This window comes from Myotis lucifugus, unplaced genomic scaffold, assembly GCF_000147115.1.
Source record: "Myotis lucifugus unplaced genomic scaffold, Myoluc2.0 scaffold_51, whole genome shotgun sequence".
Taxonomy (NCBI): domain Eukaryota; kingdom Metazoa; phylum Chordata; class Mammalia; order Chiroptera; family Vespertilionidae; genus Myotis; species Myotis lucifugus.
This window is the reverse complement of record NW_005871099.1, coordinates 2,953,345-3,018,400: the sequence shown is the minus strand read 5'-3', so window position 1 is coordinate 3,018,400 and position 65,056 is coordinate 2,953,345. Positions and strand designations below refer to the sequence as shown.

Here is a 65,056-nt window from a genome sequence, read left to right as displayed (position 1 = left end):
GGGGGGGAGAAATTAAAAACACATGTAAATTATCTGCAACAACAACTGCTCTGGGGAATACAGCAGTATGTGGAGGACTGAGATCTGAGATTGTGGGAGAGAGAAGCAGTGTTTTCATTTCATCAGTGGAAAGGATAAGCCTCACTGACATGGTGGGATATGAAGAGTCTAGGACAGTGGTTCTCAACCTTCCTAATGCCCTGACCCTTTAATACAGTTCCTCATGTTGTGGTGACCCCCAACCATAACATTATTTTCGTTGCTACTTCATAACTGTAATTTGGCTACTGTTATGAAGTGAAATTTAAATATCTGATATGCAGGATGTATTTTCATTGTTACAATATGTAATTAGATATATTTTCTGATGGTCTTAGGTGACCCCTGTGAAACGGACGTTCGATAACCAAAGGGGTCGCGACCCACAGGTTGAGAACCGCTGGTCTAGAATCAGAGAGAAAAGCATTCCAGATAATGGAAATAATCCCTGCAGAGGCCCAGCGGAAGGTGCCTATGTGCTCAGGGAGCAGGAAGTGAACACATGTGGCTGGAATAGAGCCCAGTGGGAGGGAGAGGACAGAGAAGATGTGGGTTAAATTCCCTGCACCACCATTTCTCGACTTCCAAATATCTCAGTTACTTGGTGCTTTTTCTCTGGCCTATTTCCTTGCAAGAATTTTGGAAGAACAAAATAATGTAGGGAAGTGACATATAAACCCCCTTGTTATTGTTCTATACGTCAGGATATATTAACATACAGATAATAGGTAGGTGGGCAGAATATAGTGTTATAACTGAATTCCACCCCCCAACATACACACACATACCCTCACCCCCAAAATTTCAGATATTGACGCCCTATCCTCCAATGTGATAGCATTTGGAGATGAGGCCTTTGAGAAGCAATTATGTTTAGAAGGGTTCCTAAGGATGGAGCTGATGTGATGGCATTAGTGCTGTTAAAATAAGAGGACGAGACAAGGCTTTGCCCCTCTGCCACATGAGGACACCACAAGAAGGTGGCTGTCTGAAAGCCATAAGAAGGAGCATCACTGGGAAATGAATCTGCCTTCACCTTGGACTTCTCAGCCTCCAGAACGGTGAGAAATGAAAATCTGTTGGTGAAGTCCCCCAGTCTATGGTAAGTTCGTACAGCAGCCTGAGCGGACTAAAACAGGTGGGTAGGAAAGTAGACAGACAGGCAGATGGATAGATGATAAAGACCCAGAGACGAGGGGCGAGAGAGAGCATATACATGTGTAACACTTACGGTCCATGCATTTCTGAGGTAGCATTCTTTGCCTTCACTAGGCAATACAAATAGAAGGGAACATAAAGGTGTTTGCTTTTATGAAGTAAAACACATGGAAAAATATAACTGTGCCTAAAAATGCACAGCACTGAGTTCAGGGCAACATTTACATTAGCCTTGTACCAACAAAAACCCCATTATGAGAGGCTGTGGACTCCTCCAGGCACCCTGATGCTGATTCATTCTCTCTAAGTTGTTTATTACAGTTCCGGAGGAGGAAAGCTCCTGCTCCCTGGCTTCAGAGAACTGCCTGCCCTGTATAGGCATAGCCGCCTCTCAGAAGAAGGGTTGAAATCCACTTAGCTTCTAAGAGTCCCACACACGCTCTATGCCATGCCTGGCAATATTACCAGGGACATATTCTTAAATTCCATACTACTTTTAAAATTGATTTTTTTTAAAAAAGAGGAAGGGGGAGGGAGAGAGAGGGAAAGAGTAAGAGAGAGGAGAAAGAGAGAAACCTTGATTTGTTATGCCCACTTATTTATGCATTCATTGGTTGATTCTTGCATGTGTTCTGACTGAGGATCAAACCCACAACGTTGGTTTATCAGGATACCTCTCTATCCATATAAGCTACCCAGACAGACCCCAAAGGCGTACTTCTTGACTTTCCTTTTTACAAGGGCTTCAAGCTAAGAACATCATGATGCCAACTGAAATCAGGTTCAGCTCTCCGATGAGCCAGGTGGTTTTATACCCAGGAAAGCTCTGTGTCAGGGCATTGTGACTCCAGGCAGAACTCCTATGAGTGTGTGCTTTGTCAGATTTGGTAAGCAAGAAAATGTGGATTGTCAGTAAAACACAACAACATACCTGTTAGTACTATTATTAGAGAAACAAGGCGGGGTTTCAAGCTAAAAGATAATGATCCCTCATAAGGCAAATATTTATGAAATCATAAGAGATGTAAAAATGATTTTAATTTCATGTTGAATGCACTTACACAGTTGAAGCTGTTTCTAAATACAGTCTTTTAATTTTTACTAGAGGTCTGATGCATGAAAGTTGTGCAAGAGTACGCCTTCCTTCACCTGACTGCTGTCACTGGCTTCCCTCTGACACCTGGAACCCACGCTTCCCTCCAGCACCCGGCAGGCACCCGGGACTGAGCTTCCATCACAGCCCCACCTACATCAGGAAGGACATCCGGTCTAATTAGCATATTACGCTTTTATACAGGACTATAATGGCAACTCAAATAATACCAAATTCAATCCTTCTTATCCCAGTTCTTCTCCAGACACAGTTTGCTACTTCAGTGTTAGCCCCATAATCCTCAACATTATGCTGATCCTGCTGCATCATGATTGGAAACACAAACACGCAAGGGAACCTGGCACCCAGCAGCCCCAAGCCCCGCCATTGTGATGCTTGGGTTTCTGGGGGGATCAGAGACAGGAACCCAAGGGATTGGCAGCCAGCAGCCCCGGACGCAGCAGACCCAAGCCCTACCACCATGGCCCTGGGGCTGCTTGGGGGATCAGAGACACAAACCCGCAGGGGCCCTGATCCCAACAGCACCAAGCCCCGCCACCACAGTGTTGGGGGGCTGCTGGGGGCAGGATCAGAGACACAAACCTGCAGCGGGCTGGCACCCAGCAGCCCCAAGGCCCACCACCGTGGCGCTGAGGCTGCTGAGGGCAGGATCAGAGGCACGAGCCCTGCATAGGACGGGTGCTCCACTCTAGACTAAGTGCTTTCCCTCTGACCCCGCTCTCCCTGGGAGTTAGGCAGGGAGGGCACTTTCCTTGGGAACCCAGAAACCCGCCTCTTGGGTGACTGTGTATATTTTAGTATCTAGGTTCTAATTGAATAAATTGAATTTGTTTTGTCAATTCAGTTAACTATACCTAAACAATATATATCTTAATTCTTGAACTATAGTCAAAAGACATAAATATACTAACACTTTTTTACTGCTTATTCAAAAATTAATTATTAAATATCTCCTAAGTAATATTCACGATTATTTGTTTTGGTGAAAAATAGTATGGTTGGAGGACCTACAACCAAGATTACTCTACCCAGCAAAACTATTATTTATAATTAACAGTCAATAAAAAGCTAAAGGAGTTCATTACCACCAAACCAGCACTACATGGGAGGAGGGAGGACAGAGGAGGGAGAAGAGGAAGAAAATCCTATATAATAAAAGCCCAGTGACCAAAAGGCGGAACACCAGAATAACTGGTCAACCAGTTGCATGACACATACCGACCACCAGGGGCAGACACTCAATGCAGGAGCTGCCCCCTGGTGGTCAGTGTTCTTCCACAGTGGGAGCGCTGCTTGGCTGACTGAGATGATCAGTGCTCCCACCCTGCAGCATCCAGCCTCATCCAGCCTTAGTCCCCCAGTCCCTTCAGCCCTGCAGAGGAAGGCATTTGATGGCATTCGGACCTGCAGGGGAGGGCTGTTGAGGGTGATTGGGCCAGCAGGGAAGGGCAGTGTGGGACAATCATGCTGACGGGGGAGCAGTTAGGTGTCAATCAGGCTGGCAGGGGAGCGGTTAGGGAGCTATCAGGCTGGCAGGCAGAGTAGTTAGGGGCAATCAGGCAGGCTGGCAGGTAAGTGGTTAGGAGCCAGCAGTCCTGGATTGCGATAGGGATGTCCCAGATTGGATAGGGTGCAGGCTGGGCTGAGGGACAACCCCAACCTGTGCATGAATTTCATGCACTGGGCCTCTAGTATAAACAATAAAATGGGAATAAATACATATCTATCAATAATTGAATATAAAAATCAAATAAATGAAGAAGGAATATAATTAACACATAAACTGATGAATAAAAGAGAATGAGAGGCCTGGAATAGACTGATGAATCTCAGAGGGAAGGGGAGAGGAGGGTGGCAGGAAGAGATTAACCAAAGAGTTTATATGCATATATGCATTACCTATGGACACAGGCAGTAGAGTGGTGAAGGCCTGGAGTGGGGCAGGTACTGTGTGGAGGGAGGCATTGAGGGGAAACAGGGGGACTTCTGTCATACTCTTAACAATAAATGTTGATTAAAAAATAGTATGAAGTTTACCTCTAATGAATAATTACAAAATTTAATTTTAAGTGTAAACAATATCATGAAATGTCATTTCTTTTTATTAAAAGGGCTACTAGAATGGTACATCTGGAAAAATAATTATCACTATAAATGAATCAATCTAGTAATGGATATTTAATAAGATCTATAATATCAATTCATTAATATATGGATAGGCCTATATAATAGTCATATATATGAACATGACCTTATCTATTATATTAGTCAGCTTGACTGCCATAACAAAATATCGTAGGCTGGGTGGTTCAAAACCAAATTTATTTTTTCACAGTTCTGGAGACTGGGAAGTTTAAGATCAAGGTTTTAGTAGGGTTTGGCTCCTGGTGAGAGCTCTCTTCCTGACTTCCAAATAGCTTTGTCCTCACATGGCCTTTCGTTTTTGTTTTTTTTAAATATATTTTATTGATTTTTTACAGAGAGGAAGGGAGAGAAACAGAGAGCTAGAAACATCAACGAGAGAGAAAGATCGATCAGCTGCCTCCGCACATCTCCCACCGGGGATGTGCCCGCAACCAAGGTACATGCCCCTGACCAGAATCGAACCTGGGACCCTTCAGTCAGCAGGCCAATGCTCTATCCACTGAGCCAAACTGGCTTCGGCTCGCGTGGCCTTTCTTTTGACAGTTCACAGAATGTGTGAGCTCTCTGGTCTCTCTTTCTAGAACAGAGGTTCTCAACCTGTGGGTCGCGACCCCTTTGGGGGTTGAACGACCCTTTCACAGATGTCACCTAAGACCATCGGAAAACACATATATAATTACATACTGTTTTTGTGATTAGTCACTGTGCTTTAATTATGTTCAATTTGTAACAATGAAAATATATCCTGCATGTCAGATATTTACAATTCATAACAGTAGCAAAATTACAGTTATGAAGTAGCAACGAAAATAATTTTATGGTTGGGGGTCACCACAACATGAGGAACTGTTTTAAAGGGTCGTGGCATTAGGAAGGTTGAGAACCACTGTCCTAGAAGGACACTAATCCTATCAGATCAGGGCCCAAGCCTTGCAATCCTTTTCTTACTCTAAATATTTTCACATGGATGTTAGGGCTTCAACATATGAATTTTGGAGGTATGCTGCAAACATTCAGTCCAACATCTGAGTACACCTAAGCTACTGAATTAGTGAAGCCAATTATTCTACAAAAATAATTAGCAACTTAATTGAATATATTGACCAATATTTTATTTGGTTCAATACCAAATAGAAATATACTCTTCATTTTTTATGTTCAAAGTATGTAGAGTTGATTTTTAAATTTTCTGTATTCATCTTTGCAGTCAGTTGAGGTCTGAATGCTTTGGTGCTTTTTTTTTTAAGTCAAAAATTTTCCTTAGCAGATGTCCATGACAGATTGTGCAAAATGAGACCACTGATTGAGCACAGGACTGTGGCTCTTCCTAGAGAATATGCCAGACCAGAACAGTAGCTAAACAAGTCCATTATGAACAGTTTGGATGTCTACAGTGCTGAACAACAGTCTTGGAATTTATAGCTTATGGACTCACAAATATCTAAAGTTGAGTAAAATGCCAGAATAGTTTTCATCTTTGTCTTTGTACCAGAATCTTCACTTAACTCCAAATCAGAGATAGCATTATTATTCACATTAGCTCAGGAATGTAACTAAGGGAATGCTGTGTGCCATTCATCTTGTGTTTATTTTTCATTATAAATTCACAAAATTTACTTGAAATGAATGGAAAATTCTGCATTGTCTACTATAGTGTGATCATCCTGTCTTGTAAGCCAAGCACAGCATTTAATATCAAATGCAGAACTCTGACTGGAGTTCAGTGGAGCTTCACTGTCAAGTCTTTATCCAGGTAGATCTGGTTGTACCCAATGTGTCCTTTTTATATTAAATGAGCAATTTCACCATTAAGTGCCAAAGAAAAATGAATTTCTTTTTATTCCCTTGTGAATAAGCTCAGGATCTCTTTGAAGCATTAAAATATTTTTTTGGAGAAAAATGTTGGGTTTCAGGATCAAGATAACCATATTTGAGGAACATCTGTTCAAATGCATCATTGTGCTATGGTGTAATTTTTTGTAATTTTATTTACTTTCTTTTTTCCTATGTTGTCTATATAGTACATTAACTTCCCTGAAATTGTCCAACAATTTTTCCTTTAAGTCAAATTAGAATAGCTGGGGACAATTTCTCCTTCCTCTAGGACATAAATCTTGTGTGTTCACATATTCTCTCCCCTGGTGCTTCTTGGCAAAGGAAGGTGGGATCCTGGAGTTCAGATGTGTGGGTTGGTGATGAATGATCATATAGGAAGTACTTCTAATTGCTGCTAATGAGGCCTTCATGCCTCTTTCTGCACACCTTAATCACAGCTCCATTATTTAATCTTTACACTTGTCTCCACCATTACATAGAGCTCCTCAAGGCAGGAGTATGTCTTAAACAGGTTTACATTCCTAGGACCTTGGTTAGAACATAGTGAACAGGAAAAATGTTTAATCACAAGAGGTAGTATGTGGGAGCACTTCAGGGCACTGCCTTCCAGTGAAAACAGACCTCATTTGGAAGCGTGGCTTTTTACCGGAAACATGCGTAATCTTAGGCAAATGTTGTCTTCATTCCTGCCATTATTCCCTTCTTTCTAGTTGCTGAACCCTGAGGTTTTTTCCCCCTCCTTCTGAGGCAAGAGGGTGTGGGTTGATTGGTCTGACTCCACCTCAGCTGGAGAATGGTCATGTGATTCAGGCTAACTAAACTGGACTTGACTCAAAGACAAGTACATCATCCAAGTCGGGCTTTATCAGATAAGCCTGGGGTTATCAATCAGTAGAAGAAGAAAGTCTCTCCTCAAATGACAAAGCTAAACAATTTAGTAAGGAGTCTGACATGCTTTGTTTAAGGAAATCCATCCTGGATTGGTGGAGTACAGTGCATCACAAGTAGTGAAACATTCGGATTTGCAGCAAGAGGGAATTCTATAGAGGCACCTGGGAAACAAGGCATGATTGGTGGCTAGGACATTTCCTTTCAAGGCCTTATTTCTTAGGGAAAGCTGGCTAAACTGAGTTGGAGGACTGTGATTGGTTACGTCGATTCCCTAAACTTAGGTGACTTAGTTTTAGGTTTGTGATGTGGACCAGCCACTGGGGTGCCCTCCACTTTGTGGGTCCTGAAACAGGAATTAACGTTGTCACTCTCTTTTCAACTAGGACTTAGCAGAAGTTAGATAAAACCAGGGTATAGAGTTTTCCTCCCGGAATAAATGAGTTGGAAAGAGAGGTCCTGATAGAATCATCATTTGAACCCTATGAATGCAGACCTTGCATGAGTTCTACCTCTGGAATTTTTAGCTATGGAAATCAATAAATATGCCCCCCTACACATCCCTTTCTTTTAAATGATTCAGAGCATTTTGATTAGATCTGATACTTGTAATTTAAAGGACCTTAATTCATCAAATTATTGAAACACTAAGATGTTGTCGGTATGCATACAAAAAGGATAATACAGAACTTACAATTGGGTTAAGGGGTTTTAATAGTGCAATGTAAAATTATACATTATATATCGATAAATGTAAAAATAATAGCCAGTACTTTAATACCTCTGTTTCAGGCACTGTTCTAAATGCTTTATGCATATTAACTCATTAGTCCCGATAAAGACTCTCTGAGTTAGGAATTTTGCAGATAAAGAAATTTAAGCACAAAGAATTTAAAGAATTCTTTTTCAACCATAGAGCTCTTAAATTTTAAGGGTGAGGATTCAGCCTAAAGCCTGACTCCAGAGTCTATGCTCTTAATCATTGTGCCACACTGTCCCTCATCAATGTTTATAAAGCCATGCTTGTCACAAAGTGAGCGTTCGCCAAGCCTATTATCCTTGCTCCTATTATGTGCAGGTGTTCACTGAATACTCCGTTTCCACAGCCACAGTTGCACTTTCCCACAGCTGATGTTGTTTTAAACCAATGGTGCTCATATCGGAGCTTGCTTGCCAATCATCTGTAGGGAGTGTTTAAGCTTAGACTTCGAAACCCACTCCCAGAGCTTCTGATTCCCTGGGTTGGCCTGACAATGAGCATTTTCAACAAGATTCAGGCGAAACTGATGCATGTGACCCACCCAACACCACCACACACGGAGAACCACTGCTTTACGGTTAGTAGCCTTACAGACTCCTGTTTTGATTGCTTGTGCCAAGGGAAGAGAAATGGACTGAGGGAAATCATGTTCCATGTCATCACCCGGGGCGGGGAGGGGGGCACATCTTACTGTCTCTAGGGTGTGATGGCTTTAAGCAGGTTCACAAAGTCTCCTAAGTAACTGAATTACTAAAATTTCACACGGCACTGGATAAAGTATTTGTATATGAAATACTGAAAGTGAGATCAGGGTCCATGTGGGAAAAAATGGGTTCATTTTACTTTGTTCAATAATAGGAGGTCACGTCTTTTAAAAAATGCAACTTTATTTAAAAGCACATTTTTTTCTCCGTTAATGTGTTCCTCAGAAAATAGTATAACTCACCTGACTCCTATCATCTACATAAGACTGTCTTAAAATTCCATTCTATACCCTAAGAAGAAATTTGCATCTCAAATCTGTAAGTTTATGAGGGCTCACCTCTGTATTTTGTTTTGTTTTATTGCTTTCTGAAATCCTGAATTCACGTTATATCCTCCAGCTGCATTTTGGCCTTAACTCAAAAGTGGGACTCAGTCTGTTCTCCTGAGATTGGTCAAAAACAAACAGAAGCATTCAGGGGCCTGACTGGAGATTCAGGGAGGAGACGGAGGAAATTTTATAGTATTTCAGCCAGAGCACAGCTTGTTGACCAGTTTACCGTGGGATATCAGACCCTCTTCTCCGTGCTAACAATCACACTTCTTTGGCCACTCTCATTATTTAATCATTCTGTTTTCTTTTGTTCCCCTTTCAGAGTCTAGTGAGCTAATTAAGAGGCTTCCCCAGTAATCCCAGACATTAAAACTCCCTTAATGGGAACTTAGACTTTAATTTCCAAATTATTAGTATTACTAATGGCACATCAGCTTAAATTCACACAAAAATATAAATGACTAAATCTATACATCCAGAAATTACAGTGCTATTCCAAAATAAGTATCTAGTCACGTAAATAACCCCAAATTCCTGTTTCAGCTCCGGCCTGCATGCCAAGACCTCCCATTCTCCTGACAAAATTTTGCAGTGGTTTGCAGGACTTCCCCAAAGGGAAAGTATCACACCTGCCAGGAAAGGGCACCTTCTGAGAAATCTACATTTCCAACATAGCTTTTCCACGGATCTCCCAAAGATTCTAGTTCTCATCTTAGAATGTGGGGGCCATAAGGGGTCATGGAGAATAAGGAAGATTCACTTCCCATTAAACACAAGGCCAATATTTATCACCTGAGCACCAAAGTAACAATTTTTGTCTCAAAAAGCCTCTCCGGAAAATAACATCTTTATTTTCTGCCCGAACAGCTCTTTATCTTACACAGTGACTCTCAATGAGAAGCAAGAAGACAGCAGCTTCGCTAGGTAGTTTCTTTAAAGCTTCAAAAGCTGTGCCCAGCCCTCTCCTTTCCCACTACTAACTGAGAAGCTTCTTTGGGGAGTAGTATATCCCCGAGGAGTTCATGGGCGAAAAAAAAATGTGGAAACCCCTTCCCTGGCGCAGTACTTCACAAACCTGGTGGTAGAATAAATTCACCTGCAGCGCTCTTAGGATATAATACCCTGAGAACCAGACAAACTAGATAAGAATGCCTGGAAGTGGGATTGGGCTTGAGATTTTGTTATCCGGTTTTAAAATATATATTTTTTAGCTTCTGTGTAGGTCATATCAGGCTGCCATAACAAAATACCATGGACTAGGTGGTTTAAACAACAAAAAATTTCTTTCTTACCCTGCTGGAGGTTGGGAAGTCCAAGAGAAATGTGCCAGCCAGAGGTTTCATCCCGAGGCCTCTTCTCTCGGCTTGTAGACCGCCACCATCTTGCTTTGTGCGCTCCCCCCTAAGGACTGGGGAGGGCAGAAAAGAAGCGAGCTCTCAGGTGTCTCCCCTTATAAGGGCACCAATCCCATCCCTTAAGACAGCGGTTCTCAACCTTGGCTGCACATTAGAATCACCTGGGAATCTTTAAAATCCTGATTTCTGGGCCTCATCCTCTGGAAATTCTGTTTCTTTGTTACTAATGTTGTGGCCCCACCCCATAACAAAGAAACAGAATTTCCGGAGGATGAGGCCCAGAAATCAGGATTTTAAAAAGATTCCCAGGTGATTCTAATGTGCAGCCAAGGTTGAGAACCACTGCCTTAAGAGCTCTGCATCTAACCCTAATTACCTCCCCAGCTCCAATACCATCACATTGGGAGTAAAGCTTTAGCATTTGAATTCGGGAGGGGGGCGGAGGGGGGCGGAGGGCCGGGGAACACCACATTCAGGTCATCACAGCTTCCCAGGTGATTCCAATATGCTGTCAGACTAAAGTGAGTGCTAGGGACTGTAGACAAACTGTTGCATTGTTTTGTTGTTTCGTTTTTAACTCCTTTGGCCTCTCAATGTATGCAGTACAAAGATTTGTGCGATAAAGGTGCTTCATACATATTTGTTGAATAAGTGAGCTGTGCTGTAGTCGTCGGTTAGATAGACATGGCACAGTGGGAACAATAGGCCAGGTGCAGAGGGTCACCAGAGCAGAGAGGCTGGGTGCCTAGCAATGGGCAAAACTACAAGCCCTTGCACAACCACTGCCTCAAGCATTAACCCCTGGAGATGCCTGTAGGCCTCAGCTGTGGTTCAGCTCCTGGCTCAGGGAAGCAGCAAAATCAGACAGAGCAAAGCCATGGTTAACATCAAGACCAGCTTCAGTGAATAATGACCGCCCTGTCCTGGCACCGACCAATTGGTGGAGAGCACAGCCCTGAGGGGACACACCTGGAAAGCTGATGGATATTCTATTGAGAGCCTTCCCTGAGGCCTCCAGATAAAAGCGCCGAACACAATTCGGACCAGTAGTTACATGGCTAGCTTTACCCAGTGGCCAGATAAGTTTCTATTGAGACAAAAAACGCTTTACATAAATGTTAGAGGCACACTTTAAAATTGAATTCCCATTGCATTTTGAAGTTATTTATTACATGTTCTTACAACTAACATCTTTTTAAAGTATGATACTTTGTAAAACGCTATGTAATATGAAGAGAGAATTCTCATGATCCGTCCGCAATGTGACAGGAACCATGAATTCTCTCTCTCTCTCTTTCTCTCTCTCTCTCTCTCTCTCTCTCTCTCTCTCTCTCTTCAGAGCTCACCGGCATCTTTCCTCTCTCTTTCATCTCTCAAGTTTCATCTCTTAGTAACTTAGTTGCATCTCTTTCTCTCTTTCTCTTTCTCTACCCCTCCTCCCCCGCCCCCTTCCTAAGCTCCAAAGGCCCTTCTTTTACCTCTGTAACTTGGTTCCTGAGCCAGTATCTTGTACGGCTCATTTCTTCTACCTCTGTGACTTTTTAAATCAACTTTCTCTTATAGTTTGAGTATTGGCTCTGAATTCTTTCTTAGCCAGAACTCAAGTACTGAGGTTATAGAACCTCAGCCTAACATCGGGTGCCATTTTCACCGTCAATAGCACCAGACAAGCTGAGCCTTACCTGTCTCTCAATATCATATATTTAGTGATGCCATATTTTAAATCATGTTCACTCAGTAGGCATGGATTAGTGTATCTCTCAGCTTTATACAGAAGGCCCATATGATGCTTGTTACTCTTTCCTGACCCTAGTAACATTAGCATGAAGAAGAGACAGCAAGATTTAGGTACTTACTTCATGGACCCAGTACTTTGGTTCCTGGTTTCAAACACTTTTTGCTACAAACTATTAGTTTCCTCCAATTAAAAAAAAAAGTAAGTAGAAAGCTATTAAAAACTGAGATATCAACTTAAGTATTATTTTTAGCTTCCCGAAAATTAATATATTGTTTTAATAAACTCTTCCTACCACTGAATGTCACTATAAAGAATCATCAGCCAGTGTTCACATGTTCAAGAGAATGTATTAACATTTATTACCACAAATGTCCTCATCAATATTTTATAGAATGGTTGGCACAGAAAGTGGCATTAAATCTCTGAGAGGCTGCTGTCTTGTTTATTGTATGCATTTACTTGAATTTTGTAGTAGCAGTAAAGGATCAAAGTTTTAGGTTATTCCACTGAATTTTAGGCAAATCTAGAGTTATTATTATATTTTTTCATCCTCATTTTTATTGATTTTAGTGATTTTTGTTTTTATTGATTTTTGAGAGAAAGGAAGAGAGAGAGAGAGAGATCCATTCGTTGCCTCCTGTAAGTGCCCCAACTGGGAATCGAACCTGCAACTTAGGTATATGCCCTGACCAGGAACAGACCTGCAACCTTTGGGTGTACCGAATGACACTCCAACTAACTGAGCCACCAGGCCAGGGCTAGAGTCACTATTTTCAATTTATTCATTTTTATATTTCCCATTCTAAATATAAAATGTATCAATGAAGAGATAAAATATTTGGTTTACAACAAAAAGAGATAAGTAACTATTAATATTTTTAAAGAGCCCTAGAATGTGGGCCTTCCTTACATTAGAACTGCTAGGCATTATGAAGCTTGGCAGAACTTTATTATAGAGCAGCACTTTGCAACAGAATATTCTGTGATGAAGAAAATATTCTGTATCTCCTGCACAGTATAATATGGTAGCTACTTGGCATATGTAGTTTTGACCACTTTAAATGTGTCTACTGAGACTGAAGAACTAAATCTTAAATTTTATTAATTTTAACTTTAATTAATTTATATTTACATGTGGCTCATGGCTACAAAATTGGACAGAGTAGCTATACAGGTATGCCTTTGTAGTTGAGGCCATATGTCACAGTTATGATTGATGAGGCCATATGTCACAGTTATGATTGATGAGACTATCTCAGTATAGTTATGAGAGCAGAACCACTTGGTATGTAATAGTAATGATGACGATGATAATGATGATGATGATGATGATGATGATAATGGATTCATAACTGTTGGACAAGCTGAGTGTCCTAATTTATCAGTTAGGAATGTGTTCTACAGCAAGAAAGAGCTTCCCAAAATCCATAAAAGATAGCATCATAATCCATAAAAGATAGCATCATTATCAATAGAATAGATTTACCCTAACCCAGTTAAAAAAAAATAGGGAGATTTCAAATAATGAAGAAATGAGCCTACCATTTCCAGATTCCTTTTTTCTATCACTAGAATCTATATTTTAAAACAGTAACGGAAAGTTTTGCTGATCTTTTTATTCATACTATAATGTCTGGAATGTGATAAGTGATCAAGAAATATTTGGTAAGTTACTTATCAATTAGCTTAGGCCAAGTGAGACTGCAATTGAAAACAAAATAAAAAAAAACTTAGTACTCATTCATTCTGGACAACCAAACTTTATTTCTAGCTCAAGTTATACATCTATCACGGGTTGGTTATGGTTCTGCTCCATGTCTTTTTCATTCTGGGACCCAGGCTGCAGGAACAGCCCCTACCTGAAATATTGCTAATCTCAAGAGAGAACCAGAGGAAAGGTTGTAGAACCACACAATGGTTCTTAAAGCTACTTTTTAAAAGTGGCCACTTTCACTCACAATTTATTGGCCCCTGCAAGTCATATAGGAAACCCATGGGATGAAAATATAAAATCTTTCCAGAGGGAAGGAAAAATTATTTTAAATCACAATACAATTTAATATAATCATTCACAATAACCCAAAACTTAGTAATTATTACATAACCAGGATGGTGTTGAGTACCTTACATAAACTATTCCCATGACAAGAAACTTGAGCTCGTAGAGATCAAGTAATTTACCAAATCATAAGCAAACATTTGACTCTTGCTATTTCTTCCCCATAAAATATTAATAAATAAATATAATTCTAAAGAAAAAAAATACCAGAAGTGATATCAACAGGCTGCCTATTTAAATTATGATATTTGATTACTAACTAGAATAATAGATGATAAAGTATACAGGTTCTGTCTCAATCTTGGCGAGGGCAGTGGTTCTTAACCAGGGTGATTTTTCCCAGAAATAAGATGGAGACATGACAATGGCTGGAGACACGTTGGGTTGTCACGAATGGAAAGGGGGGCTTTGCTATTGCTATCCAGTGGGTAGAGGCTGGGTGGCTGGAAACATCCTGCAATATACAGGGCAGCCCCACAACCAAGAACTATCTAGGCCCAAATGTCAAGAGTGCCATGGTTGAGAAGCCTTGGTCTAGAGCAGTGATGGCGAACCTTTTGAGCTCGGCGTGTCAGCATTCTGAAAAACCCTAACTTAACTCTGGTGCCGTGTCACATACAGAAATTTTTTGATATTTGCAACCATAGTAAAACAAAGACTTATATTTTTGATATTTATTTTATATATTTAAATGCCATTTAACAAAGAAAAATCAACCAAAAAAATGAGTTCGCGTGTCACCTCTGACACGCGTGTCATAGGTTCGCCATCACTGGAGGGTGTGGGTAAAATATATAGATCACCTTCAAATATGAAAAACATTATTATAGTAAATCATTATAGGAAGTCATGTGTTTTACCTTGATTAAAGCATATCATTAATTTTTACTCCATATCAGTTTAAAACAACCCCTAAATTTTTGTGTTTATACTTTTCTAAAAAGGGTACTCAATTGATTTAGAAGCAACTCAAACTCAACACAAGTGTAGAAGGAAGATGTCATTAAACAGGAAGGGGACATTTGGAGGACATGCTTGAGCACCACGGGATGCAGTCCCCGCCAGAGCTGAAGAGGCGGACGCTGCTGGGAGCTCAGTTGACTCTTGGAACCAAATCACTTTTTGATGCATTCTAGCAACATTCTTTTCTCTCCCACAACTCACAAATGTACTTTGCATTAATTAGCTAATGGCTCAAGTGTTTTAATAATGAAAATTCAAGTAAATAAGCAGTGCCATTAATATCCATTCAAGCCTCCTCTTGCTGAAGAAGAATAATTTAATTTGCATAGTATAGGCAGTATGATTTCCTAATTATATTAGAATCTTTTTTTAAAATTCTTGCTATATCTTTTGGATAATTTCTAAAATGTTTTGTATTACTATAAAGATTAAAAGAGTGTTTTTCCAAGGTATTTTATGACATATCTAGGCCTTATAAACAACTTCAATACCAATGTATGTTTCAGTTTTTCTTTTCTTTACATCAAATGACTTAAGTGTCATCATATAACAACAAAATAATTAAGTACAAGTTTTAATATAAATGGGCCTCAAGGATTTTTAGATGGTAATATGAGTCAAAGAATCAAAAAATTAATGTTAAATCAAGAAATCCTTACCTGGTATTTTGTCTATATGAACAGAATTGATCTGATTATGCAAGCCAACTATACTAAAGCTTTGAGAAAATAAAGTACAAGGGTTGCCAAGCTTTTTCTATAAAGGACAGATTTTTAGGCTTTTCAGGCTGCATGCGGCTTCCCAACTCAGCCATTGTAGCACAAAACAGTCACCGACAATATATAAGCAAACGGGCGTGGCTATGTTCCCATAAAACTTATTCACAACAACAAAACATTTCGCTGATTGAAAGAGCTCTGTGGGAAACACTTTGTTGACCCTTGTCCTATTCAAATTAAAAGAGTAGTCACAATTGCATAGGAGCAAAATTTTTTCTCCTAATGAAACCATAAATATATCACAAACCCTCTAGCCAGGTAATCAAAACTTTCTACCATCTGACCCAAACTCCATTTTCAGTTTTTCCTTTCTCCAATGTTTCTTTATAATAAATGGTTCTTTGTTCTGTTTGAGAGTTATTAATTCCATGCCTATTGTCCCTACCTCCCTTATAATAGTTGGTGTTCTACCTCAAATTCCAGCTCACTGTGTGATGCTTAATGCTGGGAAAGGGCCCTGTCATTGTCTGTATTTGAGCTTGGCAAATAGTTTCCTGCATCTAACACAGGATGTCAAAACTGTATGGTTGTGAAAAAAACATAGTCTTTAGGATCAGACACACATAAGATTGAATTTCAGCGATGCCATTTATTAGTTACCTGACTTCACACCAGATGCTTAACCTCTTTAAAGTTTTTTTTTTCATCTGCAATACTGGATAATTATAGGAGCATTATGTTTAGGAATAAATTAAGCAATTCAATGAGATAGCTTATACAGAAAATGTCAGGTATTCCCCCACCAGTTATGTCTAGGGAGTCATAACTACAAAATTAATGGAAAATAAATAAATAAGGTGTTTCATGGCAACCAGTAAAACTTTTCTATTCTTATTGAAAATATTAAGGCCAGTATGATACAGAAAAAAAAATTGGGGCAATGGAACAACAACAACAAAAAAACCCCACACATTTGTTTTATATAGCCCTAAGCACTTAGTAGCATTAGATTGATGATTATTGTGATATATCAAATTTTTAATACAAAAAAAGTATTATTCAATAAATGATATAGAAACTACTGCTGATTGGAACAAACAACAACAAAAGATAAATTCTCAGTAGTTCAAAGTATTAAAACATAAAGAATGTGAGGCTATAAATAAAACTGAGGAAAGTGTGAGTGAATTTATTCACAATATTGGAATACAGAAAGGCTTTTTGAGTAGCCATTAATTTTTTTTGAGAGTACGTTTATTAAAGCTGGGGACAGTGAAACAAGGAAGGGCTCAGCTTAGGAGCAATAGGAGAGAGCTTGGGCAGGGCTGCTCTGGCTCACTGAGAAGTCAGAGGACAGGGGGCCTGGGATACAGGTTCAGGGACTGAGCCCAAGATGAGTTGCCACAGCCCATTACTACCCTGGTTGGAAGTCTCCTGGGGTCCCTTAGAGTTTAGAAGATGCAAGCCTGCGGGGGAATAAGAAGAGGAAGGTGTGCTCTTTGGAGGGAGAGCATGCAGAGTGGCATTAAAAGATTGACATGAGGTGATGTCAGAAAAATGGCGATGAGAGAGATACCCTTGGAATCTCTCCTTGAAATTTTAACTATTTGAACAGCTAGAACTCACCAAAGGGTTGCCTGCTCAATGCACAAACACATCTGAGAGATTCGCCCCCTTGAGGTTGCCTCTCTTTTGTATTTCTTAATTTTTTTAAAGTGTTCATTTATTCTCTGCTGCATTCTAGAGCTCACTTCTCAGTCACCTTCACTGGATTTTTCTATTACTACCTGCTCTAAAAACGAAGCCTCTGCCCTGGTCGGTGTGCTAAATGGTTAGAGAGTGAGCCCAGGAACCAGTGGGTCACAGGTTTGATTCCCAGTTGAGGGCATGTACCTGGTTGCAGATTCGATCCTGGGCCCAATAAATGGGAAAAAATAATATCCTCAGGTGAGAATTAACAACAAAAAAGGAAACGTAGCCCTTGCCAGAGCTCTCCTCTCCTCATTTCCTCTCTCTTTAGGCAAACTTAACTGAGTTTTCAACCTCTGCTGCCGCCCTTAACTTTACAATTTCCAAAACTATATCTTGAATTCAAATTGATCTCTATTCTGAGCTCATATATTCAGCTGCTTCCATGACATTCCTATTGAATACCTCACAGCCTATTCAAACGCCACACAACCACAACTGAACATTGCCTATCCTCACCTTCTTCAAAACTCAACATTCTAACTCCTAATTTGCTTCACATTGAACATCTTTTAAAATCGATGCGTCCCCCTCATGCTTTAACTGTCATTTCCAGGTGCATACCCAGTTCTGTCATGGTCACCAATACAGTACTATTTTATTTCTCTCCATCCTGGCTGTGTGGCATGGTGGTGGAGAGGGCTGGCCGCTGTGGGGCAGCATCCCAATCCAGCAGGTGAGGCAAGGGCTCCCTAAGCAGCCTGGCTTTGCGGTAGAGCTCTGGAATTATTTCTAAAAGCTCAAGTTAGAGCCCGAGTCTTCTGCTTTCCAAATTATCCTATTAGCCCATAGTAAATCTCTTGCTTCTTAATTTAGGTAGAACAGATTCTGTTCTCTGCAATTGGATCTTAACCAATACAAACTGCCAATGGGATTTTTCTGTAATAGCATTTGGTACTCTCCATCACATCTTCGTTGACATGTCCATTTCTTCTATTTGACTGTGGGCTACTTGAGGACCATATCCCTGTAATAGTGCAGACATAGTAGCTATTCAGTATTTATAAATTTAGTGAATTCGTAAATAATTGGTATATGCTATACAAAGATAACTTCATAGTAATTGTCCTGTCTGCTAGGAGCTACTGAATTAAATATTTCAATTCAGTATGCTAAAAGTATCTTTTTATAATAGAAATTATTTTTCAAGACTTAACATATTTCTCTAGTAGTTCTCCTTTTCAAATTTTCTTTGATCAAGAAAACTCCTTTTGTTGTTGTTCTAGAAGTTTTCATCCACAATTTTATTTTCTTTGTTGCACTTGAAAATAGAAATTGAAGCTATAAAATTATAGCCTTAAGATACATTGATGCTGTCAAACTGAAGGCCATGTAATTTATTCATGGCATTCCTTCGTGGCTCTTAGCATGTCAAGGATGACTAGTCACTTTCATTAAGCACTATGACCCGGGTATGAAAATCCAAAGATATTGCAGGGCTTGTCAAAACAGCTTATGGTAGCTCTCTTTCAGCATCCTCTGGTGCTATTTATTTTAAAGTGTAAGAAGCAGAAAACAAAGAGTGATTATGGAATAATGACATAATTATGGTTAATAATTATGAGTGATTAGTTACAAATTATATTTAGTGGTGCTTATATGAAATAAAGTCAGCTTGGAATGAGAGGTACAGAATTGAATGTCTGCACGAATGGGGCAGGTTATGTGACCATATGAATTGAGCTAGATTGAACGTAATGAGTAGGGAGGACTGAAGGACATAAGATCATATTAATGGTCTTAAGGGCTTATGACTGCACAAGAGGAGTGAATTGCTGCCTTGAAAAACAGGTGGTCCCACAGTGGGCAGATCTAATTTATAAAAGTGAAAACAGGAATCCAGAGTTTGTATGAATTCTCCTGAATTTTAAATGTTGACAAATATATCAAATTTAAATAAAAACTAAACTAAAACTATAGGAGTCAGTTTCATATCACTGGTTACTGGAAGCCAAGTCTAGGTAAGAATCTATTGCCCTGGCTGGCGTGGATCAGTTGGTTGAGCATCATCCCATGTACCAAAAGGTCACTGGGTCATTCCCAGTCAGGGCACATGCCCAGGTTGCAGGTTCAATCCCCAGTGTATGGGAATGCAGGAGGCAGCCAATTGATGTGTTTTTTTTTCTCTCTCTCTACCTCTCCCTACCTCTCTTTCTAACATCAACAAAAACATATTTAAAAAAAAATATGTCTAGGTGTTTCTATTAATACCCAAATACTACCTACCAGAAAAATGATGACCTAAAAAATCTCTCAAAGGCAGTATGAATGAGATTAGAAGCTAATTAATTTTGGATTGCATATTTTTCAAAACAATTTTATAAGTCCTCTGTGATTACTATCTATATTCCCTTAGAGGTCATTCTTGGCTTTTTTCTTGGATGAAAATTCTACTTTTTCTAAAACTAAAGTTGCAGAGTAAAACTGTAATATAAGACTTCATAAATATTCTACTCAGATTTCTCAAAAGATTTAGTTGAAATTTTACCTATGATGACAGATGGGATAAGAAAGACAGGGCAACATTCTTAACTCTGCCTATATTCTGGACAGACAGGATTTATGTTCTTGTTTCCTACAAAGAACAAAAAATGCCCAGGCTTCCCTCATTAATCTATTTATATTTGCTATGGAATGAATATCATAGTCAAATTCTGAGTGGACTAATTCAGGGTTTGAAAGAACCTTCTGTTTTAAAATGTAAAAAACATGGGATGATGGAAGAATAGTATCAGTGGTGTAATGGTAAATGTTTAAAAGTGAGCTCCCTGGAGAAAAACAGCATAACAAAATACCCAAACTCACCCGGCCGGTGTGGCTCCACAGCTGAACATTGACCCATGAACCAGGAGGTCATGGTTCCATTCCCAGTCAGGGCACATGCCCAGGTTGTGGGCTTGATCCCCAGTAGGGAGCGTGCAGGAGGCAGCCAATAAATGTTAATCATCCATATTTCTATCTCTCTATCCCTCTCCCTTCCTATCTCTAAAAATCAATAGAAGTGTATTAAAACAACAAAAACAATCCTGATTTGTGGCATTTGTTAATTTCCCTAGTGTAAGTACTTTCACCATTTCTAATTTCAAGTCACCAATGTGATGTCAACTGGTTTACAAATTCCTAACACTTCATTGCTAGTCTTTGCTATCCCCATTATAAGCTGGCTTCAGCACACTGGTAAATAGAACATGAGATTTAGTTTTAGCAATCTGTCTCAAGATCATTAATAACATGTTCAAAAGAAGAATTACAGTTCATCTTTTAAGTGAAAGTGGACAATGAACTTTAGCCCTCATTACACACACACACAAAAATGTTTCTGTATTATTGCTTTTATATAGAAGAAAACCATAAATCATCTTTAGAAAAATGACACAAAAGACCTCTTTCTCATATTGTGAATTGCTTTGGGTGTAATCCTCCTGTAAGTACCTACTTTCTTTGGACTCTACATTTAAAACAATAAATAATGGAAATTAAGGTCACTATAGTGGTATATAACAATTTCTTGAATTAACATTGTAATTATATATCAAGTAATCAGAATAATTCTTATTTATAGACAAGGCAAGGAGTAAAAGAACTAAAAGTTAGTGCATAGTACTAGTAAGTCTCCCCAAGTATATGCAATTGTAGGGAAGGAAGAAATTTTCCTCTAACGTTCTAGATTCATTTAGCTGTTCTAATAATTAAAGTGGCATGAGACAGATTAACAAGAGCAAGTAACAAATTTAATTTTATATATCTATATATATCTATATATATATACATATAGGCCCACATCCATGAGAGGTTCCAAGACAGAATGGTAAAATGGGATATATATGTCATCCTGAGCCAAGGCATGAGGTAAGGTTCCTTGGGACTTCACAGGGGAAGAGGGGAATTTGCAGAATAATAAGAGCAGCTGTTCAGTAGTTAGAAGTTTGTCCTGTCCTGTAGGTAGGTCATAAAACGTTATCTCTCATATTAATTGTTATTATGTGCAAGACCCCAATTTAGAGTCTCCTAGGTAGTTAAGGGAGGGGTAGAAGTTTCTCCTGAACCTACAGGGTCTTGATTGCATGTGCCTCATTATAATCCACATGCCAAAATAGCACATTATGGGAGGCCCTTTGCAATGAATGTAAAATTTACTATTCATAATACATTTTAATATTCTTATAAATCAAAATAAAAAACACATCCACTAGAGAAAAAAGTCCAACCACATAAACAGTAATTCTTCTGAGGTAAGCCTTATTATCATAATTTTATATATAAGTAAATTGAAGTATAGAAAGGCTAAGTAATCTGCCTAAAGTCACACAGCCAGCACTCAATTAGAAGTACATGCTTTTAACCATTAATGTCCATTTGATATACTGCCTGAACAATGTCCCTTTAATAGTTATAGCTTAAGAGTATTTTTGTATTGGTTGTCAATAGGAAAGGCTTGCTCAGGTTTCTTCAAGTAATATGGGAATATTAAAAAGCTAGAGGCTCCCACCACCACTGCTGTGCTTGCCAGTTGTGAGCCCGGCTTCTGGCTGAGTGGCACTCCCCCGGTGGGAGCACACTGACCACCAGGGTGCAGCTCCTGCGTTGAGCATCTGCCCCCTGGTGGTCAGTGTACATCATAATGAGCTGTCATTCCATAGTTTGGTCTATTTGCATATTAGCCTTTTATTATATAGGATAGTAATTTCCCTGGCTGGTGTGGCTCAGTTGGTTGGGAGTCATCACATGAACCAAAAGGTTGCAGGCTCAATCCCTGGTAGAGGGCATTCAGGTGGCAGCCGATTGATGTTCCCCTCTCACATCGGTGTTTCTCTTTCTCTTTCCCCTCTCCCTTCCTCTCTTGCTAAAAATCAATTAAAATTATTTTTTTTAAATAGGAATTGTACTTTGCAGTCTGATTGGGACCTATAAAAACCAGACATCCAACTTTCAGGAAAGAAACAAAGACTTGCTACAGCCATAGCCCACAGGATATTAGAACAACATTCTGAATCCAATGCAACTCTGGCTCTTGCATAATCTGGTTGCCTCCTCTCTAGCAAGAGTACGTTGATCTCTAGTACTGTGTTCTGGAATTAATTTGACTTCACTTTGTACTTTTTGTGTTCTTCTAAATTCCTTGTTCAAACTGTAGAGAAAGACTAACCCAGCCAGTAAGCATTGTCCCTGTGTAAGCAAAGTTTTGTGTCAAGGCATCTTCATAAAGGAGGCTGGATTATTAAGGAGAGGAAGTAGGAGAAATCAAGACTTCAAGCTTTGGCGACTAGATTGTCAGTACCATTCATCACAATAGAAAATACAGGAGAATTTGGGGATGATTCTATCAGTGTTGATTGACGTACGCTTTAGTAACCATGCAAAAGCTTAATTTATTTACTATGACCTTTTCTCCTCTCTTTCCTTTTGATTCAAACTGGCCTCAAACAGAACCCTGACTCACCTGCCTCTTTCTCCTTACAGGTTCACTCCCTCACTCATTCAGTTCTCAGGGCAATGAAGTTCTGATCGGCATCAAATAATCTTAGACACAAAGACCACAGAGACAGAATTCCAACCAAATTAGAGATAACACCTAGGCTTAACCTGTGCCTCAGCTCCAGGCCCAGAAAAGCAGGGAAACCAGAGAAAGTGACACATGCTATGGATGACATCAGGAAAGGATGCAATGATCAACCATCCCCATACCCTAGCATCGACTGATCAGTAGAGACCACAACCCTAACTCCCTTAGTTATCATAATTAATGATTTCCCCTTCTATAACCCATCCCCTGGAAGCCATCAGGGAGCCAGGGCTTTAAGCATTAGTTCACCTATGTCTCTGAACATGAGCCACTTCCCAAAATAAACACTTTCTTTCCCGCCAACTAATGTTCTGGTCTTATTGGGCTTTGATGTGCGAAGGCAAAGGAACCTCTGTAGTCCAGTAACAACTACAATGTACATAGGATGGGCTATTTATTAGCAAGAAAAATGTAGTGATCAATGGGTGAGGAGTAATCTATCAGTGTACTTATGGTTAAATTCAAGTGTCTCTTAGTCATGCAATCATTTAGTCTCACATCCCTTCTCTTATTTTATGTTTAAAGTTGTGTTTCAATTAAATATTTAAATTAAATCCCAGTGCATTTTGGATGTGAAGTTTTAATTAAAACTCAGTGCACTATGGTTTTCTCATGTAAATTTTTTGCTTGAGGGCTGCCTGGCAAATAAAGAAAGGATAAAGCATCAAATGTCTTTGAGGTAAACTCAGCAAAATCATAAATGCAGTTCCTCTGAGGACTGCTGTATTGAAAACCCCTTCAGAGATAGGGGGGGAAATGTTCCTGACTCCAATACTGCACATTCCCTAAACTATACACTTTTGAAGCAGTCATTACCATTTACCTCCTTAGTGTATAGTGTTTTATGGCCTCACTCTATGTGACAACATTGAACATTGTTAAAAAGGTAATTAGAATAAAAATGGAAAGTTCCCTATATCTTTTGAAATACATCAAATGCAATCTGTCCTTGAAACAAAAAAGGGCACAATAATAAAGTTAGCTTTCCTCCCTTCTAAAATACATAGGCAGAATGAGAAGTCTCCAGGTTGCTTTAAAAGACACAACTAATAACTCCAAAACAAAATGTTAACAAGGAAATTTCAGTGCTTTATAAGATCCTTTAGAAAGTGAAATCATGTTTTTAGGATCACAACAATATACTAGAAGGCGAAAGGAAAACAAAACAGACCTAAACATCTCTTTGAGGAGACCAGAGTCAAGTAGATAAAATGTATTTCCAAGACTGGTGAAAAATTAGGAAAAGAAAAATCTCCAATCTAAATAGAAGACATCTTATTGAACCCAAAATGTGAGGTGTTTCAGTCTGAGTTCGTTGTCTCACAAAACTGAAGAATGGGTCTCAGACAAAAATGGCAGCAGGCCAGCCCTGGGAAGGTGTAGCTGGGGTTCCAGGAGCAGCCCAGCTTCCAGAGCTTCCTTTCCATGTCACCATCGGGTATTAAAATCTATTCGTCCACAGTGGAGCTCCAATTGGCCTTAAGCCACGTGGGCGCAGGGCTGTGGTCCCCGACACAGGAAGGGCCCCTGGACCCCCAGGAACCCATTGTGCTCTGGGGAGAGAGAGGAGAGAGAGGGGAGAGGAAGCAAGCACTTTTTAATCTAGGGGCAGATACATGCCTTGCTCATTTTTTATTGGTCCTCTCAAAGAATTTTGCTTCAGCAACATCCTTGGGATTGGTTTATATGCTTCACTGCCTTGTGATTGGTTATTTGCAAGCTGCCTGTCTTAGCAACAGCCATACATTCTAAAGTTTGTCTCCTGTGTGCATCCTTCCTTCCTGCCCAGCTGGGTTTCCTGATTCTCTCCTCCCTGATCCTGCCCCTGTCTACCTTGCTTCCTTCTCCTCATTATCATGACACATTATACCAACATTATCAGATATAGTTTTAAAGTGTAGTTAATAGTAGAAAAATAGTTGCATTATAACTGCAAGTAAATAAAATTAAGCTACCCAACTCTATAGAGAATGGTTTAAAATCATGATAAGATCAAATGTTTAGTAGCAATGTTTCACTATATATTCTCCTCCACAATCATTAACTGGAAAACAAATAATAATAATACTAATAATAACATTTAAAATTATTTTTAAAATGAGTTCATTTTTTACATGGTTTCTTGTAAATTTCCCCATCAAGTAAACTAAATACTAACCAGCCTAAAAATTCCACAGGAATGCTGAGGATGGAATGCAAATTTAGGGGAAATGGTTATCTCTGTGAATCAGCTCAATATAAAGTGATCCCTCTGCTCCAGCCTAGGGAGATGGAGGTTTAATTAAAAAGATTACTCTTGTTTTGTTCTGGAGAAATGTGTTTTAGCTTTGGGTTTAGGAAGAGCTGAACTGGTGCATGTATTTTTGTTTATTATGCTTTCCTCTTGATTTCCACTGTGCTCTCACTATTGAAAATTCGTTTACAGTTAAATGGATACACCATTTATAAACAGCTTTTTATAAAATATATAAGAAATGTATTATAAAAATTTTAAAAATCTAATTTAAAATGCTAAAAATTCAATGGAAAAATTAAATATGTTTCTGACAAATCATTGGCCATCATAAGAAATAATCCTAAATCAGCTCAAATATTGACATGCTAGAGGTGGCTCATTAATTCATCAGGTACTTTGAGATTGAAAGCCATGATTTCCATTAGGAATGAATTTACATTCTGCTTCAGGGGAACAAGATGTCTTTCACTTCATCATTCAGTGTTAAATACTTAGTCACAATTTTAGCCTCAAGTCTCAGTCTATGGGGATTAGCAATCAGGCACCAGAAAGGAAAAGATTGACAATGCTAAATTGAAAGATTTGACAAAGTCCCGACTTAATAGACTTTTTTTTCTTACCAAATTTAAATTTGTAACCAGGATCATATATATTTATATAAAAACCACTTTGAATGTTAAAGGATAAAAAAGAAATGTAAGCTTTAATATACATATGAAAGGAACCCTTGAACACGCCTGCTCCATTCATGCTGCTGATAGAAATCTTGGTCTCCCTGAAGGAAATTTGCAAAGATCCTTACAAAAGGCTTCCTTTTATGAATCCAGATGGAGTTTAGTCATTTGGTTGATAATCAGAGGATACACCACCTGTTACCACTTCCTTGTTACTGCTGAACTCACTGTTTTCAGGCTGTGCCTTACAGACTTTCATGGGGACTTTGGTGCTCCAAGTATGGGCCAAAGCCTCAGTGGATAGAGCGTCAGCCTGTGGACTGAAGAGTCCCAGGTTTGATTCCAGTTGAGGGCACATGCCCAAGTTGCGGGCTCAATCCCCAGTAGGGGACGTGCAGGAGGCAGCCAATCAGTGATTCTCTCTCATCATTTATGTTTCTCTCTCTCCCTCTCTTTCCCTTCCTCTCTAGAGTCAATATATATATATAAAAGGATGGGTCAAGGACAAATAGAATGAGCATCACTTGGAAGCTTGTTAGAAATGCAAAATCTCAGGCCCTACTCAAGACCTTTTGGATAAGAATCTGCATTTGAGTAAGATCTCTAGGTGCTTCACGTGCACTATAAAATGAGAAGCACTGCTCTAAGCTTTTGAGGGTCTCACAGTTGGGGATCCCCACCTTCCTGATAGATACACTTTGTCCTCACAGGCTCTATCTCTTAAATCACAACTATGCTAAGTACCACCGCACTCCTCCACTAAAATTACTGAGTTTTAGGTTCCCTCCTGTGTTTCAAAGTTCTTCTAAATTATACTGAGTTAAATTTCTATTGGGGAATACCTTGGCAGGGGGAGAAAATACCCTGGGATTTTTGAACTCCTGAGTTACCATGAATTTTTCTCTCAAGTACAGACATATCTTAGACTTGGAATTATTTTACTGCTGGAACCCTCAGTTGGTTTACATGAGTTATGTGATTCCCATTTTGCTTATAACTGGGACCCTGGTTTATTGAGTGAGAATTTCCCTCTGGTTCTACCCACAAAAGGAGTGGTTACTTACATGATGAGTTTCTTAAAATCCTTTATTTTCTTAAAGGAGGTGGAGCTTTTTCCAGTTTCATCAAAATAAAGTGTAGAAAAGCCCCCTTGAATAAAGTAACCTGTTATTATAGGAACAAACTGAGTTATAATGACTTATTGCTAAAGGAAGAACATCATACTGACAGTCCAAAATGGCAGCTAATTATGGGGAACAATTTTTTTTTAATCTCTCATGCATTAAGCTCTGGAGTTGTTAGAGCAAGAAATCAAAAGAGGGTATGTCTTTGGATCGGTTGATTTCTTAAGAGGAGGATAGATGGAAGGGAGGTTAGCTTCTAAGTGAAGAAAAAATGCATGAGAATCATCAGACATTGTGGGGGTTGTAACACAAAAGTGATGATAATGGAATTCTGTTTCTCAGGATGATGGAGGAGAAAGGCAATTAAACTAAAATGTTATACTTTTCAAAATTTAAAATCTCTATTTTTGCAATTATTCACTATACTCCAACAAAACTTCAAATGCACAAGATAAAGTACCCAATGAAATGTCATCTTGTGCTCGCTTCAGCAGCACATATACTAAAACTGGAATGATACAGAGAAGATTAGCATGGCCCCTGCGCAAGGATGACATGCAAACGCGTGAAGCGTGCCATAAAAAGAAAAAAAGAAAAATGTCATCTTGCCCTCCACAGCTAAAAGTTATGTTAAATCGGTTCCATCCCAGACTAGTATTTGTGTAAACACCTTGTTTTATAAAATTAAACAGTTTCAGAAAATGAAGATAGTTACTAAATCCCTTCATTTATTGGATATGGGAACTGAGATGTAAAGTTTCCATTGACTCTTCAAAGTCATTTGTTCCTTCTTTCCTGTGTATGCTCTGACTGCTAGTTAGCACACAGATTGCCTGGCGAGGCCATGTTTTCCTGTATCAAAATTTAATGAGCGATATACATAAAAACTTACTTTATGAACCATAAGACACAGACTCTCCAAATTCCCATATATTTTTTTTGTCTCATAAATAATTAGATGAACTGCTTTCGCCCACTGGTGAATGGAAACAAAATAATCCTTAAACTTGAAGCTTCTCTCCTTCCAGGCACCTGAACTTTGACCCACCCTCAGCTAGTGCCAGCATTCAGCCTCTCTTGAGTGTACATTGACCTCGAGGTAAAACGTTCTTTGATCTACTATCCAATCAAGCTACCCTTTCGCCTTGCTTCTCTGCAGCCTGGTTTCTTCCTCGCTGTACAAGAAACACCCTCTGGCCTAACCCTTGAGAAGCTTGCAGATTCTTATGGTCAGAGCTCTTATTGCAATAGCCCCTCCACCTCCACCTCCTCACAATAATCCTTTCAAAAAGTCTCTTCCTCCTTAGTCCAGATTTGTTTTTGATTTGACAAGCAAGATAAGGGATTGAATGAAGGAAAAGCTGCTCCTGAAATCTGTCTGCAAACCTACAGAAGTCTTATTTGAAGGGGCACTTGCGCTGAGGAAGGGACTGAGCGCGGGGAGTAGCACTGGCAGAAGCCTGAGGAGTTTCTACGAGAGCTGCCATCAATGAAATATGCGTTACAGAGGGGAAGACTAACACGACACACAATAGAACTATAAGCAGTAATGGGTGATATTCAGTTATATGCATATTTAGAGCGGTTCAAACTTCCCTGTTGTCTTCCTGTAGCTTGTAAAATGACAAGTTTGGTGCTTGCCATTTTACACCAAGAGTAACACCTCAATAATTGAGGATCAGTTTCAGGGCTGAATGGAGTTTTTATTTCAGTGTTTTATTCACTATTGTATTTCCAGCACTTACATCACTGCAAGTCCATTTAGATATGTAATAAATATTTCTTGAGTTAAATTATTATACTGAGTGTAGTCACATTAAAATTCTCAAGGCCAAAGTAAGTTTTTAGAAGACCTTTCTTTACTTAAAAATGGAGTAAAGATGACAAGTATACTCCATATAATACTCCATATTATTATGTGAATCTATGTTATAGTATTCTCTCTGCATACTCTAACTTAATTTGTCTCTCATGGAAGCCTTGTTTTTCACTAAGTCCAGGACTATATAGACTTCTACACTTAAGTTTTGCCAAGTGGTTAGACTTGGAGGTTGAGTAATTGTAATAAAACTCTCATAGAGGGAGGGAGAGGGAGAGAGAGAGAGAGAGAGAGAGAGAGAAAGAGAGATAGAAAGAGAGAGAGATTAATGAGAGAGAGAAAGAGAGAGAGATCTACTGTTTACATTAGAAATATAACTGCTAAGAGGAGTATCATCATCTTTAAATGATAAATAAAGTTATTTTCACATTTACATTTATTTGGCGAATATATGATCCAAACTAGGGCTTTATTTTGATTTTTTGTAAGATATTTAAATTAATTTTAGAGAAAGGAAAGAAGGAAGGAGAGAGAGAGAGAGAGAGAGAGAGAGAGAGAGAGAAAGAGAGAGAGAAAGAGAGAAACATTGATGTAATAGCAAAATTCAATTGACTGCCTCCTGCACACACCCTACTGGGGATTGAGCCCACAGCTGGGAATCGAACCTGCAACACTTGGATGCACAGGACAATGTCCAACCAACCTAGCCGTACCAGGCAGGGCTATTTTGATATTTTAACAGATAATTGTATCCAACTAAGGTATCTTGACACATCATTTTCCTTAAAGGATTTGCCAACCACAGGTGATGGTAACGGAAAATGTATACTTTAGAACTACTCCCAGAATAGTCAGCAAGAATGCTGTATGTGTTTTCTTTTCATCCCCCTCCCCTTTTGGGGGTAGATGTCCATGCAGACCAAATCATTTGCCTCTTCTTCCAAATCCATATTTTCTTACAATCTCCAATTTTATTCTGTCAAGCAGTCAAGTAGATGGCAAGGAGCAGAAACTGGCCAGCTTGCCACACTTCCGTGTACTTGATTGGTAACGATAAGATAAGCCCAAATGCCTGCAGATTATTCCCACGGCCCAGCAGGCAGCATAACTTCATGTTCCCATTGGTTCCCTGTGCCCCACATCCAAAGGGGCAATGCGGGGGGCTAGGCTGATACTCCACAAATGGTACATCTGTGTCACAGATGAAAAAATGTGAGACTATGATTTTTATCTTTGTAGGACTTGCTGGCTGACCTTGCCTTCCTGCAGTCTAGAAAGAGACATTATCTGTAATACTGTAGAATGTCTCCAGGAGGGAGACTTTAGCTTTATTATCCTGAGATGTTAGCCAGTCTGGTTCCTGTTTTGAAGCAGTTTTGCAAACATTCTTGAACAAAACTGTAAATGCCATTTGCTCAGAATTGCTGCAGAAATACCAGAATTACCTCCTGACATATCTATGATGAAAATTCGAAAGAAAGTCTTAAAATTGTTCAGGGTAGAGTATATCAAATTACTTCAATTTAAAAACCTTTTGCATGTTTATTGCTTTTTAAAAAAATATTTTTTTATTGATTTCAGAGAGGAAGGGGGAGGGAGAGAGAGAGGAACATCAACAATTAAAGAGAATCATTGATTGGCTGTCTTCTGGACGCCGTCTCCTGTGAATTAAGCCCACAACCTAAGCATCTGCCCTTGACCAGAATTGATCCTGGGACCCTTCACTCCACAGGCTGATGCTCTATCCATTGAGCCAAACCGAGTAGGGCTGTCTATTGCTTTTTATAAATGATTTTCCTATCCCAAATAAAAACAACAAGCCTATATAGCATGTTACTGTACTTAATACTGTAGTCAATTCTAAAACAATGGTATTTGTGTATCTAAATATAGAAAAGGTAGAGTAAAAACACATAAACTAGTGACATAGTCATTCATATTGTCGAGTATTATGTAATTGCATGTTCTATACTTTTACACGATTGGCAGCATAGTCACATAAATAGATGTTTACACCAGTATCACCACAGTAATGTGTTGTGCTATGATGTTACAACAGCTACATCACTAGGCGGTAGGAATTTTTCAGTTCCATTATAATCTTAGGGGACCACTGTCATACATGCAGTCTGCCATTGACCAATGTTTCATTAACTGACCTATATATTCAGAACTTATATATTTAGAGAAAGGGATGTTCCTTTACATCTTATTTTGTCATAGACAAGCATGTCAATAAAATATTTTTGTGATTATGATGGGATGTGTATTTATCTTAAGAAATTCTAAATGATATCTGTCAAAAGTCATTTTTCTAAGATTCATGACAGTTTTCTTATCTCTCTCTCTCCATAATCAAAATAAGGGCATTATTTTAGCCAAATTTTTAGAATTTATCCTCTGAAAGAAAGAGTAAGTTTATGCAAGATTGTGTGATGTTCTCCCTTGTTCTATAAATGTACTTTTTTAAAAACTGTAATATAAGTATTATGATTTATAAAATGTTTTAAATATGGCATTATTCTGAACTGCTATGTTCCTTTTTCTAAAAATAACTCATATTTATTATATTTTCCTATTGAAATTTTAATATGTGTGTATTATAGTAATAAAACTGTTCACTAATTATGCAATGAGTTGTACTGTTATGTTAACTACTTACTTTATATTACAGTTATACATAATTTTGACATCCATAAAGATGATTAAATATTATAATAAATTTTAAGGCAGTTGTACCATTTTTAAGTTTTATTTCAGGTAACAGAATATTTTGTTCCAAGCATGTGGTAACCACAGTATTTGAATATATATGGAGTTCAAGCTGTCATGTTCCATTAAAAATGTCCTTGGACTAGAATTTAAAAACTGAAGTTTTCAATCCCAGTTCATTATTACATCAGAAGCCATATGAATTCAAGCAAGTTCTTCTCTTAAGCACAGTTTCTGTACCTGAAATATTCACTTCACTCAGTTAACACTTTCGGAGCACCGGCTATATTCTAAAAACTGTAGATGTAGGGTTAAAAGGCACAGTCTCTAAGAGATTAGTGATGTCAAAGTATAATTTTCAAAAAGTTAAATATATAACTTTCATATGAACATAAAGTGAACCCATGTCCAATATTTAATTCATTAATTAAAGATAGGACCTGCAAGATGGTTCAAGAAGAATTGGAAAAAAGAAATTATTTAGAGAGGCTGAAAGAATGAATGCTTGAATAAGATTACTAATTTAGATATGAAACTAATTAATGTTTTACAGGGCAATAAAACCACATTGCTAGAGGACAAGCATCATTTAAGGCTATCTTTACAGAGTTGTAAATTATCTAAACCAATCGCAAAATAGCAAATTAAGCAAAGGCAAAACTCCTAGGAGTCAGATAATTCCTGGGTGGGCCTGGCAATGCTCAGTAAAAACACTGAAAGAAAAAAAAGAGCAATCCCTTTAGTTTATTTATAAGTTTTGGATGCTTTTTGTTTGTTTGTTTTGTTTTGTTAATCCTCACCCGAGAATATATTTATTCCATTGATTTTTTAAAAAATATTTTATTGATTTTTTACAGAGAGGAAGGGAGAGGGATAGAGAGTTAGAAACATCGATGAGAGAGAAACATCGATCAGCTGCCTCCTGCACACTCCTTACTGGGGATGTGCCCGCAACCAAGGTATATGCCCTTGACCGGAATCAAACCTGGGACCCTTGAGTCCGCAGGCCGACGCTCTATCCACTGAGTCAAACCGGTTAGGGCTCCATTGATTTTTTTAGAGAGAGTAGAAGGGCCGATGCTCTAAGCGTACCAGCTGACACCTTGACTGCAGCCTTGTGAAAATTCAAGAGCAGAAAATCCAGCTTAGCTGTATGCAGAGTCCTGACCCACAAATGGTGTGGCAAATGCATGTTGTTTCAAGCTGCTAAGTTTGTAGTAATTTGTAATGCAGCAATAGATAGTTCATAGGCTAGTCTGTAGAATTATTTCCAATTCCTGACAACATTCAATGATAGCAAAGCTTCACTTCCTTCAAACTGTCCCAAAACCACCTAACAAAGGCCCAAAGTTTAATAATGCAATCCCAACACACTTCTACTGAGACACACCTACAGTTCTCCATGGTGTGCATTTTCCTTCTTGCAATCATTAACTCCGCCAAATCCCAACTCTGTTCAGCTGTTGTGTATTTGTGGTGGTCTTAGGCCTCTGGCCACTGACACTTGATCTTTGTCTTTCAACAGTGAACTAGTTATATTACTTACCTCCTGAAAGGTCATCAGGGACAGCTATTGATTAAGCAAAACAAAGTTTATTAGATTGACTGCAGATACTGGTTTATCAGAGTCTCAGTAGCGTCTTAAATTGCAGAATTTAAGGGAGACTATTTATAAGGTGTTAGGGCTTTGGCTAACTGGGTCTTGAAAGGTGGAGAACTGCTTGAAACTGGGCTGAGTTTATGGCATAATAATTTTGGTTAATAATTGGATAAAGACGAGAATCTTGAAATGAGCCTTGAGGGACAAATACTTTCATTTTGATAATTAAGCTATTTTAATTTGTTCAGTGTTATTTTCTATAAGAGCAAAATATTTGTTGGATGAAGTAGCTAATTTATTTTTTTTCTTGTCCTCGGTATTTAACACTGGGACATAAGAGTATGTTTTCTCTCCTACTCTTTAGCATGGGGCAGGGAATCACTTGGTGTCAATTTTTATATTATTGTATCACAGACTTGTTGCTATTTGTAGGTGAGGATCTGCTTAATAACACAGTTCAAATTTCACTTTCAATTCCATCTGCTCTGTTGCTAAGGAGGATTGGCTTAACTCTAGTTACCTCACATTTAATTTTCATTTACATCTCTTCCCAGCACCTTTTATTACCTACTAGAGGCCCGGTGCACGAATTCGTGGTCCAGTGGGGACCCTTGGCCTGGCCTGTGGGATCAGGCTGAAACCAGCTCTCCGACATCCCCTAAGGGGTCCCAGATTGCGAAAAGGTGCAGGCCAGCCCGAGGGACCCCACCGGTGCACAATCAGGGCCAGGAAAGGACATGGGAGGTTGGCCAGCCAAGGAGGGGCCATGGGAGCGCTCCAGAGCATGTTCGGCCCGTCTTGTTCAGTCTGATGGGCCGGACCCCAGCAGCAAGCTCACCTACCAGTCAGAGCATCTTCCCCCTGGTGGTCAGTGCATGTCACAGCAACTGGTTGACTGGCCAACTGTCTGCCCCCTGGTGGTCAGTGCACATCATAGTGAGCAGTTGAACGGCCTTAGCGTATCATTAGCATATTACTCTTTGATTGGTTGAACAGTTGACTGGACAACTGGACACTTAGCATATTTGGTTTTTATTATAGGATTTTCATTATAGGATCCTATAAAAATGTAGCAGGTAGAATACAAAGGAAAAGTTCTTAACCTGATCTCTTTTTGGTAAGATCTTAGACTCGGGCCCAAGTTATGAGTATATCTCTTCCTGTGCACAGCATGCATGTCCTGACCCTTTTGAGAAAATTATTAAAAATCCTTCCAGGGACTAAGAGTTTTACTGTTCAAAAACTTCCTGTCCTCTGTCCTATACTTACAATCAGTGATGTTTATACTTTAACTTTCCAATATTAACTTCCACCCCCCAGTCTTCGCTTCAGCGCCTGCACAGAGCCCTCTGGTGGAATGGGGCATGGCCCATGTGGTTGCCCTCTCTGGAGGAGAGGGGAGAGTGGCGAGTGGCGGGGGTGAAAGCACCTGCACACTGGGCAGTCTTTTCCCAAGTTCAAGTGTCCAGGGGATAGGACTACAGGTCTTTTCATTGCAAGAAAGATGAAAGAGTACTCAAATAAGTAAAATCCTATATAATAAAAGAGAAACATGTAAATTAATCATCACTCAGCCACTCCGCTACACCCACCAGCCAATCAGAGTGACTATGCAAATTAACCCAATAAATATGGTGGTTAATTTGCATACACAGGCATGGAGAGAAGACTGAAGATGGTGGCGGCCACAGAGCTGGAGCCAGCAGGAGGCTTAGGTTGCTCCCGGCGACGAAGGAAGCCAAGCTTCCCGCCAGCCTGGGACTCCGCTCAAGGAGTGGCTGGGGCCTGGGTCACTGGGGGCAACCCAGGCTTCCATTCTGCCCTGGGCTCCACTCAAGGAGCTGGAAAAAAAAAAGAGGGACTGGGAGCAGCCGGTGCGGAGAAGCCAAGCCTCGCTGCTGCAGCCAGACCAAAGGCCTGGGTCCCAGATGCCAGAGGAAAACCGGTGCCAGCAGCCAGGGGAAGGAAGGCCTATTGCGCAAATCTTCGTGCAACGGGCCACTAGTCAGAAATAAAAGAGGAGATATTACAACTGATACCACAGAAATACAAAAATCATAGGAGGCTACTATGAAAAATTATATGCCAACAAATTAGACAACCCAGAGAAGTGGGTAAATTACTAGAAACACACCTACCAAGAGGGGATGATGAGAAATAGAAAATCTAAACAGACTTATTACTAGTAAGGATATTCAATCAGTAATCAAAACCTCCCAACAAACAAAAAATTCTAGGACTGAATGTCTTCACTAATAAATTCTACCAAATATTTAAAGAATAATTAATACCAATCCTCAAATTCATTCAAAAAATAGAAGAGGAGAAAACACTTCAAACTCATACTATATCACTTTAGTATTTAGGCCAACATCAAGTGATACCAAAATCAGATAAGGACACTAAAAGAAAAGAAAATTACAATCAATATTCCTAATAAACATAGATGTAAAAATTCTCAATAAAATGTTAGCAAACAAAATTCAACAATACATTACAAATATCATAAACCATGATCAAGTAGGATTTTTTCCAGGGATGGAAGAATGGTTTAATATTCTTAAGTCAATCAATGTGATACACCACATTAGCAAAATGAGGGATAAAATCATATGATCATCTCAAGAGCTATAGGAAAGGCTTTAACAAAATTCAGCATTCATTCATGATAAAAACTCTCAAAAAGTGGGTATAAGGCAGGCATGGGGAACTTTCTACTGCCAAGGGCCATTTGGCTATCTATATCATCATTCAAGGGCCATACAAAATTATCAACTTAAACAATAGCCTGCTATATTTGGTCAAACATTTAATTAACTCAGCCCTAATGCCTTGGCAGGGCCAGGCCCTCAGACCGGATGTTCCCCATCCCTGGTATAGAGGAAACATATCCTATCTAATAAAGAGAGAATATGCTAATTGACCCTCATGCTGTCACAAAGATGGCTGTGCCCACAGCCAATAAGGAGAGAATATGCTAATTGTCTGCCCCACCCTCAAAGATGTCAGAACCCAGAGCCAATAAGGAGGGAATATGCTAATTGACTGCCATGCCCTCAAAGATGGCAGCGCCCAGTCCCCTCAGCCCTGCAGGGGTGGCAGCCATGCAGCAAGGCCAGGCCCACCCCCCAGGTGAGTCCAGCTGCTCCACTCGCCTCCCTCCAGAGTCCCCCAGTTCTCTCAACCCCCAGCTGCCCAGGGCCGGCCCAAGGCACAAGTAAACCTCGGATGGTGGCTGCCCAGCCGCCCAGGGCCGCCTGAGGCTTGTGCTGCCAGCAGTGGCAGCAGCAGAGGTGTTATGGGGCGTTGCCTTCCCCTGATCGCAGGGTCGTCTTCCGCCCCTGAGGGTACCCAGACTCTGAGAGGGGGCAAGCCGGGCTGAGGGACCCCCCTTCAGTGCATGAATTTTCATGCACTGGGCCTCTAGTCTCAATATAATAAAAGCCAAATCATTATGCTGTACATCTAAAACTAATGTAATATTATATATTAATTATACTCAACTTTTAAAAGTTAAAAGAAGTCCTACATAGAGCCAAAATGCCTAGGTGTATATACCCTCAGTCAGTAGGAGGGGGCTGCCCTGGGAAGAACATGACCTCCACAGCTGCAGGTTGTTCTCTGCAGCTGAGACAAAAGGAGCTATCACTAGAGGCTATCTGTGGACCACATCTGGAAGGTACACTGAAATACCTACAACAATAACTCATATAAATGCTTCAGTTTGAGGAGATTATGAATAAAGCTGCTATCAATATATTTTTAAAAGGGAAAATGGAAAAATTAATATTTAAAAATCCAATTTTGTAATAAACTTTTTAAATAGACAAACTACTAAGTTCTAAAAGGAAAGTTCAAGCCCTAGCTGGTTTGGTTCAGTGGACAGAGGTCAGTCTGCGGACTGAAGGGCCCCAGGTTTGACTCTGGTTAAGGGGACATGCCAGGGTTGTGGGATTGGTCCCAGTGGGAGGCGTGCAGGAGGCAGCCAATCAATGATTCTCATCATTAATGTTTCTATCTCTCTCTTCCTCTTCCTTCCTCTTTGAAATCAATAAAAAAAATGTAAAAAATAAAAATAAAAGGAAAGTTTAAGGCAAATGAAAACCACATACAATCAGAGACACAATCCTACTATATTTCTCATATTACAGAATCCCCTTTAATGTTGGTTATGTCCAGATTTAGGTTGTTTTTCTAGTGACTTAGTGGCACCTAGTGTCATTTCTTGGTATAGCAAACAAGAGTTTCAAAATACGTCAGGTTTTTTGGTTTTATCATTTGTAAGACAATATCACTTGTCAAATTGGAAAGGAACAGAAATTATAGGTGTATTGGCAACACTAAAATACTAATTAATTAATCCATTTAAGGTCTGTTATAATCATGACAGAGGAAACAACAAAACATAATAAATGAACAAGCAGAACAGAAAATAACTCAGGTGATAAGGGCCGGGGGCAGGGAGCAGTCTGGGGGAAAAAGGGGACATATTAATACTTTCAACAGTAAGTTATATAATATCCAATCACTAGGTTGTACACCTGAAACTAATATAATTCTGTATATCAACTGCAATAAAAAATAAAAAAGTATTTAAAGTAAAAAAACAAAAGCATTGAAGTACCTGAATGAACATTATTTTGATTTTATAATCTTTAATTTTAAGTATTGAGATAAAACTTTTAGAAATAAGTTATTTTAAACATTATTATAATAAGGGTAGTTAAGCCTAAATACAGCAATCAATTCATAATTTTTAAATGTGCTTGATGATAAAAATCATCAGGCACATTTGTATAAAATAGTAGTTTTCTATGTTCCCATTGCAGACCTAATGAATTAGAATCTTTAGGTAAGGAGTCTGAAAATTTCATTCAAAATTTCATTCAAAATTTCATAATTGAACATGAACAATATACAGAGTACATGAGTGTATATATATATATACACTCATGTACTCTGTATATTGTTCATGTTCAATTATGAAACACAGCTCTAATTCAACTTAAAAACTTAACGTAGGACATATTAAAAATCACATAAAAATCCCTGCTAATCTCAGCTTTGTTTTTTTTTAATCTGTAAAGAGGGTGAAAATGGTTGTACTTAAGTAATGATGGGCAGTAAGCATTCAATCATGTATGTGAAACCCCTAGCACAGTTTCTAGCAAAAAATAAGAGCTTATATAATGTCAGTTGTGATTATTGCTTATCATTATCACAGTGATTTTATTCTTGTAATTTATATAGTTGTTTAAGAAATAATTCACAATTGACAATTTTCTACAATTATTAAAACTATAGAGAAATTAAACTGTGAAATAAAATAAGTTGTATCCATGTCTTATATTTGCTTTTATAAATCTTGAAATAACCACTTTTGAAAGATTTTTATTAAACCTCAAAGAGTTATACCACCACCTTGTGGCAAAATCACTGTATAGCAAAGGCAACAATTTACCAGTCCATTCCTTAGTTATTATGGAAAAAGAAGTCATTATACAAATGAGGAAACAAATGCAATTCTAAAAATATTGGCCAATAAATGCAAATGAATGAATGAACATATAAATCTCTAAAAATAGTAAACCTTAGAAACAAAATATTAACTTGAGAATTGCAAATCTTTCACAGGCCAGAATCTGTCAAGTTACTGTGATGCCAGGTGTGCAAGTTGCCCCTGGACCTGCAGAGAGACAAGTGAATAGCTGCAATTTGAACTTTGAAAAGTCAGTGCTATTGGGGTGTTAAGTGTCCAGGTTAGAGGCAACTCGTCCCACATCTCAGACAACTCATCTTAGGTAGGATATTAGACAAGTGTGTAAGCCAACCGATGCTTACCATAGCCTATTTGTGGATGTATACAACACACAGAGAATGCACATTTCTAAAAATTAATGCATACGTATGTTTTTAAAATCCTCATAAACATTTAAAATGAGCTTTACATAGAATCCATCCTAATACTTCCACTTCCCATCCTGACAATTTTCAAAATGAGGGGATAATTGATTTAGTATGGCAGCACAACTTTCATTAAAATTTTACATGTCAGTTTCAATGTTCAAAATGAATATATAAAAATCAAACATATACTTGACCTACCATTAATGTGAACTACATTGCTATTTTTATTTGTCCACTTTCATCAGCTCGAATGTAGATTTTGCTGCTATTGACATTTTTCTGACCAGATGAAATTAATTTTAAAAAGCCATGTGATATTTAATAATTAAGTAAATGCTTCTCAGCATTTTCTATATTTTTTTAAATGAAGCTTCTCTGAGCACACCTTGACCTTTCCTATTTAATTCTCACCCATTGGTATCCAATTATCACTCTATTAACATGTACACTCATAATGGCTTCCTGACTTTATCATTATTGGGGGATTATCCATGAATGTGGCGATGTGGACAGGAACAGTTCCTAATTTACAGTTCTCTGAATTTAGAGAACCACGATAGTTCATAAACCAATATAATTTGAAAAAAAATTCCTGTTTTTTTTTAAAAACAGCTTTAAAAATTGAACATGGAAAGATTATTTCCAACAACAAAAAATGGAAGCCTCTGGGCTATTGTACTTGATAATGAGATGATACAAGGTTCAACGAAGCTTATTATTACTCAATGATTATTAAAACTTTCTAGTTACAATGCATCATGTCATCCACATACACTCTTCAAGTTGTACTTTGGAAACTATGGCTTTTAATGAGCTCCTTGGACAGGGACAAGAAAAAGAAAACATACAATGGGAACAATTCTAATGCAAAATAGCAACTGCTAACCTTCAGCGTTTACTCTAATTACTCCCTTGCTACTAACTCTCTCCCTGACGATATTTAACACAATGTGGCTATATCCAGATTTGTATCTGATTCTAAAAATGCAAAAATGTTTAATATGAGTTTATTTACTTCGACTTGGTGAGATTTGTACTTTCCTATATTTTTCTTCCCTCCACCCACCACCAAACTTGCTGCTGTATTCGATAAAGCGAATTTCAAGAACACAGTGAAGGATTTTTGTGTGAGTGCCTTCCCACATCTAACTGTCACTTTTTAAAAAAACAGATCTCTGTTATTTGGGACTTCACAATTTGGTGCTCTGAACACCCCAATTCCAACATGTAGAAGAAGGGTGTTTCCTACCACCAAGAAATTCTCTGGACACCAACTGGGTGTCCTACATTCAATCCAACCTGTCACTATTTATCCAGATTCCCTGGGTTAAGGGCTCAGTCCTACAAAACTGGTTCCCCTACCCCACCCCCAAACACACACATACTTCAGATGCAAATCAAAAGTGCAAGTTGTCACTTGTGCTTCTGACCCATCAGCTGTAGATTAGAGGTTCTAACCACTCCTTACTTGGGTTCCATTAATTTGCAAGAACAGCTCACAGAACTCAGAAAAACTGTTTACTCACTACATTATTAGTCCTATATAATAAAAGGCTAATATGCAAATCGACCAAACAGCGGAACAACTGGTCGCTATGATGCACACTGACCACTAGGGGCAGATGATCAATGCAGGAGCTTCCCCCTGGTGGTCAGTGCACTCGCAAAGGAGGAGCGCCGCTCAGCCATAAGCCGGGCTCATGACTGGTGAGCGCAGCAGCAGTGGCAGGAGCCTCTCCCCCTTCTGCAGCAGCGCTAAGACTGTCCAACTTGGCCTAAGCCAATAGTCAGACATCCCCTGAGGGCTTCTGGACTGCAAGAGGGCTCAGGCCAGGCTGAGGGACGCCCCCCCCCCAAGTGCACAAATTTTGTGCACCAGGCCTCTAGTTTATTATAAAAGAAGATGCCATAGAAACAGCCAAATGAAAGAAATGCATAAGGCAAAGTATGAGGAAAGGTTGGGATGCACCCATGCTCCCTCCAGATGGGCCAATTTCTCCAAATCTTCTCACGCTCAACAACCTGGACACTCTCTGAACATGTCCCTTTGGGTTTTTGTGGAGACTTCAATACCTAGGCATGGCTGATGAAATCACTGGCCTTTGTGTGTGTGTTTTCAGTTACAGTTGGCTTTCAATATTTTATGGTTTCAGGTATACAGCATAGTGGTTAGACATTTATATAACTTATGAAATGATCCTTTGGTAAGTCTAGTACCCACCTGGCACCGTACATAGTTATTACAACAACATTGTTGACTACATTTCCTATGCTATACTTCACACCCTTGTGACTATTTTGTAATTGCCAATTTGTACCTCTGTTTTTGTAACTATAAATTTGTTTGTTTTATTTCTTTTGCTTTTTAGACTCCATATATAAGTGAAATCATATAGTACTTGTCTTCTTCTGTCTGACCTATTTCACTTAGCATAATACCCTCTAGAACCATCCATGTTGTCCCAAATGATAAGATTTCAATCTTTTTTTATGGCCAAATAATATACCATAGTCTTTGAATTTCACTCTTTTTAGGTATACTGCATATGAGAAAGTTACAGTCTTACTATTTTAATGCAGATACAGACTTTGGAATATGACTAGACAGGTGCAAATACTAGCTCTGCCATTCATTAGCTATGTAACTCTGATCAGATTATGTTGTCTTTCTGAGTTTTAATTTTCTCATTTTAAAATGGAAATTCTAATACATACACTGTCAGTGTGTTGTAAAGATTGCAAAATTTGTATAATATAGTAGATACTGAATAAATTATTATTATTGCTATTAGTTTAGATTAGTTGGGAAAGGAAAATAAATGCATCTTATTACATCCAAATTTTCTGGCATGTGATGTTTCCTTAACTATTTTTTTGTTACTGTACAAGTCCTCCTGGAAACAATTTATTTGGTATCAGGAATAATTATCTTTTTTTAAAATATCAAAACATTTTTTTTAGTTTTTATTGAATTTATTGGGGTGTCATTGGTTAATAAAATTACATGTTTCAGGTGCACAATCTATAATACATCATCTGCATACTACTGTATACAGATAGTATTGTATTTGTGTGTGCACCATCCCATGTAAAGTCTCCTTCCATCACTATATCACCCTTTAGCCTCTTCTACCTCCACCAAACCTCACTTCCTTCTGGTAATCACCATACCGCTGTCTGTGTTTAAACTCTTAAATTTATAGTTTTCTTATTTGTTTGTTGTTTGGACATAACATACAATGGAATAGCTTTGGGATGTCCTTAACAAACTGCAAATAGCTTATTTTCTGTTTTCCACTGGAATGGCTTTGGGGATCTTTTTAGGACAGCCTGAGTAGATATTGGTGGTGTTAAAAAGTATAAAGTATTAATTTTGGTTCATATTAAATGCAATTTTCTTTAAACAAGAGACTCCCCCACCACCACAACTACACTTTTTGCATAAAGAAACCTTTTCTAGAAGACAAAGTTCTCCACAAAATGTTGGGAGGTAGAAGTAGGGGAGGGTTCATTTGTATGGGATACATACATCTTCTATGTATATATTTATATACTAGAGGCCTGGTGCACAAAATTCATGCACTCGGCTCCAGGGGGTGGGGGGGTCCCTTCAGCCTGGCCTGTGACCTCTCACAGTCCAGGAGCCCTTGGGTGATGTCCAACTGCTGCAGAGGCGGGAGAGGCTCCTGCCACCACCACTGCACTCGCCAGCCATGAGCCCAGCTTCTGGCTGAGCAGTGCTCCCCCTGTGGGAGTGCACTGACCACCAGGGGGCAGCTTCTGCATTGAGCGTCTGCCCCCAGGTAGTCAGTGTGCGTCATAGTGACCGGTCATTCTGCCATTTGGTCAATTTGCATATTAGCCTTTTGTTATATAGGATAGCTGAAGAGAAAACTAAAATACTTTATTTTTAAAAAATATATTTTTATTGATTTCAGAGAGGAATGGAGAGGGACAGAGAGATAGAAACATCAATGATGAGAGAGAATCATTGATGGGCTTCCTCCTGCATACCACCTACTGGGGATCGAGCCCAAAACCCAGGCATGTGCCCTTGGCTGGAATTGAACTAGGGACCCTTCAGTCTGCAGGCTGATGCTCTATCCACTGAGCCAAACCCACTGGGGCCTAAAATACTTTAAATAGAGACTTTGCTATTATGGAAATGATGAAATGATGAATGCAGAAAGCTGAGGACCCAAAGCTGTCAGAAAAACCTGACTAAGCTACATTAGTCATTTAAGAAATAAATCTTAAAAAGATCATGTGGAAAGGCTCTGTCCCTGAGGCACTGCTGAGCACACATTTGCTGCACCTTCTCCATTAGTGAGATCATCATTGATTAGAAAGTTCTCCTTAGTGCACTCGGTATAATCATGCAGTATTGACTCTACAACCTTAAACCAAACCTGTGGGGCTCTGGCAGAGGGCATGAGTAACAAATGCAGCAGCATTCACATATGGGGAGAGAGAGAGGAAGGAGAAGGAGAGAGAAGGGAGGGGAAAAGAGAGAGAACTTCTTCAGAAATTGATTTTTTTTTAAATGTCTGAATATGTCTCTTTCTTTGTGGATATGAGCTGCTGTATTGAACCCAGAATCATCCGGGGGAAGAAAAAATTCCACATTTTTTTATGGCAAGTTAGCAGCTATCTTAGGGAGGAAAAGTGACTGTAGTGAGAATGTACCCACAACTCAGTAAGAATTCCTAATGAATTACAAACAGCACTAAAAAAAACCCCCAAACAAACAAACCAACTACCACTGAATAATAATGAACTTTACTTCTTAGGCCAGTGTCTTATTATATATGTTGTATTTAAAAAGTTTATTTCTGGTGCCAAAATATTCAGAAAATATGAGGAAGCTGATGGGAGGGGGAAGAAACCAATCTCCATCAGCATGATTGCTCAGACTCCTCAGGATCTCCTGACCTCAGAACAGCGTCCATGCTCATCTACCCCTCGATGGCATCAGAGCACTCCAGGTCCAAGTCAGGCTACATTCAGTGACTGGCAGAAAAAGTCCCAGAAGCCCTCTTACCTTCCAACTCAAGATCCTAATATTTGGTCATGATGTTTCTGAGAACTTTGGGTTTGAGTTTTTAGCTTTAACTTGTGTTTGACCTTCAGCCCTGCATCTGTCCTGTTGTACATGGGAAACATTAGTTCAGATTGGGTAATATTTAAGGCAAAGAGATCCTTTAATAGTGACTTTTGATAATGCTGTAGAATAGATCACAGTGATGAAGATGAAGAACAACACGGGGGAAATAGAATAAGAGAGAACATAGAAAATAAACATTAGTGGAAAGAGCAAAAGGTTAGGTATGTTTCAACTGAGGCCCTAGACCCCAAGGAAAGTATATTTTTGTCTCAATTATGATTTGAATGCATTTAGGTCCTGGGATTTCTTTTCTTCCTTAGGAGCAGACACACTTTCATATTCCATTTTATGAAAGTACTAAATTGCAGAGGCAGCAGCTCAGCATTTCCTTGAATACAAAGGAGACATTTCAGTCTCTACTAAAAGTTTACACCACCATTAAGAGTCAACATTACATCCTGGCCGATGTGGTCCAGTTGGTTGAGTGTCATCCCAGGCATCACTGGTTCAAATCCTGGTCAGGGCGCATACCTGGGTTCTGGGTTCAATCCCCATCATCAGTGTTTCTCTCTCCCGCTCCCTTCTCCTCTCTCTAAACTCAATAAAAGCATATATATATGGAAATTGCCCTCAATTTATCATTATCCCTCTATAAGGCCTCAATTCACTTTATCAGTAAACGGTCACTATGCTGTGCTGATATATACATATATGCTAATACTAAAATTCAGGCACCAAAAGCATGTTCATATCAAGCTAACATATTTTTTCTCATACATTAAAAGAACATCAAGCAATACATAATGATTTTGTTAAAAGGGTCTCTCCTTGTTTACTCCTCAACAGATAAGGCACTGAGCCAACATTACTCTCTGATTCTAACATTTTTAGTATTCTCTTTGTATATTTTGTTAAAGGGCAAACTTTACCCATACAATATCATGTTTGATGTAAGAAATAGACTATTTGAAGAAACCTATTCATGTAGATTAAACACCTAAATTATACTTAAACAGCATGTTTGGTATTCTCTAAAATAGAATGACATATGAGGTACATTGGTTTCTAAATCTAATTGCAATGTTTTCCATAGTCTTAAGTTTTAATTGCTATGAAACCTCTCTAGACTATGTTTCTGTATTTACAGTGAATTCTTGCTAATGACTTGTGGTGGCGGCCGTGGAAGCATTCACTGATTCCTGAAAACCTGCTGTGGGGAGCACATGAGACCAACAACTTTCAGCCACGGCCCTGGTGAACACTGAGGCCATTGGTCCCACAAGGGGCTCCACCCCTGGCTGAGCAGGGGGAGAAGAGCCAGCCCATGCTTGCCTGAAAGGACACTCCTCTAATGGACAAATTTTCCTTGGTGCTTCAGCTTGTCCAAGATTTTCTCAGAATTATTTTGTGTAACCTGAGGCTTCTTCTTCCCCAATCCTCCTTAGTCTTCACTGTTATGATCCTGCCATTTCAGTCTGAAGTCTTACCCTGCCTACTCCCCCCCATCCCAACCACCACCACCCAGCTTTATTCTTCACAGGAATTCCCTTAATCCCTTGTACATGTAATCCCACCCTGTTATCTACTGCTTGGAAGACCCAGACTGGCACACATGATACATAGGGTGGTCTGAGGAAACAGGTGGCAAGATGGGATTTGGGGACCAGGTTACTCACTATCCAGCTGGCAAGTCAGTGAAATTGGAGGCATAGATAACCAGGTGGCAGGTATGATTTCATAAATGGTGACTTAGAAAGATGGCCCATGGAGAGGATTGCCCTTGCTGATGTGGCAACAAAGATATTTGAAAGATACAGGGTGAAAAACGCCAATCAGCACAGCAGAGTGACTTACTGATAAAGTGAACTGAGGCCTTATAGAGGGATCATGATAAATTGAGGGCAGTTCACAAGATAATTAAAATTAAGTGTGACAGCTGGAGGGCCTCCATGGGATTTACATAGAAGCCCTTGCTTCCTGCATTGGAAGAGCAGATGCAGAAGAGCAGCTGACCCTGATTTCATGGTTAGAACTGCAGACCTCCAGAGACATTTAAATGTTCAGCAAAGACCAAACAGGCACCCTAAACCTGGAACCTGACAGAATTGGAACACCTGAGTGAATGCCAGCCAAGATGGCCTTAATGTTCCCCTCAGCTTGGCTAAACTTCACACAGGTTTCTTTCTGCCTCGGAGGCCCTCACCTCCCTTTCTTTAGAGCCGTGGTCGGCAAACTGTGGCTCTCGAGCCACATGCAGCTCTTTGGCCCCTTGAGTGTGGCTCTTCCTAAGCCTTAGGAGTACCCTAATTAAGTTAATAACAATGTACCTACCTATATAGTTTAAGTTTAAAAAAAGTGGCTCTCAAAAGAAATTTCAATCGTTGTACTGTTGATATTTGGCTCTGTTGACTAATGAGTTTGCCGACCACTGCTTTAGAGCATTTATTTTAGACAACATGTAATTATATACTTTTGCTTTGCCCTTATGAGATATAAATCCTTTTAACACCCTCTGGACTGTTTCACAACTGAGAAGCGTTTTTCTAAAGGACCTCAGAGCCATCCTTTCCAAGTCTCATTATCAGGGGAGGTCATGCACCATTTCACAGTCTCTGTGGCAGGGTAGGAGCCCAGCTTCCATGGACACCAATTAGCGAACACAGATGACCTAATAGCAGAGAAAAGCATTTGCTAACTCAGGAATCAGTCCATTTGCTAGACACATCCTATTGATCAACTCCCTGCCTCCCCTCCCCCGATTCTCTAGCACTTTTCTACTAGCTCACCCAGAGTCTGAAAACCCTCCCGGCCCTTTCTTTCCATGGAGTTGAGCTCAGATGGAATTCTGGCCTCCCTCTTTGATTTCAATAGCTTTGAAGAAAGTCTTCATGAGCAATTTTTGCTTCAACAATCCCCCTGAGAATTGTACCTCTTTAGATTTCTCTCCCGTGCAGGAAGAGGCTGCAAGACAAGAGTTGGCCCTCTCAAGAGTTGCCCCCTCACCCCATTTTATCAAACAGGCTAACAAGTGTGATTAAATTCCAGACGAATCTAATGAGAGACAAGATGGGCCTGATTATAGAAGAGCAAGATTACACACTGAAGAAGTTGCAAGAATTAGCTACCATGTACCAGCAGAAGCTAAGGGAGTACCCCTGGGGTTAAATTCTGAGGATGTTTGATCAAGGAGGCCAGAATTAAAAACCGAGTAAGAACAACTTATAGACTTTGCAGCATTTTCTTGGAACATTTGATTTTATAACCTGGTAAGGACCCCAGAAATGGGACAAAGTCATTGCTAAGAGTAGCTCTTAGAAGCCAGGAATAGGTGATGGCCCACACTGAACAAAGTGCAAATGCCTATGTTGCCTGGCAAACTGTAGAGGGAGCATAAAAATATAGGAAGAAGCCCAGCTGGTGTGACTCAGTGGTTGAGCATCCACCTATCAACCAGGAGGTCATGGTTTGATTCCAGGTCAGGGCACATGCCCAGGTTGCAGGCTCAATCCCTAGTGGGGAGTATGGGGGAGGCATCCAATCAATGATTTTCTCTCATCATTGATGTTTCTATCTCTCTCTCCATTTCCCTTCCTTTCTAAAATCAATAAAAAAATATTTTTAAAAAGATAGGAAGAAGAAAAAGGTGGAATGGATGCTATGTGAGGCCAGAGTACCCACTAGAGGATTATGCTTTCTGGGAGGTCCTAGGGAATCCAGCATTGAGCAAGGCCAACAGAAATGCATTGGTAAGGGGCATCAGCATCCATAAGAAGCTCAGTGGCAGATCATCTTGAAGTGACAAGGCAGTCAGTAGGAGAGGTATACGCAGAGCTGGTCTGATAAGTATCCCTGAAGATGATGAAGTCTGAAAGTAATTGAGGTGAGGTGGCAGTGCTTAACTGCCAAAAGCAAGAACCCACAAAACTGGTGTAGCAGTCAAGGGGGGCTTGACCCTCAGGAAGTTATAGAGATTGTTAATAGAACATAACATCACCAAGTACAAATTAGATAGGTAGCCAATGAGTGTGCTGTTTAACTCTTCCATCAGAAGGAGGTTAGAATAGAGAAACAGGAAGCTGAAGTTGTTGTCTCAATAAAACTTGCAATTCTTTGCCCAGTTCTCAAACCTAAACCAATTTTGAAAAGCAGAATCCATTAATTGAAGAGGTGACTAGGAAACACCACAGTAAGTATATACTGTAATGACTTTCCAGAGAGTTACAGCCATTTACTCGTGTGACCTTACACTAGGGAAAGAGAAACACCCAGAGGACTACTGAGCACAGTCTAAGTTGACATTGATAACTGGAGACTCAGTGTATCCTCATGACCCCCTAGTTAGGGTGGGGATTATAGGAGTCAAGTTATAAAAACCTGCTAAAGTATGGCTTACAGTGGATTCACTGTATCCATAGACACAATTCATGGTCATGGTCATTTCCTGGTCTCTACTATGTAATTGAGATTGCCACTTGGCAGCATTGTCTATGTTGGGACCTTGGACTTATTAGGAAGGCCAAGTGGAGGACTCCAGAGTTTCTCCCAACCATGATCATAGATCAAAACATCCATGAGGGTTAGGAAGGAAGAGTATAAATAAGCACCATCATTAGAAACCTAAAGGATACAGAAGCATGGCCATAACATATCTCTAAATCACCATTCTGGCCCCTGGAGAAAATGCTTGGATCATGCAGAATGACTGTAGACTACTGTAAGCTCAGCCTAGTAATAGCTCTGGTCCATAGTGGCTATTCCATATGTGGCATTGGTGCTAGAGGTAAGGAATAAGGCTTTAGTTACATGGTATACAGGCATGGATTTTGCAAATGTACATTTTTAAAATTCTGATAATAAAAGATCAGGAAAAATTTGCATTTATGTGGAGTAGACAACAATACTCAGTTTTGCACCAAGGCTGTATTAACTCTCCCAACCCACTGTCATATTCAAAAGAGATCTACATCATCGGGATATTTTACATATATCAGATTGATCATTACATTGATGGCATTATGTTGATATTAAATTGGGTGCTATGAAAAACACTGGTGGCTAGCACATTGAGGCCTTGATAAGACACATTTCAGGAAACTGCTATTTCAATCTAGTTTTTATGTGTCTAGCTGTCAGGAGCATTTGAGATCCCCTGAAAGGTAAATGACAAAACGATGCATCTTCCAAAGCCTAAAATAGAAAGGCAGCACAACACCTGGTAGATCTTTTTGGGTCCTGGCTGGAACACATTCTACACACAGAAGTACTTTTATAGCCCTTAAGTTCAATGATATGGAAGGTTCCCAACTTTGAATGAGTCCCAGAGTGAAAAAGAGCTCTGCAGCTGGTCGGACTGAGGTACAAATAGCCCGACTACGTGGGCCATGTAATCTGGTAGGCTCTATAATGTTGAAAGCCTCAGTGTGGGAAAAGTTGGAATGTAAGTTTATGGCAAGTCCCATAAGGAGAATCAAAATGCAGCTACTTGGATTCTGGAACAAGGCCATGCCACCTGCAGTGGAGAATTATACTTCATTTTACAATCACCTGCTGGCATGATACGTGGCCCTGCTAGAAACTTAACCTTGGGGAACCAAGTGACCACACATCTGGGACTACTCAGAATGAGCTCAGTTGTCTTAGAGCCTCAATGTCATAAAGTCAGAAGGCTCAGCAGTGGACCCATGATCAGTTACGAACTGTAATTTGAAATGAAGTTTAAATGACAACAGAACACACAGGCAAGCTGCACAAGCAGATGGTCCAGACTCCACGTCACTAGTTCCCCTTTGTGAGTAAATTCCCTATGACCAGCTGAGGAAAGAGGAAAAGGCCTAGCTTGATTTATGGATGGGTAGATTCAGTATAGGAGTCCAAACTGAAACTGGATAACAACAGACAGCAGTATTGATTGATATAGTGCAGATACCAAGGAGTGCTATTGTATTGAGATGGCAGATAACATCAATAGTGGAATATTGAGGAGAGAAAATCCTCCCAGTGGGTTGAGGTACAAATGGAGAACTTGTTTTTTGTGGGGGGAAAAAAAGTGACCATTCCAGAACTGACATTTTGGAATGTTCACAGTCACAATATGGGTACTTCTTGATCATCAGCAAAGATTAGATGATGTTTATGCTTATTGCTTTCTTTTAATTGTCCCCATACATTTCTATTGTACTTATAAACTAGAAGCCAAGATTTATGACAATGCATAGACATCATGAATTACCAATACAGAATTAGCAAAACAGAATTCTACCAGAAGCACAGTAAGTGCTACAAAAATTGAGCCTTATTTTATTGATTACACATATTTGATTCAGATATTGACTCATAGTGAGCATACAATCTTGTTTTAAAACTTGACTAATTATAGTGACTTTTGGGGGGAGGTTCCATAAAATGAGCAACAAATTAGTCAACATAAAGGTTTTGTTTAGTGTTCTCAATTTTGTTAGATCTATAGAAAACCTTGTGGATTATGTAGTCCTTTCGTCTTAGAAAACTGAGGCCTTGAGAAGGGAGATAGTGTTATGTTACAGCACAAATTAGTGGTAAAACTATGGTTAGAAACCTGTTATTCAGACTGTCTACTGTTTTTCCACTGTCATAGAGTCTCTTGTACTTAGGACTATGTTATTTGAAAATACTGTGCTTACCCACATGAAATTCATATTTCTTCAAGAACTCAACTCTTCATTTAATCTGTCCGAATGATAGCTCTCACTCTAAGTAACTCTTGCATTTGCTTCTTACAAAAAGAGTATTAAGAATGCAATTTAAGACAATTGTGATAATGCTGAAAACTGTGAAAAGGGACAGCAGTTTAAAAATTCCCAAATTACTCATTTGTTCCAGTTATTTGTTCACATATTTGACAGTAAATATCATCTAGAAAGTGTTAATTAACGTAGTTTAGTCTTGGACACTTTTTTGATTACCATGTACCTTCTAGAGATGAGGTTGTAGATTTTTCCATAAACTCTAAGATCTCATTTAAAATTTTAATATGCCTTTGTTCACTTTACTGACAATTCACTTTCAGGGTGTTTTTCATTTTAGATTCTAAACTTCAGATTATTTCTGAGGCACTAGCTAATCAGGATTTCACACTGATTTTCCTTAAACCTTTTTTTTTCTTCTCAGATTTTTGTCAATGCAAGTATTTTCATCACCCAGGTGATGATACTGAGATCATAAGGTAAAAAAATCTTATCTGAGAATAATTTTCTCCTCCTCTATATAGTTTACAAATGCAGTAGACTTTTACTGTGAAATATTTTTATTATGTAAAATATATTCTGTGTAATAGTAATCACTTTATATGAAATTCACTGACAGACAAGATTTAATGACAAGAAATATTCTGTCAGAATGTGTTATGAAAAAAAGTTTCATTTGTCTAAGATTTGACTGCTAGAATCTGGAAGGGACTCTAACATAAGGCCACAAAAAAAAAAAGTTTAAGCGACTGTCCATGTCTCCTGTTCTCTAGAATACTGAAACTCACAAAAGTCTTTTACTATTATACCAACACTGTCCTTTGTCCTATCTCTTTCCAAACCACACTTCCTGAAAAGCCATCCCCTCCTCCTAACCCTCCTCCCTAGAGTTTTGAGGGAGTTGCAGTTCTCTGTTCTTTCAGTGTTTCTTCTGACTCTGGTTTTTGTCCTTTTTCTTTCCAGGGAAAAGGAAAGAATTCATGCAAGTGTGTGTGCGTGTGTATTGGAGATGGGGGTGGGTGAGAAGTAAGCAGGTGAGCAACAAGGCCTTAACATTTCACTTAGCTCAACCAAACTTAGACAGGCTTGGTCCTGCCTCTAGAACAGTGTTTCTCAACCGTGGCTACACATTAGAATCACCTGGGAATCTTTTTAAAATCCTGATTTCTGGGCCTCATCCTCCGGAAATTCTGTTTCTTTGTTATGGGGTGGGGCCACAACATTAGTAACAAAGAAACAGAATTTCCAGAGGATGAGGCCCTGAAATCAGGATTTTAAAAAGATTCCCAGGAGATTCTAATGTGCAGCCAAAGTTGAGAACCACTGCCTTAGATCTTACTTTATTTTTAACAGCTTATTCAAGGTATAATTGTTATACCAAAAAAACACATTTAATAGATATGATTCAATGAGTTTGGACATATACAAACAGACACCCATAAAACCATCACCACAATCAAGGTAGTAAACTTATTCATCACCTCCAAAAGTTTCCTCATGGTAAAAACACAACATGAGATTTACCCCCTCAACAAATTTTAGTGCACAACACAGTATCATTAATTTATTTGTCTTTCTTTTTCCGAGTCCACCAGTCTTGACCCTTTTTTTGTTAAACTTCCATTTTTAATTACACATCCTATGGTCTAATCAATTTGTCCTGAGATCGAAACTCCTTTGCACATCTGTCTTTTTTGTCTCATCTATCTGGTAAGACTCAGTCTAGTTAACATTTACCATATTTGTTCTCTGCTCTTATATATAAAATGAGATGGGGAAAATCATGTGACAAGACAGATTGGTGTCACTGTGTGTATTCACTAAGCTCCAAAGAGCCTTCAATATAGCACAGCATTTTACTCTTCTTTCCTACTTACTCTCCCACTCTTCTTCAGGACTACTTTATAAGCTCCGCCACTCTCTTCAAGTCTCTAACCATTAGTCAGTTCCTCTTCACTCTAAACAGATGCCCTCATATCATATCTCACTGAGAAAATCATAGCCATCATAATGAAACTCTCTTAACTTCCTCCCATTTAAACTACAATCTGTCTATGTCTGCACTAATCTCCTTTTCTTTCTTTTTCATTAGGGTAGTAGTTTAAAACTTGCTACACCTTGACAACATCTGAAGAGATTTACCAGTATTCTTCTGCCTGAGTCCAACAATCAGAGGTGATGATGTAAGTGGTCTGAGATGGAGTTTAGGTCTCCATACTTTTTGAAGTTCTTCAGATGATTGTCATGGGTAGCCAGGGCCGGGAACCAACCATTAGAGAAATTTTCCTTTCTTTTCTTAAAGAGGAGTTCTTGAGCTAGTATTTAGAGTTTATCTTTCCGTATTGTATGCTAGAATTTATTCATTACCCTTTCTCTATATGTAGAGGGAGAGTACGCCCTCTCAAATATATTCTTCCCAATGACTTTGCAATTTATCCAGTCCTCTCTCATCTTAACAACCAAACCAACTGACCAACCAAGAAAAATCTTTATATTTCTCCTTCATACAGTTTTATGTGTCAACTTGGCTAGGCTGTAGTACACAATTATTCATTCAAATACCACTTGAGGCATTGTTGTGATGGTGCAGGCATACCTGGGAGATACTGCAGGTTCAGTTCCAGGTCACGGCAATGAATAGAGTTGTAATCTTCTTGCTGGTGGTGGGTGTTACCATCACTTTGTAAAAAAAACAAACATTAACATCTTTGTAGCACAATAAAACAAGGTATAACCATATTTTGTAGAGACAAATTACATCTCTAATCAGCTGATTTTAAGTAAGAAGGTTATACTCAACTAGGGGGGGTGGTCCCTCAGCCCAGCCTGCCCCCCTCACATACTGGGAACCCTTAGGGGATGTTCTACTGATGGCTTAGGCCCACTACCTGCTCCCCTTGGGGAGCGGGCCTAAGCCGCAGTCTGGCCTCCCTTTGTGGGATGCAGTCAGGCTGATCAGGGGAAGGCACCAGCCCCATCACCCCGCTGCTTCAGCCACTGCCAGTCACCACAGCCACCAAGGTGTTTTCATCAACACGGGCTCCAGTCCCTTCACCATGAAAAAGTGACAACTTTCTTTAGGCATTTTCATGATGTGTCTTTCATGGGATATGACATTTCTTTGTTATTTTTTAAAATTCTCACCTGAGGATATGTTTCCATTGATTTTTAGAGAATGTGGAAGAGAAAGGGAAACATCAAAGTGACAGGAACACTTTGATTGGTTGCCTCCTGCATGACCCCTGACCTGGCCCCAGCCAGGGAGGAGCCTGCAACCTAGGTACATGCCCTTGGTTAGAATTGAACCCAGACCCTGTGGTCGGCAGGCCGAGGCATTATCCACTGAGCCAAACCAGCTAGGGCAGGATATGACACTTCTTAGCTCTCCAGCAGCAAACCTTCGTTTTTTTCTCCAGGAGTGAGGTGGAAAAACCCTATATCACCTTCTTGGATTCTTATTACCCAAGTTACTAAGAATATTACCAATGGCATACAGGGAGCTTAGCCAATGAGCGGTCAGAAAAGGTGTTTCCTCTGTAGTTCACACCAATCCCCAGCTCCCCCCCTGCCCAGGACTAAGCCTCTGGCCAGGCATTAGGACTGGGCAGGGGACCCCCAACCTGCTCTGATTGCTGGCTCTGCCCCTGCCCAGCCTCAAGCCTCTGGTAGAGCCTTAGGCCTGGAAGAGGACCACCAGCCCAGTCCAATTGATGGCTCCTTTCTTCTCAGGTTCAGGTCTCTAGTCTGTGACATTAGGTTTGGGCAGGCTACCCCCAGCCTCGTGCGATCGCCAACTCCACCCCTGCCAAGGCCTCAGGTTCTGGTCCAGCGTTAGGCCTGGGCAGAGGACCCCCAGCCCACTCCAATTGATGGCTCCGCACCTTCTCAGGCCTCAGGCTCCTGGCCAGGGTCATTAGGCCTGGGCAGGGGACCCCCAGCCCCATGCGATCTCCGGCAGGGCCCCCTCAGCTCTGATGGCAGGCTCAGGCCCTTCCCAGGAGTCCCCTGGCTCAGGCCCTTCCTAGGCTGCTCAGGGCCCACCCACCTTGGTGTGACCTGGGTGCCCTATGATGTTTCCCAGACCCAGGCCACTGGCGGCTAGAATGCCAATTATCTGCCTAACTGACCTACTAATTAACTGCCTAACTGCCATCTCAGTTGGGTTAATTTGCATATCTGCTCCTGATTGGCTGGTGGGTGTGGCTGGTGGGCATGGCTGGTGGGTGTAGGGAAGGTACAATCAATTTTCATGTTTCTATTTTATTAAATTAGATAACCTGGGTGGGCATGCCGGATCTCATCAGCTGAAAGACTTTAAAAACCTTTCAAAACTTAGATTCCAAAATGAAGAAATTCCAACTGTAGATTGCAGTGTCAGCTTCTGCCTGAGCATTTTTAGTCTGCCCTAGAAAAAACCCAAATGTCTAAAAATAATCAAATACCTGTTGAGTCCATTTGTCAAAATTGGTTTCAGTCCCCATCATTCTGCAGAACCGGCCTACACATTATAATTAACCACATTTTGCCAAACACATTTTCAATCTCTTTCTCAAAAAGCATAATTGCAGTTAACCATTACTTATCCTTGCTCTTTAAAAACAAAAACATTTTAAACTACAAAATATAAGGCATAGATATAGCGCAAGCCCTGACATTTCCCCCCCTTTTTATAATGCAAGTACGTGATTTAAGTTTTGATGGCAGAGGCATCCATTCCAAAGACTGAAATAAACACTGTCATCCATGAGACTGAAGAGCCACTGCTGCCTTTAGAGTTGATTTCAATACTGACCTTTTGAGCTACTTGTTTTCTCTTCCTGAATTTTAAGTTCCTGCTCTTCTGTTTTAAATTCACCAGTAACGCAGGAGCCTGTGAAACCCCAGGCCCCACTTTGACCCACATAAAGCAGAACCCAGGCCCACATGCATTCTCTTTACCTGGGACTTCGCTGTGTGGCCCCAGGTGTGCTGTGTCATTTCCAGGTCTTAGAAGCAATCAACCTGTGTCTTTTCAAGGTTTCCTGATGATTATTGGTGAAGGGCATCTTAAAATCATAAGAATCACAGGGTTGGTCCAGATACGACATTTATTTATTTTTTGAAGGTAGTTGGGTGGTGCTTTGGTGCAGTCTGAAGGTGTCCACCTGTGAGCTGGTATATCCTGAAAACTAATGAGGTTGAGCAACTATTGATATGTTTATTAACCATTTGGATTTCTCATCTAAAGTCCCTGTTCAAGTGTTTTTCCTATATTTCCATTACATTGCTTTTCTTCTTCCTCTGATTTGTATGTATTTTTGACACCAATCCTTTTTGTTTTATGTGTCAAATATCTTTCCTAATTTTTTTTTGCTTTCCCTGTCAACTTCTTTATGGCATCTGAGGAACAGAAGTCTTTAATTTTTTTGTAGTTGTTCAGTATGTTTTGTTGAGTAAATCTTTTCCTCCTGCAAATTTAAGAAGTTATTTTTCTATATTCTCTTCTAAATGTTTTATAAATTTCTTTTTCAAATTATTGTATATGGAATGTATATTTTCAAATTGTGAGAGACAAGGTTCAATATTATTTTTTTTCAAATAGTTACTCAATTGATCCATGCTATTTGGAAGTTCATTCTCTGTTTTCTGTGCTCTATGAAACCTTGTGTTGGGAATGTCTGGGTGGCAGCAAAAATAACACTGGCTGGCTGTCCCTGGTGTGGCCTGACCGCAGGCCGGACGGAGCTTAGGAGGACAATTTCATTTGTCGGCCACCAAGGGTGCACACGTGAATCCTAGCAAACTCATTTCTTTCACAGCCAGTCCTCCGGTTATTTATTTGGAATCTACAAAAAGAATGCTGAGGTTTTCTGGGGCCTCAGCACTTTGCATAACAACTATGATATTCAATTTTTCAATCAATAAACATTGCATCTAGGTCTTACTTAATATCTTGATAATTTCATTAATTTCTTTATAGACAAGTCTTGAACTTCTTGGTTAATTTATGTCTAAGTCTTTGATACTTTTGCTGCTAGTAAAAATTGTCTTGAACTTTTCATTTTCCAACTTTCAGAAAAGAAATTTATTTTTGTATTTTGTGGTTTTTATGTTTAGTAAACTTGACAAATTCTCACATACTATTCTAAAAGAAATTGTTGGTTGTTTTGGATTTTTTATACACAAAGATATAAAATCTACAAATAATTCTATTTCTTTTCTTTTCTTCTTACTCCTTTATTTGTATTGATTTCTGGCCTTGACACAATGGCTAGAAACTCTGATAAAGGTATTGAAAAAAGTTATGGTAATAGGCATACTTGCTTTTTTTCTGGTCACAAGAAATTACTTCCTGGTCGCAAGATTTTTGTTTTTTCTTTGGTAGGTAATATTCATCAGATTTAAAGAATACTCTTCCACTCCAAGTGTGCTATAACATTTTTATTAAGAATGGATTTTGATTTTTATCAAAAATTTTTCAGCATATTATGATTTTATACTTTAATATACTATCAATGTAATGAAATTCATTAATTTGTTTTTCAACATTGAGATAATCTTGTGTAAACTGGATAATTCAACTTGGTCTTGATTCTTATCACTTTTATGCATTGCTAGATTGGATTTGATCAGTTTTGACTTTGGATATTGGTAACTATATTAATTTCTCATACCTGATGAAGGTAACTTTGCCTTCTTTCTCCTTTGATTGCCATAGGTTTGTTAGTTTCATTGATCTTTTCAAATAATCAAGTTGTTGGAAGTCTATTTTTTACTAAATAATCCAGCTATTATTTAAAAAAAAATGGTAACTAGATAGAGTAAAATGTGTCCATCTTTCTCTCATTATCCCAACTTTTCTGCAAAAACTACACTGCTGCATAATCAAATATTGGTTGAGGGGAAATTTATATTTGTAAAGATATTTCAAGTAGAACTGATGATTGAATAGAATATCGCCATTTTGTAACAGCTAGTGAATTAATGGACCTATTCTAGGCATTGAGCAACAGTAGCCATGAACAGAACAAAATGAGACAGCCAGATATTATGCATCTCCTAATGGAGGAATATAATAGGAACCTGTGGACCAGGTCAGATCTGTAGAGCAAAAGAGCAAGTGACAGACAATATGGAGTCAGAGGAACTCCTTAACTATGCTCTGAGTAGGCAGTCAGCAAAATACAGATTTCAAGGAATCTCACAGGTAGAAAGACCAAGTTTCTTCAAAAATTAAGATTCATTGAAAAAGAAGGGGTGAGGAGGAGACTATGTAGACTAGAAGAGGCTTATAAAACATATTAAAAATAAATCAGGAAAACTACACTAGTGTTTAGTAGGCAGATGCTAGCAACAAACCAGGAAGTAATTATCATAAATGTCAAGATAGTGGTTGCATTAAGGGGTGGGGAGGGAATTGTGATAGAAATGGGTTAAATGGAGGTCTTATGAGATGGCTGGCTGAGTTCAATTTCTTGATCTGAGTGGTGATTACAAGAGCATCATACATATAATTTATTAAGCTATAAATTTGTTTGTTTCCTGTATCTGTTCTGTATTTAAAATATGTTTTAAAGTGGGTGAGTAAATGCATTGATGATATATTTTTCACAGAAAATGTTCCAAAATGTTGTATTTATATATTAAATATCAATTTATCAGTTAACCACAAGAAGTCAATGTTGATGTTTTCAATATTTATTAGTAAGGCTGAGGCAACAGCCTTTAAACAGCACAATTTGCATAAGTTATCAAGATACATCTTGTATACAATCACAAAACCAAGACATATTTTCACATAAAGTAAAACTCAAGACAGATTTACAAGCATTTTTAAATTCAATTCTCATGTATTTCAGTTCAATTTATACAACCTTTAGCCCGAGAATTTGTTCATTAGATTTTCCAGAGAGATTCGAGTAGAACAGAAAAGAACACATTAGCAAATCACCAACATGGCATGCAACATATAGTTATAAACAAGACATATTTCCAAGTATTTTATTTTGAAAACAATTTTATTCGGTTTTTGTTTTTTTCAGACAAGAATTTGTTTTTCTTTAACTCCAGATGTGTTTTTGTTAGGATATCAGCACACACATTAATCGGTAGTGGGAGCACCTGAGCACATCACCAACAAATATATAGACACAATCAAACAATAATCATATTCACATGCTGAATGCCAAGTGAAATGAATACTTCAACTTTGTCTAATTTACCAAGTGTATAATTATATACAGGGCGACAAATTAAGAAAATGCTCTCAATCTACCTATCAGATAAGGAATCATTTGATTAAATGACTTAGATTTAATGGGGATCGTTAACAATAACAACATGGAACTTATGATATGAACATATCAATGTTTCATATTCAATGAGAAAATCTATTTCACTCATTCATTCTTGTATTACATCAAAGGCAAGTAATTATTAAACAGACAGTTCATAATTATTCATTGAGCTTTCTTTCACTTCCATCTCAAGCTCAAAATAGGGAACACCACTCTGTCACACTTAGAGTTATAAACATATATAGCTGTAGTCGGCTGACTTTGGAATATTAGACATTGTAGCAATGAAAATAAGTTTTTAAAAATATTGTTATGATTTAAATAATAAAGTAAAAAAATACTATATCTTTATGATATCATAATGAAATGAAACATTGGTCAAATAATTTCTAATAAATTGGGCACAATATAGTGTATAGTTTTAATTTACTTCACATCATCACCAACCTAGTGTCACTATGGTTATCACCCTATCATCACAACTATTCCTATAATAAGAATCAATATCAGCTGGTTACCAGCTATTATAGTCCCACAATATGACTATTTTAATGTGTGTGATCCACAAAATTAATTCCACTGATGCTGAAAATATGCTTTTATTAGTGTGAGTAATTACAATATGGGCAACCTCAAGGAGCAAAGCAATCACTGCCCCTTAGTCCTGGATATTATTCTTTTAAACTAAAATGCAAATAAAAAATACAGAGTCACCAAAAATCTCTTTTATCTTAAGTAAGAACAGGGGAAACACCACCTTTTTGCAACTAATGTTTTTTATGTCTGCAACAACCATTCTGTAAATCCCTGTCTTTGGTGAAAATTTACTCTGTGCTTTTGCTTCTATAGCTAAAAGGTGTTTAGGACCAAATTTTCAACTAAGAAGCAACTTCAGTCCCTGATGACTCAATGAAACTGTGGGAAAAATTAGGATGCTTTTCAAGGTATAAGAGCTGTGTTATTTTGGACTAATGTGTTATTTTGAAGATTATAAACTTTGTCACTACTAGGATAAAAAAAAAAGCTAATTCCAATAAAATAAAAAGTGGAAAAGCAGGTGCCGTGATATATATACAAAAAAAGTAAAAAACACCAAGAGCCCTATTTGCAATTAAAAAAGAAATAGTTAGAGGGTTATCAAGATCATTCAGAAGTGCATTCATATAAGGATCAGTGTTGCATAGAATAGTTCCAGTACAACCTAGGAGTGGTTAGCTGCACTCTTGGTAAACCCTGGCAGGATCTTATGCTCTCTGAAGGGGGATGCTGGTGCACAAAAAGAAGCCCTGTTGTTAACTTTCTTGATTGACTTGGCCTCATCACCAGTTCCTTGGAACAGAGAGGCACCTGTAATGGAAAGACTCCTACTCTTACAGGTAAAATAGCTACCAAGGGATGCTCTTTGTTTTGGTGGCACCTTCAGTTGTATTACTCTAAAAGAAGTTGCAACAACTAGTAAACTAACTGGTCATATAACCTGTCACGCATACCTCTGGATGTACTATTAGTGGCTGCAGAAGAGGACCTCATGTAAGCTCGAGTTCCCTTTCAATGGAAAGTAGCAGAGCCTTTTTTATGTCAGAAGGATATCTTTCTGAACTATTTCCTTCCCCAATTATGAGTGATGATTATCAGCTTCCTAAAGTGCTAACTTCTGCTGGAAATATCCATGGCAACCATCAACAGATATAGTTGCCTCTAAAAATAAAATTCTAGCAATATCAAATCTTGAGTGATCCCCTCCACACATGCTCATTTTAAAGAAGTATCAATGGTAAACAACATTGTTTTGTCAGGGAAGAAAGGATAAAAACAATGGAGGAAATAAATGACTATTAGCTTTCTTAGACTGAGTAAGAGTGAATTTGTATTTTTTCATTAAAGATATATAACCTGGGATAAGAAATTCTTTTATTTTTAATGTTTTACATTTAATCAATTCCTTTTGAATTTAAAGTAGGCTTTCTTTAAAAATGAGAAAATTCAATATCCAAATAATATATTTGGAGATGATTTCTCTAAACTCACTAAAACCTCACCCTTCAATAAAGAAGCAGCATTTAAGCTTAGAATGCTCTGAGAAGCAATTTAATTAATTTATTTTGGGATAGGATATGGGAATGGTATAAAATCAGTATGTTACTTAATTTACAAATAACCCAATTTACAAATAGTTTTTATTTAATTCTTCACCTTTTTCAGATTAAATGAAAATGTATATTTTAAAAAAAATTCCTTTTGGAACTAATATACTGCTCTTACCCATGATAATGTGTGCCATTGGTTAGGAGGAAGCTTTTTTCATATAAAATTTGAAAAATAAAAAGCTGCATAATAATTATTCCTCACTTATGTGTATAAAACTATACTTGGAAATGTGCTTTCACTTTCTCTCTCAGATCACTTAGTTTGATCATCCTAACATCCCACCAAAAAGGCTAGAAATATTAAGCTTTTTTATCCTACAAATAAGGACACTGGGGGAAAGCGAGTTTAAGTGACATGTGCAAGGGGACCCAGTTAGTCAATGGCAGAACCAAGACCCGAAGGCAGGCCTTTGAATCCCAATTGAGTGTGTTTCCTACAACTGTGTGTTCCTTCCCTTGTTAATGTTGTTGGCGGATGGAGGAGAGGGTGCTTCCTTTTAGTGACTTAGACGTTGGTGCTTTCATTCTAGACTATTCAAATAGCTCACAATATATTCAATATAATGTGAACTTTTCATATATTTTTCCCAACATGAACAAACTTGATCACTGTGATATCATCACTAAAAGAAGAAAATGGAGCAGAGAGAGAATCTGAGGGTTTTCATTGTACAATCAGTTAATGTGTTAAGAAAAAAAATTATAAAAAGCAGAAAATGATACCAGTTTAATAAATCAGGGTCACAGATTACTAGGATTTGTTTGCCAGAGGAATAATTTTCACTCCGTCAATACATCACTCAAGAGAAATAAAATCTGTGGGATAATACATTCGTTTGTAATTCCACAAAAAAATTATCATGCTTCCTAGAACATACCAATTTAATCTATGTCCTTTGGTATGTAGAATGAAAATGTCTTGATTTAAGTGTAAATTATGAAGATTTTTTTTTCAACCAAGGTCCCAACATTTTGTGGTGCAATATTCTTTCTTAGCTAAACCTGGCTTTATTTCTAGATAAATGTAATCCCATTTCTACTTAGTATTATCTTCATTCTACATTACTTCAGATTGTACAAATGTGCTTTTACAACATGAGTTCCAAAATTAGTGTGGTTTACCCTTGTAACATTTAAACACAGAGAAAACCATAATTTCTACATTTTGGGTTCTCTTTTTCCTATGACCACAACTACCTTACTTCTAGCCTTGGACACATATTGTAGGTGTATCCTATGTAACAATCTCAAAACAATACATTGTCTGAGAAGATAAAAAAATCTTTTGAAAACAGATTTATCACATCAGTTCTTTCCTTTCAACCAAGGACTATTTGCATAAAGGACTACTTTTGTCTGCATTAGAAACCATTTTTAATCTTTGAGCCTCTGCCTTTAGCTCTAGCTCAGCTCTGCTCAAAGATTTTCGCATCAAGTACTCAAACATTTTCTGTCTTTCTTGACAGCTGCAAGAAATCCGAGGTCTCAGAGCTCCTTTTCCTTTTGGCCTTCCACACATGAAACATTTCCAATTGAGTTTCTTTCTGTGTTTCACAACAACACACTCACAAGGCTTTACATATATTTTTGCCTGTTGTTCCTTCTCTCATGTTTACCCCTGAAAACATAGCTTAATACAATAGTATCCAACTATAGTCTTGATTTAAGATCATTTAGTGCAGTTTCTATAACCTGAGCAGACACATTTCTTCAATGGGTTTGAGTAGAATTGGCCAAAAGTTTGTGCCAGTTGACTATTCTTTTTCTGAGATCCACTTTGTCAAGCCAGACACAGGCTTCACCAATCAAGGTCTTTTTCATAAATTTCCCTCCGTTGGAGAAAAGTAAAACCTAGAAAAAAGAGCCTAAATTATATATACATGTGTATATTTTTCAACCTCTTTTAAGGACATTTTATCATCAAAGAAATCCCACAAACAATAACAGGATTCCCCACACTGGGGATTGAGGTGTGGTAGCAGCATACTTGTAAGTGAACTAATAACAAGAATGTCTTCAAAAGATTTGCATAGGAATTCACATCAGCATTTCCCATCAAATTTATCACATTTCCACAAACTGATGATCTTTCTTCCTCTCAGTTCCTTTTCTAGCTACTTAATCTCTGTAAATGAGACATTTGTTCACACAGACTGCAGAGTCTCCTTTAACTTTTTTATTCTCTCTCATTCTAATGTAAGTTAACTCTCTCTATTCAGTCTTTGCTTTGTAATAGCACTTGTATTTGTCTCTGAAGGCCTTTGTTTTAAGGGCTGGTACCATGGTCTTCTCTTCCCATATTTTTTTCATCTCTTTCCTTCCTTCTTCTTTCCCTTTCTTCCTTTTTTTAAAAAATAAGTTTTTACTGATTTTTAAGAGGAAGAGATAGACAGAAACATTGATGAGATGGAAGCATCAATGAAGAAGAAGATTGGGCCAGCTGCCTCTGCACACCCCCTACTGGGGATTGACCCAGCAACCCCAGCATATGGCCTGACCAGGAACTGAACCAGTTGTACATGGGTCCATGCTCAACCACTGAGCCACACCGACTGGGCTCCTCTTTTATTCTTAAAAAAATATATATTGTTTTTATTGATTTTCAGAGAGGAAGGGAGAGGGAGAGAAAGATAGAAACATTAATGATGAGAGCCTTCTACATGCCCCACACTGGGGATCGGGGCCACAACCCTGACCGGGAATCGAACCATGACCTCCTGGTTCATAGACTGATGCTCAACCACTGAGCCACTCTGGCTGGACCTCTTTTATTTTTTTATTTCTACTTGTACTGAAGACATACTATGTACAAGCATTGTATTAGGCTGTGGAACAAAGAACACTGAAAATCAAGACTTGCCCTAGAGAACCTGACTGTATACAAGCAATGACAGGGAAGTCTATAAATAATTTTACAAGACAGATTGGGATTGGCTGCTTAATAAGATAAGCAAAATGATGTATGAATAAGGAGTGTTGAATTATCTCTAGGCTCATCCGTAAAGGGCTGAGTTTACATGAAAAGATGTGGAGTTCTGTGATGGATGAAGAGAGATGGAGAAGAGCTTATTTAAGGGGAGTAAAAATATAAGCAAAGGATTGGAGGCTTAATCTGATTTGAAAAGATTCTGTTGTGACTGAAATATAGTGTGTGTGGGAAGGTATATAAGGAGATAAGATAAAATCAAATGAATCAGAACTCACCTTAGAGGACTCTGAATTCAGAGTCAGGATATTGGGGAGTGTTTGAGGGCCTTTACTGTAACCTAGCCATGTTTTAAAAAGATACATCAGCCATCAGTAGGATGAAATGAATTAAAAGGGTAAGACACTGATAGCAAGTAGGCCAGGTATAGTGTTGAAATAATTTGAATAACAAAGATGAGAACCCAAAGAGGATTAGTGGTATTGAGCATGGAAATAATTGTGTATAAAACAAATGACAGAATAAAGAAGACTTAGTAACTAATTGGATAGGTTGTCTGTGGAATCCTAAAGGGCCCCTAAGGGAAGACACCTCTAAGAATTAATCAACTTGTAAAATGCAACATAGTATAAGATAAGGTTATAAATATTGAATAACTGAATGGAAAATAAATACTGTATGAATAAA

General features: G+C 38.7%; 1 protein-coding gene and 1 non-coding gene across 2 annotated transcripts in view; one reads left to right on the top strand and one right to left on the bottom strand.

Annotated features, from left to right (window-relative positions):
• Positions 1 to 27,634: 27,634 nt before the first annotated feature.
• LOC111826022 lies at positions 27,635 to 27,741 on the top strand. The gene has a single exon (XR_002829265.1). It is a non-coding gene; the product is annotated as a U6 spliceosomal RNA (small nuclear RNA).
• A 35,196-nt stretch (positions 27,742 to 62,937) lies between these two features.
• Positions 62,938 to 65,056, bottom strand: part of PCLO (piccolo presynaptic cytomatrix protein) — a 274,100-nt gene continuing 271,981 nt past the window's right edge. The window contains 1 exon segment of the mRNA XM_014455816.2: positions 62,938 to 63,294. Coding sequence (XP_014311302.1) covers positions 63,154 to 63,294 — 141 coding nt within the window. The 3' untranslated portion in view covers positions 62,938 to 63,153.